The sequence below is a fragment of the Artibeus jamaicensis genome, unplaced genomic scaffold, assembly GCF_021234435.1.
Source record: "Artibeus jamaicensis isolate MK-2021 breed Jamaican fruit bat unplaced genomic scaffold, CSHL_Jam_final scaffold_614, whole genome shotgun sequence".
Taxonomy (NCBI): Eukaryota; Metazoa; Chordata; class Mammalia; order Chiroptera; family Phyllostomidae; genus Artibeus; species Artibeus jamaicensis.
In genome coordinates this window covers 8,171,289-8,243,377 of record NW_026522050.1, presented here as the reverse complement: position 1 = coordinate 8,243,377, position 72,089 = coordinate 8,171,289, and the positions used below count along the sequence as shown (strand labels likewise).

Sequence of the window (72,089 nt, the reverse complement as noted above, 5' to 3'; positions counted from 1 at the left end):
CCTTATGACTCAGTGATTCTACTTCTGGGTATTTATCTGAAAAATCCCAAAACACGAATTGAAAGAATATTTGCTCACTATGTTAATTTCTGACAAGCTCATAACTGCCGGATCATACATTGGTATCATTTACTTTTTAAGAAATGGTCATTAATGAATTTAATGACCTTATACCATTGGCTTTATACTCTTGTTTTTTTGGCTGACAATTTGTAGCTGAACATGGTATTCACAGTTCAGCATTGTATAAGAATGTCTAGTACCTTGGGAATGTAATGGAAATGGTTATTTTAAAGCAAGCATAAAGAAGTTTATTACCATAAAAATTATTTCTTTATTGTAAACAGTTTTTTGTTAGCTCTGAATGGTTTTTACAATGATCAGGTTATTTTTAATTCTCACAGTAAGCTTCATTATTATTTATCAGTTTAACAAACAGATTATATGTATATGTACACACACTTTTGAGACATAAATTTCTGTTCTTTATGTACAAGTGAGGACTCAACCAATCTCGAAATCTGATGTGTAGCTATGGAAAGTAGTCAATAGTTTGAGTACTTATTTGGAAAACTCATGGGAAAGGTGGCATCTTGCTACATGAGAGAATAGTGACTAAAATTGGTGAGGGCACTTATCATAAGGAAGTTTTACATTTTGCCAATTTGACACTCCCCATAATCTTGTGGGATGAGCAGGTAGGTTATACATGAACATCCTTAGTTTGCAATAAAGTCATATAAAAGACATGTTGTACAATATCAGATGGGGCTGCATAGTATAAATAATTAGTAAATATGTGAAAAAGTGTCAAGACTCTAGCTAAACTCAACATATAGTTTCTATTCCTTACCCGTGTGGTTGTTGCCAGTTTGTATGTGTAGTAAGTGGACTATTAGTTTCTGAATCTATATCACTTGCTCTGTGTCATCAAGGGGCCTCCTTCAAGCATGAGCAAAGGACTCAGAAGATTTTGATTTCCACAGGTGCGTGAAGACAGTAGAAGGGCCAGCTCTGATCCTTTGTCTCTTGATCCATTAGGAATCCTTAAGTGTTGTAGCTGGGAGTCTGTTTAAATTCCAGACCCAGCATGTTACTTGGTGTTTTCTCTTTCAGCATGGATTGTCTTCCAGGAAAACAGAGAGAATGAGATATAACATGGACTGTTCCTTAGGACTATTTCTTCAACAGCTGCTTTCCTTATGTTAGTTCACTTGCTCATGCTGACAATACCCTTGAGTAGGTATTATTATTTTTCATAAACACCCATTCTTATTTTAAATGATGAATGAAGAAAGAACCCAGCTCAGCATGTGCATACTTGTCACATGTTAGTGTAGAGCTAGGTGTTTTTCATATAGCTCTCTTCTTTAATAGGGAATTATTTATTTCATCTTTTTTGTTTTGTTTTTTCTTATGAGATTACTGGAGTGACAATGATTAATAAAATTATATAAACATCAAATGTAGAACTCTATAATGCATCACCTGTGTATTGTATTGTGTGTTCACCATCCAAAGTGAAGCCTCCTTGTATCACCATTTATTCACCCTTCATCCTCTTCTACATACCCCTGTGCCCACCTCTCCTTCCCTCTGGTAATCACCACACTATTGTCTGTGTCCATGAGTTGTTTTTCTTAATCCTTTTACCTTTTCAACCATACCCTAATCCACCTCCCTTCTGATAGCTGTCAGTCTGCTTTCTGCATTGATCTTAAAGGCCCAATTTAGTTTAGAGTTAAAAAAATGGATAAGTAGCAATGCTTTTCAAATGACTCTTAAACTAGGGGTTATTTCTTCTTCTCTTTGTAGATAAGGTCATCTCATGGTCAGTGATGGCATATGAGTCATCCCATTCCCATTTCATACTGATGGCAGCAATGACCACTAAATTGCAAGTCTTCTGGCTCAGTGTTTGATATGACTTCAGAACCTCCCTCAACAATCCACTCCAGGAAAAGTGACCTGCTTTGACAGTGGAGATAAAAACTATTCTCTTCCATACTGTATATGAGTACTTCTCCTATACATAAACTCTGGCCACCTGAAAATATTGAATAATTTCTCTTTTCCTGACTTTTGCCTGACCTGCTGCTACAGCCTTCAACAAATTTCTAATTTTCTGTTCTCTTTTACAACAGAAGAATGTAATAATCTTTTCACATGGATGCACCAACTAATTGATGACTATGATACAATGGTATCACAAACTGGTCTCAGGTGAATTTTTCTTTTTCTCATAATTGCAGATTTTATATGCTTAGTCTGGCGGCATTTAGCTGTTCCTTGGAAATCATGCAAAACCACAGCTTTGTAAGTGAGTTCATCCTCTTGGGGCTTTCACAGAATCCAAACATTCAGAAAATAGAATTTGTTATATTTTTGTTGAGCTACATGGCAACTCTTGGGGGAAACTTGTTAATTGTGGTGTCCATCAGCAGTAGCCCAGCACTCCTGGGCTCCCCCATGTACTTCTTCTTGGCTTTCTTGTCCCTCCTGGATGCCTGCTTCTCCACTGTCGTCACCCCAAAGATGATTGTGGACTCTCTGCATGAGAGGAAGACCATCTCCTTTAAGGGCTGCATTACCCAGATATTTGCTGAACACTTCTTTGCTGGAGTGGAGGTGATTGTCCTCACAGCCATGGCCTATGACCGCTATGTGGCCATCTGCAAGCCATTGCATTACTCTTCTATCATGAACTGGAGGCTCTGTGGAATTCTGATGGGCGTGGCCTGGACAGGGGGCTTCCTGCATTCCACAATACAAATTCTCTTTGTTTTGCAGCTGCCCTTCTGTGGCCCCAATGTTATCAATCATTTCATATGTGACTTGTACCCATTACTAGAGCTGGCCTGCACTGACACTCATGTCTTTGGCTTTTTTGTGGTGGCCAACAGTGGGTTTATGTGCATCATAATCTTCTCTCTGTTGCTTGCCTCCTATGGTATCATCTTGTGGTCTCTGAGAACCCACAGTATTGAAGGGCAGTGGAAAGCTCTCTCCACTTGTGGATCTCACATTGCTGTTGTGGTTTTGTTCTTTGTCCCCTGCATAGTCACATATGCCCGACCTCCATCCACTTTCTCCTTTGATAAAATGGTGACAGTATTTGAAACCATCCTAACCCCCTTGCTCAATCCTTTGATTTACACAATCAGGAATAGGGAAGTGAAAAATGCCATGAGGAATGTGTGGAGCAGAATAATGGTAGTTTGTAATGAAAGATGAGACTGATTTGATGGAATCTACACTCAGTGTGTGTTCTAAGACATGATGGATCTGCTGAATGGAGTTCCTGCAATGAAGATTTAAAGTGGTCTAGGTTCCCTAAATTTTCCTGGGTATCAACACTCTCAAAGCATCTCTGATCCCTGTGGGCCAGTAAACCATAGATTGCATTGAGGTCAGGTGGCAGAAGTTTCTGTCTTGCAGGAACCGCTCACTTGAAAAGATTTAGTATGAGAATAGGGTAGGGCTGTTCTTCTTTACACCTGGGTTTTCAAGGACCCTTGTTCATGATTCATAACTACACCTTCTTTCTTGTTTTAGAGCACAATTTTGCAGTAGGTCATAGAGACAGTGATTAAATCTTGCATCAAACCATCTTCCCTAATATTTTCTTGTGCTTCCTCCCCTCTTTATCTGTTTTTATGCTACCGTCTGATTCTTCTTTCCTTGGTTCTGTTCACTTTCACTCTCTCTTTTCTCCTATACTCACTTCACTCATTATCTACTCTTGCCTCTCCTAAACTATTATTAATTTAGGTATCTATTTTCTTCTTTGATATTTGTTTCACCATGTAGTATATAGAACCTGATTCTGGAATTAAACTGGAAAATTAAGGTAAAAATTTGTGTGTTTCTTGGAAGGCTCAGGATTTCTGTTTTCCAGGATCTACATTATCCTAGAAAGTCTTCATAAAATCTTCATGAAAGTTTTATGTGACATGGGTGGTTAATGCTAGAGAGAGAGGTTAGAGTAGTACCCCACTCTAATTTTAACTTAACTGTACTTGGAAAAACTTCCTCCCTTCCTTCCTTCCTTCCTTCCTCCCTCCCTTCCTTCCTTCCTTCCTTCCTTCCTTCCTTCCTTCCTTCCTTCCTTCCTCATTTCCTTTCTTATTTATTTATGTATTTATTGTTGTACAAGTACAATTGTCTCCATTTACCCCCCCACCACTCACCCTCACCCCAGCCATCCCCACTTCCCACTTTTGATTCTACCCCTCTTTGCTTTTGTCCATGAGAACTTTTTATATGTGTCTGACAACCTTCTTCTCTCCTCGCCAATTATTTCCTCCCACCTTTCCTCCTGTTATTGTCAGTTTGTTCTTTATTTCAATGTCTCTGGTTATATTTTGCTTGGTTGTTTGTTTTGTTGGTTCCCCTGAAAATGAGTGGATCAAAAAACTATGATACATTTACCCATTGGAATACTACACAGCAGAAGGAAAGAAAGAGTCCTACCCTTTGCCACAATGTGGATGGAACTGGGGAGCATTATGCCAAGTGAAATAAGGCAACCAGTGAAACAGAGATACTATATGATCTCACCTATAAGTGGAAAACATTACTGTATCTCAGGTCAAATTTTCCACATTGAAAGCACCAGGTAAATGGGTACACTTACCTTGTAAAGAATGTGCAGGTCAAATGAAATAACAATCGTGAAAATTGTTTGAAGAATAAGATTATACAACAAGAATAATATATAATATATGATTGTGTTATTCAGTTGAAACAACACACAGTAATATAGGCAAAAAGGTGATAGAGGCATTTGTCTATCTGGCAGAAAAGAGGAGATTTGTACTATCATATATATTTGAACTGGTTTACAATTTCAACAGGTAAAGGTAAGAATTCAAGAAGGGAAAATTACATTCTCCACTACTGTGATGTACCCCAAGATCAGGGAGTTAGGAAAGTGCAGGAGTGTTAGGAAACATGAATCAGTTCAGTGATAAAACCCCTGAATGTGTTGGTCTGATGTGATGCGTACATCTTGTCAGGAGCTAAGTTCATGTCTTATGTCCTGAAAACTTCTCTTTGCTTATTGAAAATATAACAAAGTAGAATGACATGATCTGGGTTTCATGGTTCTCCAATATTTGTCCATAATTTTATCTCATGACTTTTTTTATTAATGACAGCAGTTTTTAGGAAGATCATCTCTATGTTTGATCTCTGTTATTGATCAAAGCAATATTTGTGGTCTTCTTGATTCTTTACCTAACAACACTGTCAGGGAACTTTCTCATTATAGTGACTATTAAAACAAGATCCTTGGGAATCCCAGGGATGTACTTCTTCCTGTTCTATCTGTCCTTTTCTGATGTCTGCCTCTGTACAACCACAGCCCCCAGATTAATTGTAAATTCTCTTGGTCAGAAGAACACCACTTCCTACAATGTGTACATAACTCAGGTCTTCACGGTCCACTTCTTTGGGTGCAGCAAGGTCTTTGTGCTCATCCTCATGGCCTTTCATTGCTACATCGCCATTTGTAAGTGCTTGCAATACCCAATCATCATGAGCCAGAGAGTCTGTGGTGTGTTGGTGATTCTGGACTGGGTGAGATCTTGTATCCACTCTTCAGCACAGATTTTCATAGCTTTGCAATTGCCCTTTTGTGGCCCCAATGTGATTGACCCCTATTTTTGTGACTTGCAGCCCTTGATGAAACTTGCCTGTATTGACACATATGTGATAAATTTGCTAGTTGTCTCTAATAATGTGGCCATTTTTATGGTGAGTGTTATAATCCTGCTTATCTCCTATGTTGTCATCTTGTAGTCTCTGAGAAACCACAGCATAGAAGGAAGGTGAAAAGCCCTTTCCACATGCACACCCCACTTTATTGTGGTTGTCATATTTTTGGATTCATGTGCATTTGGTTCATATATACTTGCCCAGCAACCATGTTTCCAGTAGACAAGATGGTGGCTTTTTAATACAATTGGGACATCCTTGCTCAACCCTCTGATCTATACATTGAGAAATGCAGAGGTGAAAAATGCCATGAGAGTGTTATGGTGTAACAAAATATGACTTCAGTTAATAAAACTATGTGGGAATTCTAATGTATACTTCCTTAATATATTTGTTTTGTTTCATGAGCAGGAAAGGTAAAACATACTTTTGGGGAAATAAAGAATAAATCTAAGAGGATTGCATTAGAATATGGTTATTATTTAAAGCCCATAATCATTTTGAACAACCTAGGATGACCCTTGCTTGAATTCTAACAACATTAGGTCATACTCATTAGGTAATTTAGCTTCCTATACAATTTTTTCTTAGGAAAGAAAAGTACTGACACATGGCAGAATAAGTGTATGTACATGCATGTGTGTATACGCACCAATTTTTTTCCTACATTTTATTCTCATCCTCATGAATGAAGTCTTCAGAGATAATCCCTAGGGCCTGGACACTTACAGAGTCAAGGTGCCATCTTGACAAGTTGATGATTAGAGAAGATGTTCTGAGAACTTACTCCTCCTGAAATCTGTGCCTGAGCCTCCTTCACTGGGGGTGTCTACACTGAGGAACCCTCCAATTGCAATAAAAGCTAGAAACATCAATGAAAACCTACACTGTCTCTGGAAAGCCTCTCAAAATTAATTCTGTTTGTGGTGAGGGAGGGAGGAGTGTGATATTTGGACAAGACAGCACTGTCAGTGAGTCAGTGGCTCTTTGGGGTCTTCCCACTGCTCATCACTAAGGAGAGTAAGAGGCAGTAGAGAGTTTGGCAGCAGAAATAAGTGAAGGTCAGGAAAGAAGGGAGGACAGAGAACAATGCATTATGGAGATAGAGAAAGAAAAAAGGAAAGTGGAAATCTTGTCCATTTGGGAAAGAAGAAACTTTTTCTTTCTTATTTCTTGAGCATTACTTTGGGGTGTATGAACATTTGCAGGCAAATAATTGTCCATGTCTCTTATGTTTATTTTGGTAATAGGAAAGACGGTTTGTTTTTGATGTTTGGTTCTATAGTATCTCAAAGGTCAAAATTCAGGTCTTCGGAGAAGAATCTGGTATGAAAAGTGAGGCCTAGCACTTGTCAAATTTGGTCTTTTAGTTTCACAGGAGAATATTTTTAAATGTGTTTTTTCATATGGAAGACAACCTAATCCATGTGTATAATTCACAGCCCCCACCAACTCCACTTCAACTTCATAATCTCATTATCGAGTACTGTCATACCATTTCAGTACCCGGGTTTATAATTATCATCAAATTGGCACCAGAAAGTATTACTCCTAGTCATATGGACTAATGAGAAAAGAACACAATAAACTCATAAATATGTGAAGCATTTCCATCAACTGAAGACAAAATGTGATGTTGCACTAAAGATTCCCTATAGTTCTGGTTCAGGAAGGTGGTGGCAGAATAAATACTTTAGTCCCAAGTGGGGCATTTGTCAGAGCTCTCAATACCATATTTGAAAGCAGCTATTTAGTTTCATACTTCTTTCAAATGAGAAATTTCTCTAATTTCTTACACTTTCTTTTTGAGAGCATTTGCAAAAGGCCTTAGGAAGATTGTAGTTAAGTGTAATTGATTCTCAAGTAACCAAGACACTCAAAATAATACATCAATTAATACCTCTTGGTATTTCTTAAAATTTATTGCAGTGTGAAAAAATGTTTATTTGTGTCTAAATGAGAACTAAGGAAGCTTCATGAATTTCGTGAATTTCTCCCCTCGGGTAGAGGCTGGGAGAAAATGCAGACCATTGTACCTGAACAATGATAAAATATAATAATAAAATAAAAATAATAACAAATATAAAAAAGAAATTATATGTGTATGCACATTCATACCCACAATTACTATTACAGAACTGTGCAAGCCCTATTCACAGAATTAATTAGCTTGAAGCAGGCAAAAGATAGGATTCCATTTTTTATCAAAAATGTTTGTTAGGTTAAAAAGATAAATGAAGAAAAATTGGTTCAATTTTCTTTTTCTTTTTTTTTAAATATTTTATTATTTATTTATCTTTAGAGGGGAAGAGGGGGAAGGATAGAGGGAGAGAAACATCAATATATGGTTGCCTTTTGTGCGTCCCCTGCTGGGAACTGGCCTGCAGGGAACCGGCCTGCAACCCAGGCATGTGCCCTGACTGGGAATCGAACCGCAATCGTGTGGTTCACAGGCCCGTGCTCAATCCACTGAGCTATACCAGCCAGGGCTTATTTTTCTTTGTAACCTTATTTGTGCTTGTTCATGACGTGACTTCCTGTTATTTGCAGCTGAGCTGTGGTTGTTGTGTCTGAGCTCACATTTTGGAAAAGAAGTTAGTGTTCCCATTATAGATATTGCATGTCCATCTGCTTCATGTATCATATGCAAAAGGAAACCAAAGTGAAAATAATAAAACAAATAAGGAGACATTCTCTCTAAGTCATGACTAAACTGTTCACTAATATTTGAGAGAAAATATTCACATATGAGCAATGAATCTGAATGCATGAATGATTTGTAAACAGAAACATTATGCTGATTGGATGTGACAGTAACCTATGCTGTCATATCCCTGATGGGCAGAAATGTCACAAGTGACCCTGAAATGGCAATGAGCTCTTCAGCCTTTCAAATGCTGAAGTTTAGGCTGGTAAATAATCTGGGCTGATAAATTATTTGGGCTGAATATTAAGGCTGAAGCTGAACTTCAGGGAAGGTTTTTATACAATTTACTAGGTATTCATATTTGATAAACAGTTGTTCACACACTAAAATGGTGACCTTAAAAGCTATGTATATACACAAACAATAGTGGTGTGCCGGTGCTCTGAATGACAGGAAGGTGAGGAGAGGGATGTCAGGAAGGTATTTTGTGTAAAGGCAGATAGTTGGCATGACCTCAATGGCAGGGAGAAAGGAAAGAGGGCTCAGACATAGTTCATGACAGGGCAAGGCACTGGACCCAGAGATGCCATTCAAGGTGGCTGATGTAGTATCTTCAGACAATTCACTATGTTGGGGGAATTGTGTCTGCAAGTAGGAGCCCTTTTCAGTAGCTCAATAGTAAGATTCATCACCAAAGCTTCTTGCCAAAACATCTTGGGTTGCTACAAGAAGATATCACTGGAGGGTTGATTAAAAAGTGCCTGTTAGTGTTGAAGTAGTTTTGGCACCAATCATTCTAAATAATTAAAGCATTGCATCAGCCTTGGAGACCATGAGTCCATGTTGGAAGGAGATAGTGGCCACAGTTGTCCATTTACAACAGGGAATCTAGTTTTCCTTCCCTGCTTTGTGAGCCAAAGGCAGGGCTGGAGTCCAGGCACCTGTAACTAAGGCTGCTCTAAACAATACATCACCATCATTGCCTCAATATAGCTTATGACCCTAAGGAGTAACACCTCAGAGAGATGCTTGGCATATGTGTGTAAATGTCTATACATCAGCTAACAAGCGACAGTGAATTTTTTAAAAATCGAAGGCTTCTTTTTTAGAACATTTTTATGTTTAGCAGCAATGTTGAATAGAAGGTACAGAGAATTTCCATATACCTTGTGTAAGTATACAAAGCCTCATATACATATGCACATCCTCCTCCAATTATCAATTTCCTCTGCCAGAGAAGTACATTTGTTATACTTGTTGAATCGACCTTGGCACTTCATAGTCACCTAAGTCCATAGTTTATCTTAGGGTTCTATCTTGGTTTTGTGCATTCTGTGAGTTTGAACAAATGTATAATGACAGAAACCCATCATTATTATATTCTACAAAGTAGTGTCACTGCCCTAATAATCCTCTGTGCTCACTTATTCCTCTATTCACCCTATCCTGCCAATCTTCACATTGAATTATTAAATTGCAATACAGATTACGGTAAATCTATCTTTAATTAGGCCACATTTTTGAGCTCTTCACTTTTAAGGAATTTCTTGTAGGCTAAAGGACAAGCTGACTCAAGATTCTGGAGGTTCAATTTTCAAAGATAGACCACATGTTAGGACACAAAATGAGCCTCAACAAATTCAAGAAAATTGAAATCATACCAAGCATTTTCTTTGACCACAAAGGAATGAAATTGGAAACAACCCCAAAGAAAAAACCCCAAACCCCCAAAATCATGGAGACTGAATGGAATGCTATTAAACAATGAATGGGTCAAGAGTGACATTAGGGAAGAAATAAAGAAGTTCCTGGAAAGAAATGAAAACGAACTCACAACAACGCAAAACTTATGGGACACACTGAAGGCAGTCCTGAGAGGGAAGTTCATAGCAATACAGGCCTACCTAAAGAAGACAGAAACATTTCAAACAAACAACCTAACCTTACGCCTGCAAGAACTCCAGGAACAACAACAAAGACAGCCCAGAGCAAGTAGAAGGAATGAAATAACCAACATCAGAAAAGAACTAAATGACATAGAAAGTGAAAGCACAATTCTAAGGATTAATGAATCCAGGAGCTGGTTCTTTGAAAAGATAAACAAAATAGACAAGCCTTTAAGTAGGCTCATCAAGAAAAGAAGAGAGAGGACCCAAAGAAACACAATCAGATATGAAAGAGGAGAGATTACAACTGATACCACAGAAATAGAAGAGATTGTAAGAAATTACTATGAAGAACTGTATGCAAAGAAATTTGAGGAACTAGGGAAAATGGACACATTTCTAGAAAAATATAATCTTCCAAAACTCAATGAAAAAGAAGTAGAAAACCTGAATACACCAATAACAGCAAATGAAAGTGAAGCAGTAATCAAAAAACTCCCATCACACATAAGCCTGGACCAGATGGGTTCACAGGAGAATTCTATAAAGCATTTAAGGAAGAGCTAACCCCTATTCTTCACAGACTATTCCAAAAAATTGAAAAGGATGGAAAACTCCCAAACTCTTTTTATTAAGCCAGCATCATCCTAATTCCAAAACCAGATAGAGACACAACAAGGAAAAAGAACTTCAGGCCAATATCGCTGATGAATGTAGACACTAAAATCCTCAACAAAATATTGGCAAATCCCATCCAACAATATATCAATAAAATCATACACCATGACCAACTGGGATTCATCCAAGGGATGCAAGGGTGATTCAATATTTGCAAATCAGTAAATGTAATACATCACATAAACAAAAGGAAAGACAAAAACCACATGGTCTTATTAATAGATGCAGAAAGGACTTCCGCCAAGATGGAGGCATAGGTGGATGTGTCGTGCCTTCTCACACAACCAAGTTTAGAGACAACTAAATATTAGCAATAGAAAACATAGCCAGAACACGGAAAAGTGAACTTTTCGGAAGTCCGTTAACAACAAATTCTTCAGCCTGACCAGTAAGGGGTGAGACCAGCGGCTGGTGAAGCGGGATTGCACAGGTCTCGGTCAGCCAGACTCAGGCGCAGAATCCAGGCCCAGGGTTGGACCTAGTGAGCGATGGAGCGAGCCACAAGGCGAGCGACCACGGGGAGACAGCGGGGGAGCGGTGCTGCGTGTTGACTGTGGTCGCGCATTTGTGCGTGGGTGGACAGGCGAGGGAGTGAGCAGTTGGAGCGGGTCCCGGCGGGTCCCCGCGGCAAGTGGCAGTGGAGGGCACCGCCATTTCCCTGCTCTGACCCCACCTCCACATACAGAGTCATAACCCAGCGACTCTGAGTGGCCCGGCCCAGGTGAACCACCTAAGACGCTAATCCTCACCCAGCTGTGAGAAACAGCAGAGGGGGCTGCCATTTCCCCGCTCTTACTACGCCCCCCACATACAGCGTCACAACCCGGCGACCTGGGTGTCCAAGGCACCGCTTCTCACACTTAAAGGGCCAGAACAGACCAAAAATGTTGCAAGAATATCTCAAAGCTCCAGAGCCCATAGATCTAAGCAATGAAGAAATAGCAAAACTCTCAGACGCACAGTTTAAAACACTGGTCATCAGGATCCTCACAGAACTGGTTGATTATACCGACAAATTAGACAAATATATGAAGGTGAAACTAATTGAAATGAACGGAATTGCACAGGACACCAATAGCAATGAAAGGGAAACTGGGACTCAAATCAATGGAGTGAACCAGAAGAAAGCAAATAATGGCCAAACAGAAAAGAGTCAAGAAGCAAGAATTCAAAGAAATGAGGAGAGTCTTAGGAACCTCCAGGACATCTTTAAACGCTCCAACATCCGAATTATAGGGGTACCAGAAGGGGGAAAGGCACAGCCACCAGTGGAAAACTTATTTGAACAAATAATAAAGGAGAATTTCCCCAATCTGGCAAAGGAAATAGACTTCCAGGAAATCCAGGAAGCTCAGAGAGTCCCAAAGAAGTTGGACCCAAGAAGGAACACACCAAGGCACATCATAATTATGTTAGCCAAAATTAAAATGAAGGAGAGCATCCTAGAAGCAGCAAGAGCTAAGGGGACAGTCACCTACAAAGGAGTGCCCATCAGACTGTCAGCAGATTTCTCAAAAGAGACCTTACAGGCAAGGAGGGGCTGGAAAGAGGTATTCCAAGTCATGAAATCCAAAAACCTACAACCAAGATTGATCTATCCAGCAAAACTTTCATTTAGAATGGAAGGGCAGATAAAGTGCTTCTCAGATAAGATCAAATTCAAGGAGTTCATCATCACCAAGCCCTTATTATATGAAATGTTAAAGGGACTTATCTAAGAAAAAGAAGTTAAAGAAACATAAACAGTGAAAGGACAACAAACTCACAGTTATTAACAACCACACCTAAAACAAAAGCAAACTAAGAGGACAGCTAGATCAGGAGTGGAAACATAGAAATGAAGATCTCAAGGAGGGTTAGCAACAGGGGAGTGGGAGGAGGAGAGGGGGGAGAAGGTACAGAAAATAAGTAGCATAGACAGTAGATAGAAAATAGATGGGGGGGGCAAGAATAGCATGGGAAATATAGAATCTAAAGGAATTGAGACACATGGTCATAAACTAAAGGGGGGATAATGGTGGGGATGGGGGGTAGGGTGGAGGGGAATGAAGGGGGGAATAGAACAACTGTAACAGCATAATCAATAAAAAAATTTAAAATAAAAAATAAATTTAAAAAAAATAGATGCAGAAAAATCTTTAGATAAGGTACAACACCTATTTATGATAAAAACACTCAGGAAGTGGGAATAGAGGGAGCATTCCTCAATATAATAAAGGCCATATATGAAAGACCTACAGCCAACATCATATTCAACTGGCAAAAACTAAAAGCTTTTCCACTAAGATCAGGAACAAGACAAGGATGTCCACTTTCACCACTTCTATTCAATATAGTATTGGAAGTTATAGCCACAGCAATCAGGCAAAAAAAGGAAACAAAAGGCATCCAAATAGGAAAGGAGGAAACAAAATTGTCATTGTTTGCAGATGACATGATAGTGTACATGGAAAATCCTATAGACTCTACCCAAAAACTTCTCAAAGTAATTAATGAATTTGGCAAAACAGCGGATTACAAAGTCAATATCCAGAAAAAGAATGCATTTTTGTATACCAACAATGGATCAGCTGAAGCAGAAATCAAGGAAAAAATCCCATTTGATATAGCAAAAAGAAAAATAAAATATCTGGGTATAAATCTAACTAAGGAGGTAAAAGGCCTGTATGCAGAAAAATACACAACACTGAAGAAAGAAATCAAGGAAGACACAAACAAATGGAATCATATACCATGCTCATGGATTGGAAGAATTAACATAATCAAAATGTCCACACTACCCAAAGCAATTTACAGATTCAATGAAATACCTATGAAAATACCAATGGCATATTTCACAGTCATAGAACAAACACTACAAAAATTTATATGTAACCATAAACAAGCCCGAATAGCAGCTGCTATTTTGAGAAAGAAGAACAAAGTAGGGGGGATCACAAAACCTGATATCAAACTGTATTACAAGGCCACTGTAATCAAAACAGCCTGGTACTGGCATAAAAACAGGCACATATCAATAGAACAGAACAGAGAGCCCAGAAATCAACCCAACTCTCTACAGTCAATTAATATTTGACAAAGGGGGGCAATAACATAAAATGGAGTAAAGTTAGCCTCTTCAACAAATGGTGATGGGAGAACTGGACAGCTATGTGCAAGAAAATGAAACTTGAGCACAGACTTACACCATACACCAAAATAAATTCAAGGTGGATAAAAGACTTAAATATAAGCCATGACACCATTAAAGTCCTAGAGGAGAACATTGGCAAGAAAATCTCAGATATCTCCTGCAGCAACATTTTTACCAATATGTCCCCTAGAGTAAGGAATATAAAGAAAAGAATAAACAAATGGGATCTCATCAAAATAAAAAGCTTCTGCATGGATAAAGAAAACAGTATTAAATTAGCAAGACAACCAACTGTATGGGAAAATATATTTGCCAGTGATACCACAGACAAAGGTTAATCTCCAAAATATACAAAGAACTTACATGACTTCACTCTAAGAAGAAAACGAACCCAATTAAAAAATGGGAAAAGGTCTTGAACAGACACTTCTCGAAGGAGAACATACAGGGGATTCAGAGACACATTAAAAGATGCTCAATATTGCTAGCCATTAGAGAGATGCAAATTAAAACCACAATGAGATACCACTTTACACTGATGAGGATGGCTATCATAAACAAAGCAACAAACAACAAATTTTGGAGAGGTTGTGGGGAAAAGAGGACCCCAGTTCACTGTTGGTGGGATTGCAGACTGGTACAACCATTATGGAAAACAGTATGGAATTTTCTCAGAAAAATAAAAATCAACCTTCCTTTTGACCCAGCAAAATTCCACTGCTATGATTATATCCCAAGAATCCTAAAACATCAATTTCAAAGAACCTATGCACTACAATGTTCATAGCAGCACAATTTACAATAGCCAAGAGTTGGAAGCAACCTAGGTACCTGTCTGTAAATGAATGCATCAAATAATTGTGGTACATTTACACAATGGAATTCTATGCAGCAGAGAGAAAGAAGGAGCTACTACCCTTTGCAACAACATGGATGGAACTGGGAAGCATTATGCTGAGTGAAATAGGCCAGGTGCTGAAAGAAAAATACCATATGATCTCACCTTTAACAGAAAGCTAAACAACAAAACAAACAAGCAAGCAGAAAAAATTAAAGACAATGAAATAGAGAACAAGGGGACAGTGACCAGAGGGGAGAGGGGAGGGAAGTTAAGGGAAAAAAGGGGGAGGGATTTGGAGGAACAAATGGGAAGGACACAGGGACGAGAACTAAGGGGGGTGGAAATGGGAGGCAGGTGGGGAGCAAGGGGCGGGGGAGGCTGGGATGGGAAAAATAGACAAAAAACTGTACTTGAAAAATAACTAAATAAAATTAATTAAAAAAAAAAGAAAAAAACACTGTACCACCTCCTTCTGGACTCCACGATTCCAGACGAGGAATCTACAGTCAGTTGATTTGGTGTTTCCTCATAGGTAATGTGTCTTTTGTCTCTGGCTGCTTTCAAGACTTAGTCGAGTTTTCAAAAGTGCAATTATAAAGTACTCTGACTTTATCCTGTTTGTGATTTGCACAGTTTCTTAGATCTGTAAGTTTATGTATTTTGCCAGACTTTGGGAGTTTTCAATAAATATTTCTTTAAAAAAAATAGGTTCACTTAATTTTCCTCAAGTGCATTTGATGTCGTAAGTACCCTCAGCTTTCTGCTGATCAGAACTGTTCAGGAATAGTTACATGGCTGAACTGCAAATGCTTTAGTGCTATTGGTCGTGGCTTTGTCTCTGTATTAAAATGAACTAAATTGCTAGGGCAATAGAAAAAAGAAGGTTCAGGCATCTATCAGGAAGGACATAGGTGGACATAGAGAAAGGTTATGTTTTCTTTTATGTTTTTTTAAATTCCAGAAAGAATAAGGGTGTACCAGTTGAGACATTTAGGGACAACAGCAGAGGATTATGGAGAGGAGAGAAAGGGCTCTGAAGTCAGAGGAGAACATTTTTTCAGATACTCAAAAAGGAACACAATTAGCTAGATAGAGAATAAATCTTTTATTGCTAAAGGAAAGAATACAATGGATTTAAGGAACTTAACTAGGAGAATAGTTTAAATTGGGTTTTAGTCTATCCTTTTAATTTTAATAATTATATTTACTAGAAAAATACATGCAAATGTGACTGATAAACACATAGAGGTACATATAAATGCATCTAAAATTCACTGCTTGAAATACAATTACAAAGTACTACTTTGAAAACCTTACTACTAGTTTTTCTTTTTTTAAATTTAATTATTGTTCAAGTACAGTTTTCTGTGTTTTACTCCCATCTCATTCCCACCCCCCTTAGTTGTTGCCCATGTGTCTTTATACTAGTTCCTGTAAATCCTTCCCCTTTTTCCCCTGAAATTATCTCTCCTCTGCCCTCTGGTCACTGTCCTTTAATTCTCTATTTTATATAGTTTTGAATATTATGTGTATTTTGATGTTGAAACAGGAATTTTTATTGTTTTTGGAACAACTGAGGCTAGCATCAGTTTGCTGAGAAAATTTATGAGAAAGAAATAGTGGGTACTGGGGAGAGTGGGGAGGCCAAATTCCCAAGGCTACAGCCCCACGAGGTCACTTAAGGCCCAGAGTCCATGACTGGGAGGTGCCTTGCACCATCTGGTGCAGCTCCAGTATTTTAAAATACATGGCTATGAAGAAAGGAAAGATCTTGGAATATTCTAGGAAAAATATGAACAGAATCAGCTGCTTCCTGTAGAAATGCATGAACTTCAAATTAATTTCAAAGTGAGTATAGAGACTGGGAAGGGCTGGGCCAATGATATCGCTGTTCATGGAAGATTTATATTAGTTTACGATTTTGAGTGTATGATTGTATGTGTGTTAGCATGTTAGTTCCACTAATGCAAATCAAGTACACTGGAGATAATAAAATTATACTCAAATCCCATCTCCTTTGTTTTTAACAGTTCAGATGGAGGATGATATTGTGGGTATTGTGGGTTTTAAATTTGATTCTTTTTGGTTTGCAGAATGACGCTCAACCCACAGAGCTACACCAGTCAGGGCTTAAGCTTGATCCTTAATGTTAAATCCACATACTGAAAGTAAGTCTATCATATGTTCTGTTCTAGATTTTAAAATTACATTAGTATGTTTGTGCAAAGAAGCAGAATTATTACACTTTTTAAAAATGTCTCATTTATCATATTGTAAACATGCCTCACCATCTATGTCCTCATATTATTTAGCATTCACAGAATCTTAATTTTTAGTAATCTGATTTGCATAAACATCTTCCTATTATTGAACATTTATATACTTCTAAATTTTTATTGTTATAAAAGACATGCATCATCTTCAGTTACAGAACTTACATTACCCCATTTCACCTTTAGAAAATTTTTTAGGTTTGTGTTCTAAAAAAAGGATTAGAAACACGTTTACAATCCTGAAAATATTTGTTAAAACATTTCTGAAAGGATTATATGAAATCAAGTAGTTTGATTCCAATTTAAGAATTGATATAATTTTCCCCCTTTTTATTGAATTGATTGGGGTGACACTGGTTAACAAAATGATACGATTTTCAGGTACACAATTCAACAACACATCACGTGTACATTGTATTGTTGTTCCGCACCCAATTCTAGTTTTTGTCTGTCATCATTTATTCTTCCCATACTTTCCTTCACCACACCCTCCTCCAAACCTCCCCTCTCCCTGACAATCACCACATTGTTGGCTGTGGCCATGAGTGTTCTATCTTGTCTTTTTCTTTTTTGCTCAGTCTCCTTAGTTCCCTCCCTCAGCAGCCTTCACCTCCAGCAGCTGTAAGCCTTTTCTCTCTATCTATGAGTCTGTATTTTGTTTGTTCATTCATTTCATTTATTAGATTGCATATATGAGTGGGATCATATTGTACTTGCCTTTCTCTGACTGGCTTACTTCACTCAAAATCATGCTCTTCAAGTCTATCCATACTGTTGCAAAGGGTAAGCTTTTCTCATTTTTTACATCCCAGCAGTATTCCATGGTTTAAATGTACCTTTAGTGAGGATGAGGATGTGGAGAAAAGGAACCCTGGGGCACTGTTGATGGGAATGCAGATTGGTGCAGCCACTGTGGAAAACACCATGGAGATACTTCAAAAAATTACTAATGGAATTGCCTTATGACTCAGTGATTCTACTTCTGGGAATTTATCTGAATAAACCCAAAATACTAATTTGAAAGAACATATGCCCACTATGTTCATTGTTGACAAGCTGATAACTGCTGGATCATACATTGGTATCATTTACTTTTGAACAAATGGTTGTTGACTGATCCAGTGACCTTATAGTGTTTGCTTTATACTCTGATTTTCTGCGTGATAATTTGTTGTTGAATATGGTGTTCAAAGTACACCTTTGTTTAAGAATGTCTAGTACGTTGGGAATGTAATGGAAATGGTTATTTTAAAGTAAGAAAAAAGAGAAAGGTTATCCTAAAGAATTATATCTTTATTATAAATTGCTTTTTGTTAACTCTGAATGGTCTTCACAAAGATCAGGTTATTTTTAGGTTTCACAGTAAGCCTCATTATTATTTTATTTACCAATTTAACAAACAGATTTTATGCATATGTACACACACATTTGGGACATAAAGTTCTGTTGTATGTAGTGGTGAGGACACAACCATTCTTGAAAACTGATGTGTAGCTATGGACAATAGTTAATAATTGGAGTACTTATCTGGATAACTCATGGGTAAGGTGACTGTCTTACTAAGTAAGGGAATAGTTACTAAAATTGGCCAGAGCACTTACCATAAGCAAGTTTTACATTTTGCCAAATTGACACTCCTCATAGTCCTGTGGGATGAGCAGGTAGGTTATGCATGAACATACTTAGTTTGCAATAAAGTCATATAAAAGACATGTTGTACAATATCAGATGGGGCTGCATAGTATAAATAATTAGTAAATATGTGAAAAAGTGTCAAGACTCTAGCTAAACTCAACATATAGTTTCTATTCCTTACCCATGTGGTTGTTGCCAGTTTGTATGTGTACTAATTGGACTATTACTTTCTGAATCTACATCACTTGCTCTGTGTCATCAAGGAGCCTCCTTCAAGGATGAGCAATGGACTCAGAAGACTTTGATTTCCACTGGTGCATGAAGAAAGCAGAGGGGCAAGCTCTACTCCTCTGTCTCTTGATTCATTAGGAATACTTAAGTGTTGTAGCTTGGAGTCTGTTTAAATTCCAGAGACAGTATGTTCCTTGACATTTCTTCTTTCAGCATGGATTGTCTTCCAGGAAAATAGGGATAAAAAGATATAACATGGACTGTTTCCTAGGACTATTTCTTCAATGGCTGCTTTCTTTACATTAGTTCACTTGGTCATGCTGACAATACCCTTAAGTAGGTAAGTATTAATGTTTTTCATAAACACCCATTCTTATTTTAAATGAGGAATGAAGAAAGAACCCAACTCAGCGTGTGCATACTTGTTACATGTTAGTGTAGAGCTAGGCGCTTTTCTATAGAGCTTTCTTCTTTTATAGGGAATGAATTAATTCATCTTTGTTTTGCTTTCTAAATGAATTTACAGGTGTGACAATGATTAATAAAGGTATATAGACATCAAGTGTACAATTTTATAATACATCACCTGTGTATTCTATTGTGTGTTCACCACCCAAAGTCAAGCCTCCTTCTATCACCATTAATTCACCCTTTAACCTCTTCTACAGACCCCTGTGCCCACCTCTTCTTCCCTCTGGCAATCACCACATTATTGTCTGTGTCCATGAGTTGTTTTTCTTAATCCTTTCACCTTTTCAACTGTCCACTAACCCACCTCCCCTCTCATAGCTGCCAGTCTGCTTTTTGTATTCATCTTAAAGGCCCAATTCAGTTCAGAGTTAAAAAAATTGAATGGGTAGTGATGATTTTCCAATGACTCCTAAACTAGGGGTCATTTGTTCTTCTCTTTATAGATATGTTCATCTCCCGGTCAGTGATGGCATGCGGGTCACCCCATTCCCATTCCATACTAATGGCAGCAATGACCACTAAATTACAAGTTCTCAGGCTCAGTGTGGATATGCCTTCAGAATCCTCATAAACAATTCACTCCAGGAAAAGTTTTTGTTTTGACGGTAGAGTTAAAAACTATGTCTCTTCCCTACTCTGTATAAATACTTCTTCTACATATAAGCTGTGGCCACTTTCAAGTATTGAATAATTTATCTCCTCCTGACTGCTGCCTGACTTCCAACTATAGCCTTCAACAAATTTCTAATTTACTGTTCTTTACAACAGAAGCATGTAATCAGCTTTTAACATGGATGTACCAATTGGTGAATGACTATGATAGAATGGTATCAAAAATTGATCCCAGGTGAATTTTTTCTCATAATTGGAGATTTTATATGCCTAGTCTGATGGCATTTGCTTTTTTTGGAAATCATGCAGAACCAAAGCTTTGTAACTGAGTTTTTCCTCTTGGGGCTTTCACAGAATCCAAATGTTCAGAAAATAGAATTTGTTATATTTTTGTTGAGCTACATGGCAACTCTTGGGGGCAACTTGCTAATTGTGGTGTCCATCAGCAGTAGCCCAGCACTCCTGAGCTCCCCCATGTACTTCTTCTTGGCTTTCTTGTCCCTCCTGGATGCTTGCCTCTGCACCGTAACTGGCCCGAAGATGATTGTAGACTCTCTGTCTGAGAGGAAAACCATCTCCTTTGAGGGCTGCATGACCCAGCTCTTTGCTGGACACTTCTTTGCTGGAGTAGAGGTGATTGTCCTCACAGTCATGGCCTATGACCGCTATGTGGCCATTTGCAAGCCCTTGCACTACTCTTCTGTCATGAACTGGAGGCTCTGTGGCATTCTGATGGGGGTGGCCTGGACAGGGGGCTTCCTGCATTCCACAATACAAATTCTCTTTGTTTTACAGCTGCCCTTCTGTGGCCCCAATGTCATCGATAATTTTGTGTGTGAGTTGTACCCAGTACTAGAGCTGGCCTGCACTGACACTCATGTCTTTGGCTTTTTTGTGGTGGCCAACAGTGGATTTATGTGCATCATAATCTTCTCTTTGTTGCTTGTCTCCTATGGTGTCATCTTGTGGTCTCTGAGAACCCACAGTATTGAAGGGAAGTGGAAAGCTCTCTCCACTTGTGGATCTCACATTGCTGTTGTGGTTTTGTTCTTTGTCCCCTGCATAGTCACACATGCCCGACCTCCATCCACTTTCTCCTTTGACAAAATGGTGACAATATTTTACACCATCCTAACACCGTTGCTCAATCCTTTCATTTACACCATCAGAAATAGGGAAGTGAAAAATGCCATGAGGAATGTGTGGAGTAGAATAATGGTAGTTTGTAATGAAAGATGAGACTGATTTGATGGAGTCTACACTCAGTGTGTGTTCTAAGACATGATGCAGCTGCTGAATGTAGTTCCTGCAGTGAAGAGTTAGAGTGGTCTAGGTTCCCTAAGTCTTCCTGGGTATCAGTTCAGCACTCTCAAAAGCATGTCTGCTCCCTGAGGGGCCAATAAGCCATAGATGGCATTGAGGCTGGATTGGTGGAAGTTCCTGTTTTGCAGGACCCCTTACTTGAAGACATTTAGGATGAGAATAGGATGGGGCTGTTATTTCTCCATACCTGGGTTTTCAAGAACCCTTGTCCATGATTCCTAACTGCACCCTCTTTCTTGATTAGGGGCAGTGATATTGCAGTAGGTCATAGAGACATAAATTGAGTTCTGTGATGAAATTTTGCATCAAACTATCCTCCCTAATATTTTCTTTTGCTCCCTTCTCTCTCTATCTGTATGCTACCCTCTGATTATTTTTTTGTTTCTGCTCACTTTCACTCTATTTTCTCTCCTGTACTCACTTCACCCATTCTCTACTCTTGCTTCTTCTACACTCTTATTCATTTAGGTATCTATTTTCTGGTTTGATATTTGCTTCACCAGGTAGTATATAGAACCCGATTCTTGAATTAGAATGGAAAATTAAGGTAACAATTTGTGTCTTCCTTGGAGAGCTCAGGATTTCTGCTTTCTAGGATATACCTGATCCTAGAAAGTCTTCATAAAATCTACATGAAATGGGTGTGCTGTTTTATGTGACATGGTTGGTGAATGCTGGAGAGAGAAGCTATCTAGTAGTACCTTATTCTAGGTTTAACCTAACTGTACTTGGAAAAATGTCCTTCCTTCCTTCCTTCCTTCCTTCCTTCCTTCCTTCCTTCCTTCCTTCCTTCCTTCCTTCCTTCATTCCTTCCTCATTTCCTGTCTCCCTCCCTCCCTCCTTCCTCTCTCCCTTCCTTCCTTCTTTTATTATGTATTTATTTCTTATAGTTGTCGAAGTACGGTTGCCTCCATTTTCCCCCTGAAACTTCCCCTCACCACAGCCATCCCCACTCCCCACTTTTGATTCTACCCCTGTTTGGTTTAGTCCATGAGTACTTTATACAAGTTCCTGACAACACCCCCCACCCATTATCTCCTCCAGCATTTTCTCTGGTTACTGTCATTTTGTTTTTAATTTCAATGTCTCTGGTTATATTATGCTTGCTTGTTTGTTTGTTTTGTTGGTTCCCCAGTAAATGAGTGGATGAAAAAACTATGATATAATTACACGATAGAATACTATGCAGCAGAAGGAAAGAAAGACTTCTACCCATTGCAACAACATGGATAGAAATGGAGAGCATTATACTAAGTGAAATAAGACAAGCAAGGAAACATAAATTTCTACTCACCTCTAAGTGGAAAACATTTTTGTTACTCTGGTCAAAGTTTCCACATTGAAAGGACCAGGCACATAGGTACACTTACCTTATAAAAGAATGTGTAGTGCATATGAAATAACAATAGTGAAAATTGTTTGAAAAATAAAATTATACAACAAGAATAATATATAATCCATGATTTTGTCATCCAGTGAAAATAACACACAGTAATCTAGGCAAATAGGTGATAGAGGCATTTGTCTATGTGGGATAAAAGGGGAGACATGTATTATCAAATATATTTGAACTGGTTCAAAATTTCTACAGGTATAAGCGAGAATGAAAGAAAGGAAAATTACATTCTTCACTACTGTGATATATTCCCAGATGAGGGAGTTAGGAAAGTAAAGGAGTGTTAGGATACATGAATCAGTTCAGTGATAAAACCCCTGAAAATATTGGTCTGATGCAATGTATCCATCTTGTCAGGAGCTAAGTTTGTGTGTTTTGTCCCCCAAATTTCTCTTTGCTTATTGAAAATATAAGAAAGTAGAATTATATGACCTGGCTTTCATGGTTGTCCAACAAGTGTCCATAATTTTATCTTTTAGAACTTTTTGATTTTAGGGAGATCATCTCTATGTTTGATCTCTGTTATTGATCAAAGCAATATTTATGGTCTTCTTGATTCTTTACCTAACAACACTGTCAGGGAACTTTCTCATTGTATTGGCTTTTAAAACGACAAGACCCTTGGGAATCCCATGTGCTTCTTCCTGTCCTATCTGTCCTTTTCTGATGTCTGCCTCTCTACAACCACAGCCCCCAGATTGATTGTGAATGCCCTTTCCAGAAGAAGACCACTTCCTACAATGAGTACATGACTCAGGTTTTCACGGTCCACTTCTTTGGGTGCATTGAGGTCTTTGTGCTCGTCCTCATGGCCTTTCATTGCTACATCGCCATTTGTAAGTGCTTGCAATACCCAATCATCATGAGCCAGAGAGTCTGTGGTGTGTTGGTGATTCTGGCCTGGATGGAATCTTGTGTCCACTCTTCAGCACAGATTTTCATAGCTTTGCAATTGCCCTTTTGTGGTGCCAATGTGACTGACCCCTATTTTGGTGATATTTCGGTGACTTGCAGCCCTTGATGAAACTTGCCTGCATTGACACATATGTGATAAATTTGCTAGTTGTCTCTAATAGTGGGGCCATTTTCATGGTGAGTGTTACAATCCTGCTTATCTCCTGTGTTGGCATCTTGTGTTCTCTGAGAAACCACAGCATAGAAGGAAGGTGAAAAGCCCTTTCCACATGCACATCCCACTTTATTGTCATTGTCATATTTTTTGGATCATGTGTATTTGGTTCATATATACTTGCCCAGCAACCACGTTTCCAGTAGACAAGATGGTGGCTTTTTAATACAATTGGGACATCCTTGCTCAACCCTCTGATCTATACATTGAGAAATGCAGAGGTGAAAAATGCCATGAAAGTGTTATGGTGTAACAAAATATGACTTCAGTTAATAAAAACTATTTGGGGACTCTAATGTATACTTCCTTAATATCTGTGTTTTGTTTCATGGGGAGGAAAGGTAAAACATTCTTTTGGGGAAATAAAGAAGAAATCTGAGAGGATTGCATTAGAATATGGTTATTACTTAAAGCCCATAATCATTTTGAACAACCTAGGATGACCCTTGCTTGAATTCTGTCAACATTTGGTCATACTCATTAGGTAACTTAGCTTCTTATACAAATTTTTCTTAGGAAAGAAAAGTACTGACACATGACAGAATAAGTGTATGTGCATGCAAGTGTGTATATGCACCAATTTTTTTCCTGCATTTCATTCTCGTTCTTATGAATGAAGTCATCAGAGCTAATCCCTAAGGCTTGGACACTTACAGAGTCAAGGTTGCCATCCTGACAAGCTGATTATTAGAGAAGATGTTCTGAGAAATTACTCTTCTGGAAATCTGTGCCTGAGCCTCCTTCACTGGTGGTGTCTACACTGAGGAACCCTCCAATTGCAATAAAAGCTAGAAACATCAGTGAAATCCTACACTGTCTCTGGAAAACCTCTCAAAATTAACTCTGTGTGTGGTGAGGGAGGGAGGAGGGTGAAATTTGGACAAGACAGCACTGTCAGGGAGTCAGTGGCTCTTTGGGGTCTTCCCACTGCTCCTCACTAAGGAGAGGAAGAGACAGTAGGGAGTTTGGCAGCAGAAATAAGTGAAGGTCAGGAAAGAAGGGAGGACAGAGAACAATGCATGATGAAGAGAGAGAAAGGAAGAAAGTGGAAATCTTGTCCAATTGGGAGAGAAGGAGCTTTATCTTTCTTATTTCTTGAGCATTACTTTGGGGTGTATAAACATTTGCAGGCAAATAATTTTCCTTGGCTCTTATGTTATTTGGGTATCAGGGAAGAAGGATAATTTTTGCTGTTTGTTCTATAGTATCTCAAAAGTCAAAATTCAGATTTTTGGAGAAGAATCTAGCATGAAAAGTGAGGCCTAGCACTTCTCAAATTTGGTGTTTTAGTTTCACAGGAGAATATTTCAAAATGTGTTTTTTCATATGGAAGACAACCTAATCCATGTGTGTAATTCACAGCCCCCACCAACTCCACTTCAACTTCATAATCTCATTATCAGTACTGTCATGCCATTTCAGTACCCGGGTTTATAATTATCATCAAATTGGCACCAGAAAGTATTACTCCTAGTCATATGGACTAATGAGAAAAGAACACAATAAACTCATAAGTATGTGAAGCATTTCCATCAACTGAAGACAAAATGTTATGTTGCACCACACATTCCCTAAGTTCTGGTTCAGGAAGGTGGTGGCAGAATAAATACTTTAGTCCCAAGTGGGGCATTTGTCAGAGCTCTCAATACCATATTTGAAAGCAGCTATTTAGTTTCATACTTCTTTCAAATGAGAAATTTCTCAAATTTCTTACAGTTTCGTTTGGAGAGCATTTGCATAAGGCCTTACGAAGATTGTACTTAAGTGTAATTGATTCTCAAGTAACCAAGACACTCAAAATAATACATCAATTTATATCGCTTGGTATTTCTTCAAATTTATTGTAGTGTAAAAACATGTTTATTTGTGACTAAATGAGAACTGAGAAAGCTTCATGAATTTCCTTCTCATTATTAAATAATAGAGAGCCCAGATCTTCTTATATTTTAGATAAGGGCTTGATTAGAAAAGGTGAGAGAAGCATAATGGAATAAAGAGACTGAAATCACAGGATAAAGCACAGCTTGGTTAAAAACCTAAACAACGCATTAATATATTCTGAAGAAGAGAAAATCTACAAAATCCTCTAGGATGAGGTGAAACTCAGATCTGTGAGTAGTTTGTTATTTTACTCAAGCAACACCTTGCAGAAAGATTGAATAAAGCCTAAAATATTAAAAGGGTTGGAGAGCTACAGAAACAACCTTGAACCGGGATGCCCCAACCTAGGCAGGGATGAGATGGTGTGGCTGTTCCTGTACTTAATTTGGAAATTGTGGAAGAATAGAATGAATGGGAGGAAGGATAGCAAAAAATACTAAAAGGAATATTGGCCAATTTTCCCCAAGTTAATTAATTAATGAGTTAATTAATTAAAAATTCTATTGATTTATTCTTAGAGGGTGTGGGAGGAAGAAAATGAGGGATAGAAACATCAATGTGTGGTTGCCTCTCCTATGGTCTTGACTGGGGACCCAGCCTGCAACCCAGGCATGTGCCCTGACTGGGAATCAAAAGAGTGACTCTTTGGTTTGCAGCCCACACTCAGTCTGCTGAGCTACACCAGCCAGGGCAAGTTTACCCCAAGTTTAATAAAAGCTAGAAATGCACAAAACTAAGAATTTAACAAGTCCCAAACATAAAATTCATGGAGGAAATTACAATAAAAGGTAGCATAATAAATTGGTCAAAAGCAGCAGAAAATTGTTAAATGGAGCTAAAGAGAAAATGCACTGTGCACAGAGAAACAAACAAAAATTACAGCAGAATTCTCACTAGAAACAATGTAAACTAGGAGAGAGTAGAGTGACATCTTTAAGACACTTGAGTTTACATCCATACAGCTGGTTAGTTTTGTCACTTTTCACAACTGGGATGGAAGCAGAAGTGTGAAAATAACTGATAAAAAGCATTTGCTTCCGTTCCAAGAACCATAGACCCCGAGGTTATAGTTTGCCAATGCCAATTCTAAAATGACAAAGAGCAAACTCATGATGACTTGAAATCCAGCCAAAGTCCATTCCAGTCTGAGAGCACATTTCATTACGGATTCCTAGATGTCATCAGGGGGAGCTTTAATCCCAGGTTTCCAGATCTTCTCTACAATCTGATTCCCAATATCACCCAGGATGAGTTAACTTTCCATATCCCACTGATATAACAATGACCTCCCTGCATACTCAGTGTGCTAGCACCTTTCTCTGATGTCACTCAGCAAGAATAGAAGTCTTGGCAGTTGTTAGTTCTTCAGTCTTACCCCAGTCGCTGGGAACACTAGGTTATTTCTGCTCTAGCATGGTCTGCTGGGAAGTAATCCAAAAGAGAATTTAGATGGGAGAAATTGACAGAAAACTGTACTTGAAAGATAACTAAATAAAAAAGAGAGAATTTAGACAATCTTTGTTGGCAACAGAATTGGTACTTAGAGCATCCACCGTTTTCCAGGTGGTTCTAGGAAGAGCTTATTTTCCTTCTCTCCAAAGACTGTATATTCTTTAACTTTGTCTAGGTATTCATATTTGATAAACAGTTGTTCACACACTAAAATGGTGACCTTAAAAGCTATGTATATACACAAGCAATGGTGGTGTGCCGGTGCTCTGAATGACAGGAAGGTGAGGAGAGGGATGTCAGGAAGGTATTTTGTGTAAAGGTAGAAAGTTTGCATGACCTCAATGGCAGGGAGAAAGGAAAGAGGGCTCAGACATAGTTCATGCCAGGGCAAGGCACTGGACCCAGAGATGCCATTCAAGGTGGCTGATGTAGTATCTTCAGACAATTCACTATGATGGGGGGAATTGTGTCTGCAAGTAGGGGCCCTTTTCAGTAGCTCAATAGTAAGATTCATCACCAAAGCTTCTTGCCAAAACATCTTGGGTTGCTACAAGAAGATATCACTGGAGGGTTGATTAAAAAAGTGCCTGTTAGTGTTGAAGTAGTTTTGGCACCAATCATTCTAAATAATTAAAGCATTGCATCAGCCTTGGAGACCATGAGTCCATGTTGGAAGGAGATAGTGGCCACAGTTGTCCATTTACAACAGGGAATCTACTTTTCCTTCCCTGCTTTGTGAGCCAAAGGCAGGGCTGGAGTCCAGGCACCTGTAACTAAGGCTGCTCTAAACAACACATCACCATCATTGCCTCAATATAGCTCATGACCCCAAGGGGTAACACCTCAGAGAGACGCTTGGCATATGTGTGTAACAGTCTATACATCAGCTAACAAGCGACAGTGAATTTTTTAAAAATCGAAGGCTTATTTTTTAGAACATTTTTATGTTTAGCAGCAATGTTGAATAGAAGGTACAGAGAATTTCCATATACCTTGTGTAAGTATACAAAGCCTCATATACATATGCACATCCTCCTCCAATTATCAATTTCCTCTGCCAGAGAAGTACATTTGTTATACTTGTTGAATCGACATTGGCACATCATAATCACTTAAATCCATAGTTTGTCTTAGGGTTCTATCTTGGTGTTGTGCATTCTGTGAGTTTGAACAAATGTATAATGACAGAAATCCATCATTATTATATTCTACAAAGTAGTTTCACTGCCCTAATAATCCTCTGTGCTCACTGATTCTTCTACTCACCCTGTCCTGCCAATCTTCATATTGAATTATTGAATTGCAATACAAGATTACGGTAAATCTATCTTTAATTAGGCCACATTTTTTAGCTCTTCACTTCTAAGGAATTTTTTGTAGGCTAAAGGACATGCAGGCTCAAGATTCTGGAGGTTTATCTCTTTTTGGAGCGCTGCAACAAATCAGTAAGAGAGTAGAGGTAATATATCTCATGATTATTTTCCAAATAGAAGATCTTGTTTTACTTGACTAGGCCTTTGAGCCCATTCTGGGAAGCAGAGAACTTTATGATATCATGCAATACTCTGAGGTCCTTTATTAACATGCCTTTGTGAACATCCACAACTCACCTTAGTTAATATAGGTATAATGACTTAGATGGAAACATTTTTATGAATATGTTTCTTATTAATAGAAGCATAATCATATAACCCAGATTTAAATTTGTAGATTACATATTTTAATAACATTTAACATATAAGGGAATGTCTGCTTCAAAGATTCTCTTCCCTTCAGAGGATGCCAGCCTATTTTAATGTTCATTTTTTTCTCCAAACACAATACAGATAAGTTTGGTAAGAATTGAGCCTCAGGTTTCAGGCACTACACTGCCTTCCCTGGATTCTACTTGGAAATAAATAAGAAGAACTAGAAAAGGTTTTGTCTTCTAATGCTGGAGAGTTGTTTTAGGGCCCTGGATGGGGGCAAAGTAGTTTCTTGCTGATCCACTTACTCTTCTACCAAAGACACTTCTATTTCTTCTTCCTGTTTTTTCTTTAACACCTTCAATCATCCTTTGCATTGGGCTCCTATTGCCTGGTACCTTTGTTCATCCCAAGGCACCTAATGCCTCCAAAACCTGTTTGCAATTGGTTACTCAGGATGAGGTGGGTTAACTGACTTTTCTGTAGGCTAAATGGATAAACTCAAGTTAAGTTTACTATAATATGCATGATGCTTCTGATCAGTGAAGGAAAAGGAATGCTAGGGAATGTTTCTTTCCAGAGTGCTAATATTGTATGTTATTATGTCTTAAAATATTTCCTAGGGAATGCTGAAAGAGATTTTACCTTTTGTATTTCATGGAGGGCTCCTTTTACAAAGGGATAAAAATACTTGACACCAAGTTAGAGTGTTCTCACAGGTAAGTGGCAGGTTTCTATCTTTGAACTCAGAAATGTGCGTATTTTAAGTAGGTTCACTTAATTTTCCCCAAGTGCTTTTGATGTCATAAGTAGCCTGATATTTCTGCACCAGAACTGTTCAGGAACAGTTACATGGATGAACTGAAAATGCTTTAGTGCTAGTAGTTGTGGCTTTGCCTCTTTCTTAAAATGAACTAAATCGCTAGGGCAATAGAAAAAAGAAGGTTCAGGCATCTGTCAGGAAGAATATAGGTGGACATAGAGAAAGGTTATTTCTTTTAAATTCCAGAAATAGTGGTTTTAATTTGCATCTGTCTGATAGCTAGCGATATTGAGCATCTCTTCATGTGTCTCTGGATATTCTGTATGTCCTCCTTGGAGAAGTGTCTGTTCAAGTCCTTTTCCCATTTTTTAATTGGGTTAATTGTCTTCTTAGAGTGGAGTCATGTGAGTTTTTGTATATTTTGGAGATTAAACCTTTGTCTGAGGTATCATTGGCAAATATGTTTTCCCATACAGTTGGTTGTCTTTTTAATTTAATACTGTTTTCTTTAGCCATGCAGAAGCTTTTTATTTTGATGAGATCCCATTTGTTTATTCTTTCCTTTATATTCCTTGCTCTAGGGGACATATCAGTAAAAATGTTGCAGGGTGAAATATCTGAGATTTTTCTGCTAATGTTCTCCTCTAGAACTTTAATGGTTTCAAGGCTTATATTTAAGTCTTTTATCTACCTTGAATTTATTTTGGCATATGGTGTAAGTCGGTGCTCAGGTTTCATTTTTTTGCACGTAGCTGTCCAGTTCTCCCAACACCATTTGTTGAAGAGGCTAACTTTACTCCATTTTATGTAACTGCCCCCTTTGTTGAATATTAATTGACTGTAGAGAGTTAGGTTTATGTCGGCTCTCCATTCTGTTCCCAAACCACAATTAGATATCACTTTACACCGGTCAGGATGGCTATCATAAATAAAGAAACCAACAACAAATGTTGGAGAGGTCGTGGGGAAAAGGGGACCCTAGTTCACTGTTGGTGGGATTGCAGACTGGTACAACCATTATGGAAAACAGTATGGAATTTTCTCAGAAAAATAAAAATTGACCTGCCTTTTGATCCAGCAATTCCACTGCTAGGATTATACCCCAAGAATCCTAAAACATCAATATCAAAGAACCTATGCACTACAATGTTCATAGCAGCACAATTTACAATAGCCAAGAGTTGGAAGCAACCTAGGTGCCCATCAATAAATGAATGGATCAGATAATTGTGGTACATATACACAATGGAATTCTATGCAGCAGAGAGAAAGAAGGAACTACTACCTTTTGCAACAACATGGATGGAACTGGAAAGCATTATGCTGAGTGAAATAAGCCAGGAGTTGAAAGACAAATACCATATGATCTCACCTTTAACAGGAAGCTAAACAACAAAACAAACAAGCAAGCAAAATAAAAACAAATACACTGAAATAGAGAACAAGGGGACAGTGACCAGAGGGAAGAGGGGAGGGAATTTAAGGGAAAAAATGGGAGGGATTTAGAGGAACAAGTGTAAAGGACACAGGGACAATAACTAAGGGGGGTGGAAATGGAAAGGAGGTGGGGTGCCTAAGGGAGGGGTGGGCTGGGATGGGAGAAATAAACAGAAAACTGTACATGAAAAATAACTAAATAAAAATTTAAATAAATAAATAAATTTCAGAAATAATAAGGGTGTACATGTTGAGACATTTAGGGACATCAGCAGAGTATTATGGAGAGGAGAGAAGGGACTCTGAAATCTGAAGAGAACATTTTCTATATAGTTAAAAAGGAACATAATTGGCTAGATAGAGAATAAATATTTTATTGCTAAAGTAAAAAATATGCTGGATTTAATAAACTTAACTAGGACAGTAGTTTGAATGGGTTTTTAATTTATTCTTTTAATTTTAATAATTATATTTACTAGAAAAATACATGCAGATGTAAATGGTATGCCCATATAGGTACATATAAATTACTCTAAAATTACTGCTTGAAATATGATTATAAGGTACTACTTATGACAACCTTATTACTAATATTATATATAGTTTTGAATATTATATGTACTTCAAAGTTGAAACAGGAATTTCTATTATTTTTGGAACAACTGATGCTAGCTAGCATCAATTTGCTGTGAAAATAAATGAGAAAGAAACAGTGGTCACTGGGGAATTGGGAGGCCAAATTCCCAAGGCTACAGCCCTACTTTGTGGCCTAAAGCCCACAGTCAATAGCTGGGAGGGGCCCTTCACAATCTGGTGCAGCTCCAGTGTATTAAATACATGGCTCTGAATACATGAAAGACCTTGAAATCTTCTAGGAAAAATATGAACAGAATCAGCTGCTTCCTATAGAAGTGCATGAACTTCAAATTGATTTCAAAGTGAGTATAGAGAGTGGGAAGGGCTGGGCTAATGATATGGCTATTCATGGAAGATTTATGCTTGTTTATGATTATTAGTGTATGGTTGTATGTATGCTAGCATGTTAGTTTCGCTAATGCAAATTAAGTATACTGGAGATAATAAAATTATAGTTAAAACCCACCTCTTTTGTTTTTAACTGTTCAGACAGAAGATAATATGGTGTTGTGGGTTTTAAAGTTGATTCTTTTTGGTTTGCAGAATGACGCTCAACCCGCAGAGCTACACCGGTGCGGGCTTAAACTTGTTCCTTAATGTTAACTCTATATACTGAAAGTCAGTCTATCATATGTTCTCTTCCAGATTTTAAAATTATATTAGAATGTCTGTGCAAAAAAGCAGAATTATTACAAGTTTTTATTTTTTCACTTAACATATTGTGATCATGCCTCACCATCTATGCCCTCCTATTATTTAGTATTCAAAGCATCTTAATTTTTAGTAATCTGATTTGCATAAATATCTTCCTTTATTGAACATTTTATATATTTCTAAATTCGTATTGTTATAAAAGACATGCATCATCTTTAGTCGCAGAAATTACATTACCTCATTTCAGCTTTAGAAAATTTTTTAGGTTTGGGTTCTATAAAAAGGAATAGAAACATGTTTACAATCCTGAAAATGTTTGTTAAAACATTTCTGAAAGCATTACATGAAATCAAGTAGTTTGATTGCAATTTAAGAATTAATATGATTTTCCCTCTTTTTATTGAATTGATTGGGGTGACACTGGTTAACAAAATAATACAATTTTCAGGTGCACAATTCAACAACACACCATGTGTACATTGTATTGTTTTTCAGCACCCCAAGTCTAGTTTCTGTCTGTCGTCATTTACTCCCCCATACCTTCCTTCACCACCACCCCCGAAACCTACCCACTTCATGGCAATCACCACATTGTTGTCTGTGGCCATGAGTGTTCTGTCTTTTCTTTTTCTTGTTTGCTCAGCCTCCTCACTTGTCCCACCTACCAGCCCTCACCCTCAACAGCTGTCAGCCTTCTCTCTCTATCTATGAATCTGTCTGTATTTTGTTTGTTAATTCATTTTGTTCATTACATTCCACATATGAGTGGGATCATATTGTACTTGTCTTTCTCTGAGTGGCTTACTTCACTCAGAATAATGCTCTTCAGGTCCATCCATACTGTTGCAGAGGGTAAGCTTTCCTTATTTTTTATATCCCAGCAGTATTCCATTATATAAATATACCTTTAGTGAGGGTGAGGATGTGGAGAAAAAGGAACCTTGGTGCACTGTTGGTGGGAATGCAGATTGGTGCAACCACTTTGGAAAACACTATGGTGATACCTCAAGAAATTAGTAATGGAATTGCTTTATGACTCAGTGATTCTACTTCTGGGAGTTTATGTGAATAAACCCAAAACACTAATTTGAAAGAATATATGCCCACTATGTTCATTGCTGACAAGCTGATAACTGTTGGATCACACAATTGGTATCAGTTACTTTTGAACAAATGGTCATTGACTGATCCAATGACCTTCTAGCATTTGCTTTATACTCATGTTTCCTGGGGGAAAATTTGTAGCTGAATACGATGTTCACAGTGCAGCTTTGTTTAAGAATGTCCAGTACCTTTGAAATGTAATGGAAATGGTTATTTTAAAAGAGGAAAGATTTACACGATCTGAAGAGAAACCAGAGTATTGAAATGGTTATTTTAAAGTAAGCATAAAGACAAATATTACCATAAACAATCACACCATTATTGTAAATTTTTCTGTTAGTTCTTAATGGTTTTCACAAAGATCTGGTTATTTTTAATTCTCACAGGAAGCCTCATTACTATTTTATTTACCAATTGAAAAATGGATTGTATGTATATGCACAAACACTTTTGAGACATAAATTTCTGTTATATGTACAAGTGAGGAAACAACTATTCTCGAAAACTGATGTCTAGCTATGGAAAATAGTCAATAATTGGAGAACTTATCTGGATAACTCATGGGTAATGTGGCTGTCTTGCTAAGTAGGATAATAGTGACTAAAATTGGTGAGAGCACTTATCATAAGCAAGTTTTACATGTTGCCAGTTGACACTCTCCATAATTCTGTGGGATGAGCACCTAGCTTATACATGAACATACTTAGTTTGCTATAAAGTCATATAAATGACATGTTGTACAATATCAGATTGGGCCCCATAGTATAAATAATCATTAAACATGCAAAAAAGTCTCAAGACTCTAGCTATACTTAACATATTGCTTCTATTCCTTACCTATGTGGATGTTGCCAATTTGTATGTGTAGTAATTGGACTATGACTTTCTGAATCTACATCACTTGCTCTGTGTTATCAAGGGGCCTCCTTCAAGCATGAGCAAAGGACTCAGAAGACTTTGATTTCCACTGGTGCATGAAATCAGTAGAAGGGCCAGCTCTGCTCCTTTGTCTCTTGATCCATTAGGAATCCTTAAGTGTTGTAGCTGGGAGTCTGTGTTTAAATTCCAGACCCAACATGTAACTTTACATTTTGTCTTTCAGCATGGATTGTCTTCCAAGAAAATAGGAATAAAAAGATATAACATGGACTGTTTCCTAGGACTATATCTTCAATGTCTGCTTTCTTTACATTAGTTCACTTGGTCATGCTGACAATACCCTTAAGTAGGTAGGTATTATTGTTTTTCATAAACACTCATTCTTATTTTAAATGATGAATGAAGAAAGGACCCAACTCAGCATGTGCATACTTATGTTAGTGCAGAGCTAGTCGCTTTTCCATAGAGCTTTCTTCTTTATAGGGAATGAATTAATTCATCTTTTTTGTTGTTTTTTTTGTTAAGAATTTTTTGAGTGATGGGAGTTTTTTGATTACTGCTTCAATTTCTGCTGTTATTGGTGAAATGACAATGATTAATAAAATTATATAGACATCGAGTGAACAATTCTATAATACATGACCTGTGTATTGTATTGTGTATTCACCATCTATAGTGAAGCCTCCTTGTATCACCATTTATTCACCCTTTATCCTCTTCTACAGACCCTTGTGCCCACCTCTCCTTCCCTCTGGTAATCACCAAACTATTGTCTGTGTCCATGAGTTGTTTTTCTTAATCCTTTCACCTTTTCAGTCATTCCCTAACCCACCTCCCTTCTGATAGCTGTCAGTCTGCTTTCTGCATTGATCTTAAAGGCCCAATTTAGTTCAGAGTTAAAAAATTTGGATGAGTAGCGATGAGTTTCAAATGACTCTTAATCTAGGGGTTATTTCTTTTTGTCTTTGTAGATAAGGTCATCTCATGGTCTTTGACGGCATTTGAGTCACCCAATTTCCATCCCATACTGATGGCAGCAATGACCACTAAATTACAAGTTCTCTGGCTCAGTGTGGATATGCCTTCAGAATATTCCTCAACAATTCACTCCAGGGAAAGTGATGTGCTTTGGTAGTGGAGATAAAAACTATGTCTCTCTCCTACTGTGTATGAGTACTTCTCCTACATATAAGCTCTGGCCACTTTAAAGTATTGGATAATTTATCTCCCCCTGAATTCTGCCTGACCTCCCACTACAGCCTTCCAAAATTTTCTAATTTTTTGTTCTCATTTACAACAGAAGCGTGTAATCAGCTTTTCACATGGATGCACGAAGTTGTCGATGACTGTGACACAATGGTGTCACAAACTGGTCTCAGGTGAATTTTTCTTTTTCTCATAATTGCAGATATTATATTCTTACTCTAGTGGCATTTAGCTGTTCCTTGGAAATCATGCAAAACCAAAGCTTTGTAAGTGAGTTCATCCTCTTGGGGCTTTCACAGGATCCAAATGTTCAGAAAATAGTATTTGTTATATTTTTGTTGAGCTACATGGCAACTCTTGGGGGCAACTTGCTAATTGTGGTGACCATCAGCAGCAGCTCAGCACTCCTGGGCTCCCCCATGTACTTCTTCTTGGCTTTCTTGTCCCTCCTGGATGCCTGCTTCTCCACCGTCATCACCCCGAAGATGATTGTGGACTCTCTGCATGAGAGGAAGACCATCTCCTTTAAGGGCTGCATGACCCAACTCTTTGCTGGACACTTCTTTGCTGCAGCAGAGATGATTGTCCTCACAGTCATGGCCTATGACCGCTATGTGGCCATCTGCAAGCCATTGCATTACTCTTCTATCATGAACTGGAGGCTCTGTGGAATTCTGATGGGAGTGGCCTGGACAGGGGGCTTCTTGCATTCCACAATACAAATTGTCTTTGCTTTACAGCTGTCCTTCTGTGGCCCTAATGTCATCAATCATTTCATATGTGACTTGTACCCATTACTAGAGCTGGCCTGCACTGACACTCATGTCTTTGGCCTTTTTGTGGTGGCCAACAGTGGGTTTATTTGCATTATAATCTTCTCTTTGTTGCTTGTTTCTTATGGCATCATCTTGTGGTCTCTGAGAACTCACAGTGTTGAAGGGCAGTGGAAAGCTCTCTCCACTTGTGGATCTCACATTGCTGTTGTGGTTTTGTTCTTTGTCCCCTGCATAGTCACATATGCCCGACCTCCATCCACTTTCTCTTTTGACAAAATGGTGACAATATTTTACACCATCCTAGTACCTTTGCTCAATCCTCTGATTTACACCATCAGAAATAAGGAAGTGCAAAATGCCATGAGGAGTATGTGGAGTAGAATAATGTTAGTTTTTAAATAAAGCTGAGATTGATTTGATAAAGTCTACATTTATTGTGTGTTGTAAGACATGATGCAGCTGCTAAACATAGTTTCTGCAACAAAGAGTTAGAGTGGTCAAGGTTCCCTAAGTCTTCCTTGGTATCAGCACTCTCAAGAACATCTCTAGCTCCTGAGGGGCCAATAAATCATAGATTGCATTGAGACCAGATTGGCAGAAGTTTCTCTCTTGTAGGACCCTCCACTTGAAGAGATTTAGGATGAGAATAAGATAGGGCGGTTTTTTTTCTCTTCACCTGGGTTTTCAAGACCCTTGGGCACCATTGCTCATGACTCATAACTGTACCCTTTTACTCTTTTTGGGGAAGTGATATTGCAGTAGGTCATGAAGACAGAAATTGAGTTTGGTGATGAAATTTTGCATGAACCTATCCTCCCTAAAATTTTCTTTTGCTCCCTCCCCTTTCTGTCTATCTGTATGCTACCATCTGACTCTTCTTTCCTTGGTTCTGCTCACTCTCACTCTCTCATCTCTCCTGTACTCACTTCACTCATTCTCTACTCTTGCTTCTCTTAAACTCTTATTTCTTTAGGTATCTATTTTCTGGTTTGATATTTGCTTCATCAGGTAGTATACAGAACCTGATTCTTGAATTAGACTGGAAAATTAAGGTAACAATTCTTGTCTCTTTTGGAGGACTCAGGATTTCTCTTTTCTAGTATCTACATGATCCTACAAAATGTATATGAAATACACTTGAAATGGTTTTCACTTTTATGTGACATGGATGGTGAATGCTAGAGAGAGAGGCTGTCTAGTTGTACCTCATTCTAATTTTAATATAACTGTACTTAGAAAACCTTTTTTTTCTTCCTTCCTTCCTTCCTTCCTTCCTTCCTTCCTTCCCTCCCTATTATTCATTTATTTTTCATTGTTGTCTAAGTATGGTTGTCTCCATTTTTCTCCCACCAATCCCACTCATCTCAGTCATCTTCATTCCATACCCTTAATCCTACCCCTCTTTGGTTTTGTCCATGTGTCCTTTCTACATGTTCTTGACAAACCATCCTCTTTCCCCCCACCATTATTCTCTTCCACCTCCCCTGTGGTTAGTGTCAGTTTGTTCTTAATCAATGTCTCTAATCATATAATGCTTACTTGTTTGTTTTGTTGGTTAGGTTTCCCAATAAGTGAATGGATCAAAAAACTCTGATGCATTTACATGATGGACAGAAAGAAAGAAAGAATCTTACCCTTTGTGATAGCATGGATGGAACTGGAGGACATTATACTAAGTGAAATAAGCCAACCAGTGAAAGAGAAATAATATATAATTTTGCTGTATCTTAGCAGAAAAATTTTCTGTATCTTAGGTCAAAGTTTCCACATTGAAAGAACCAGGAAAATGGGCACACTTATCTCATAAAGGAATGTGCGGGTCAAGTGAAATAACAATAGTGAAAATTGTTTGAAGAATAAGATTATACAAAAAGAATAATATGTAACCTAAGATTATGTTATTCAGTTAAAACAACACACAGTAATATAAGTAAATAGGTGATAGAGGCATTTGTCTATCTGGGAGAAAAGGGGAGACTTGCATCATCAAATATATTTGAATTGCTTTAAAATTTCAAGGGATAGAAGTAAGAATTAAAGAAGGGAAAATTACATCCTCCACTACTGTGATGTTCCCCAGATCAGGGAGTTAGGAATGTCCAGGAGTGTTAGGAAACATGAATGAGTTCAATGATAAACCCCTGAATGTGTTGGTCTGATATAATGCATACATCTTGTCAGGAGCTAAGTTAATGTCTTATGTCCCCAAAACTTCTCTTTGCTTATTGAAAATATAACAAAGTAGAATTATATGACCTGGCTTTCACAGTTGCCCAACATTTGTGCATAATTTTATCTCTTACAACTTTTTGATTAATAACAGCAGTTTCTAGAGAGATCATCTCTATGTTTACCTGAACCACTGCATGTTTCTCCCTTCTGAAACTATGCTCACTGTTCTCCCCTAAGTCTTCCTTCCTCATGGTCTAAAGCTCCCTCCACTGGGTGTTCACCTTCTATTAAAAACTATATATTAAAATTAGGTAGTAGTCAATTAATTATTACTTTTATAGTCATCAGAGATGATTGAAACTTCCAACCAGAGCTTGTAATTATTACAACATCTCTCGTTTACCACACTCAACTAATACTGTTTTAAATGAACTGCAACCAAATAATGTTTTTTAAAAAATATATTTTATTGATAATGCGACTACAGTTGTCCCATTTCCTCCCCTTCATTCCTCTCCACCCTGCACACCCCTTCCCCAACATTCCCCCTTTAGTTATGACCATGTGTCACAAGTTCTTTATATTCTATATTTTTGATACTATTCTTGCTCTTCCCCGTGTCTATTTTCTACCTACCATCTATGCTACTTATTCTCTGTACCTTCTCCCTCCTTCTCCTCCTCCCACTCCCCTGTTGCTAACCTTCCATGTGATCTCTATTTCTGTGGTTCTGCTTCTGATCTAGCTGTCCACTTAGTTTACTTTTGTTTTAGGTTGTTGTTAATAACTGTGAGTTTGCTGTTTTTTCAGTGTTCATAGTTTTTATCTTCTTGTTCTTAGATAAGCCCCTTTAACATTTTATATAATAAGAGCTTGGTGATGATAAACTCCTCAAATTTGATCTTATCTGAGAAGCACTTTATCTGCCCTTCCATTCTAAATGAAAGCTTTGCTGGATAGAGCAATCTTGGGTGTAGGTCTTTGGATTTCATGACTTGGGATACTTCTTTCCAGCCCCTCCTTGCCTGTAAGGTCTCTTTTGAGAAATTAGCTGACAGTCTGATGAACTCATTTGTAGGGGACTGTCCCCTTATCTCTTGCTGCTTCTAGAGTTCTCTCCTCCATTTTCTTCTTGGTTAATGTAATGATGATGTGTCTTGCTGTGTTCCTTCTTTGGTCCAGCTTCTTTGGATTTCTGAGCTTTCTGAGTTTCCTGGAAGTCTATTTCCTTTGCCAGATTGGGGAAGTTCTCCTCTAGTATTTGTTCAAATAGGTGTTCCACTTGTTGCTCTTGCTCTTCCCCTTCTGGTACCCCTATAATTTGGATGTTGGAACATTTAAAGATGTCCTGGAGGTTCCTAAGCCTCTCCTCATATCTTTGAATTTTGTTTTTTTCATTTTTTCCTGTTTGGTCATTTTTTCCTTCCTTCTGGTCCACTTTTTTGATTTGAGTCCCAGTTTCCTTTCCATCACTATTGGTTTCCTGTGCATTTTTCTTCCTTTCAATTAGTTTAGCCTTCATAAGTTCCTCTAATTTTTGACTATAACCAACCAGTTCTGTGAGCATCCTGATAACCAGTGTTTTGAAATGTGCATCTGAAAGTTTGGCTATTTCTTCATTGCTTAGATTTATCGGCTCTGAGGCTCTGAGTTGTTCTTGAGCCTTGTTTTGTTCTGTTCATACCTGTTACATAGGGGGAGAGGTGCCTTGGTGTTTACCGGTGCGGGGCCACCCAGGTTGCAGGTTTGTGAGTCTGTATGTGGGGCCGGGTCAGAGAGGGAGCAATGGCAGTCCTCTCTGCTAGCCCAGTCCGCCTCACCCCTTACCCCTGCCTGCTAATCCGAGCACAAATGTGCAAGTCTGCCGCCCTGCGCCATGGCTAAGGCCTGGGACATCTGTCTCAAAGCTCGCCTCTTCACTGGTTTATATGCATGCAAATGCGCCACCAACTGCTGACAGCCAGCAGCACCTCTTCCCTGGGTTCTGCCAGTAGGTAGCCTGCACCTGGGATCCACGCCCTTGGCTGCCTGTGCACTGCCCGGATCTTTTTCGCCCCTCTCGCCGGTTTAGCTCAGTGGTTCGTTGTTTCCAGACTCTGTATTCGATTTTCTGTGTGGTTTCATTGTGTTTATTATTGTTAAAACTTTATTGGTTTTAGATTTGCTAGTGCAAGGATGAAAAGTATTCCCACCTACGCCTCCATCTTGGCGGAAGTCCTTGAGCTGTTTTTCTTGAGCCATAATGTTTTGGTCTGTTTTCATCTCTTATGCATGAGGGGCAGATCCTTAGGTCTTTACCATGGCAGGGCAACACAGTAGCTGGGTTGTGATGCTGTATGTGGGGTCATGGTCAGAGAGGGGCAAGGCCATTTGTTTCATGCTCTCTCTTGAATTTCTGTCTTCTCTGCTGCTTCCCTCAAGTAAACCGGGCCCCACCCTGGTGCCAGCTTCCAGGTCCCTGGGCCCCACCCTGGTGCCCACAAGGCCTGTGCACCCTCCAGGACCCTGTGGGTCTCTCCAACAAATTCTCTGTGATCCTGAGAGCTTCTCCTGGCATCTCACCCCCTGAAAGTTTTTCCAGTTGGTGCTTTTAGGCTTTATTTCCTGGTGCAGAGGCCTTGGGTTGTGTGGTCTATCTCACTGCTTGCTCCTTTGCCTGGTTTATCTGCACAGGAAAATGTGTGACCTAGGTCAGCTAGCCACCTTGTGCCCTCACTGGGTCTGCCTGTTGCCATCCTGTGCCTGTGATCTGCCAGCGGCTGCCCTGCACTCCCGAGTCAGTCTGTCTGCTTTTTCCTGCCCTGCCCCACCCTGCTTCGCCAACTGCTTACTCTGCCCCTCTTACCAGTCTGGCTGAATGGTTCATTGTTGTCGGACCCCTGTACAGTTTAATTTTATGTGTTTTGGTTGTGTTTTGTTACTAAAACTTTGTTGTCTTTAAACTTGCTTGTGCAAGGAGGCACAGTGTTTCCACTTATGACTCCATCTTGTCTGGAAGTCTAGCAAACAATGTTTTAATCAAAGGAGTCACTGCATTAGAGGTACGTGGGAAGTTTTATTTACTAATATTTAAATATTTTACTTAGGCTGGCATGGGTGTAAAAGGCAGAAAACTGTACTTGAAGAGCAATTAAAATTAAAAAAAGAAATATACCTAATTTTTAAAAAGGGAAAAATATTTTACTTAGGCCGTCTCAGTATAAGCTTATTCAATATTTAGTTTCAGAGCAATTTGCTGGAGATTTTAACACACAAATCCATAACCTCACTTCTTTCTTGTCTTTGAACTTTCATGGACCAATCAATTCATTCTCCAGGAATAGTTCTATTTTTTGAACTGATATTCATTTGGTAGTATTGCATTCAGTTGGGTGCAATTTTTCTGTAGTTAATTATGTTATCTAAAGGCATGTTATTTTACCAATTTGATTGTAAAGAGGTTGAGGAGATCTTTGATTTATTTTTTTGATCAACAATAAAAGTACATGAATAAGGAAAGTATTTGTTCTGCTATCTTGACTATAGATATATAGAGGTTCTTAATACATACATGATGACTGACTTGAAGGTGCTATTTTTTAAAAAAGATTATTTTCTTCTCTTTTTACAGAGAGGAGAAGGGAGGGAGAAAGACAGGAAGAAAAGCATTAATGTGTGCTTGCCTCTTGCATGCCCTCTACTTGGGAACTTACCCACAACCCAGGCATATGCCCTTGCTGGGAACTGAACCAGCAACCCTTTGGTTCACAGGCCAGCAGTCCATCCGCTGAGCCACACCAGCCAGAGTGATTTGAAAGTACTATTAATATTAATATTAAAGGCTTAGAAATATTATGAGAGAGATTAAAGATAACTCACAAACTGAAGCAACAGATTAAACTATAAAGAGGAAAAGTTGATGGATTTGACTGTATAAAATGAAAAAAGCTAGAGTTCAAAGCAAAGATATGAGAAAACAAACTGACAAAAGATGTACATAATTCAAATACATGAAATGTAAGAAGTAAAATATATACAAAAATACTGTCCCAGGAATGCTGGGAAGATGGCGACGGAGTAAGATGGAGCTGATACTAGCTCCTGTACTCATGGGTGAAAATCCTGGCAGATCTATAGAGAAACAGCACAATAAACCATCGGTTACCCAGCATTTATGAAATTAAAAGACCAGAGATTGTGACCGACACTGAAACACCAGACGGCGGCAGAGTTAGCTACTGGAGCTGGGTCTCACGAGGCCCCTGTGCTGCCGCCAGAGCAACAGGCCTGGGAGCCGGGGAGTCAGGTACGGAAGCTGGACACTTCAAGCCCCCGTGAAGGTCCTGGGAGACAGAGGAGTCAGGAACCAGAGCGGGGACACCCTTGTGCCGATGCCATAGCTACCGTCCTGGGCAACGGAAGGGTCAGTTGCAGGAGCTGGGACACCAAAGGCCCTGTGACGCCGCCATAGAGACAGGCCTGGACCCTGAGGAGCCAGCTACGGGAGCCGGGACGTTCGCGCACTGCCATAGCAACAGGACTGGACGCCGGGGAGTCAGGTACGGAAGCCTGGACTCTCCAAACCCCTGTGATGCAGCAGAGGAGCCAGGTACGGGAGCCAGGAAGTTCTCAGATCCTGTGCCGCTGCCATAGCCACAGGACTGGATGCCATGGAGTCGGGTATGAAAGCCGGGACTCTGCAGACCCCTGTGATGCAGCAGAGGAGCCAGCTAAGGGAGCCCGGAAGCTCTCAAATCCTGTGACCCTGCAATAGCGACGGGACTGGACTGCTGGAGAGTCAGGTACGGAAGCCTGGACACTCCAAACCCCTGAGAGAGCCCTGGGTGGCAGAGGATCCCTCTACGGGAACTGGGACTGTCTCAGCCCCTGTTCTGCTGCCATAGCGACGGGGCTGGACACTGGGGAATCAGGTACGGGAGTTGGGACTTTCTAAGCCTCTGTGCCACTGCCATAGAGACAGAACTAGACGCCGGGGAGTCAGGTACGGAAACCGGGACACTCCAAGACCCTGTGACGGCCCTGGGCGGCAGAGAGAGCCAGATATGGGAGCCAGGACATTCCCAGCCTCTGTGCCACTGCCATAGTAACCGGTCTGGGTGCTTGAGGAGGTGGCTACTAGAGCCGGGACATTCAGCAGTGGTAGGGGACCAACGCAGGGACCAGCGCGAGGACCAGCGTGAGTGCAGGTGGAGACTAAGAACATCAAGAAACTTCAAGGAGTCTGCACCACTGAACTTCACAAGGATCATACCACAGAAGTTTACACCATAAAACCAGTGTTTCAGAACAGATCAATTTTGGAAGCAGAGACTAACAAGAAGAGTCTCAAACAATGGGAAGACAAAGAAACAATCCCCAAATGAAAGAAAAAGCAGAAACTTCAGAAAGAATGTTAGATGAAATAGATGCTGATCAACTATCAGACACTGAATTCAAAGCACTGGTTTTTACGAAGTTCAAAGAGCTCACAGTGAACTACCAGAAACTACAGGGGAACTATAATGATCTCTCTGCAAACTACAGCAACATCAAAAAGGAAATGGAAATTATCAGCAAGAGACAAGAGGAAATGAAGAATACAATTTCCGAATTGAAGTACACAGTAGAAAGTTTCCAAAGTAGGATAGATGAAGCAGAGGATAGGATTAGTGAGTTGGAGGACCAGGTAGAAAGCATCTCACAGAAAGAGCAAGAAAATGAAAAGAGGCTCAGAAAGAATGAAGAGGGATTAAGAGAAATGCAAGACAATATGAAACGTAATAATAGCCGAATAATAGGAATACCAGAAGGAGAAGAAGAAGAACAAGGGACAGAAAACGTATTTGAACGAGTAATGAGAGAAAATTTTCCTAATTTGATAAGAGAAAAAGTCTCACAAATCCAGGAATCACAGAGGGTCCCAACCAAGAGGAACCCAAGGAGGCCCACTTCAAGACACATCATCATCAAAATGGCAAAATTCCAAGACAAAGAGAGAATCTTAAAGGCAGCAAGGGAGAAAAAAGAAATAACATACAAGGGAGCCCCAATAAGGTTAGCTACTGACTTCTCAATGGAAACACTTCAAGCAAGAAGAGAATGGCAAGAAATATTCCAAGTGATGAGAACCAGAGGCCTACAACCAAGGCTACTTAACCCAGCAAGGCTCTCAATCAAGATAGAAGGCCAAATAAAGAGCTTCCAAGACAAAAGAAGTCTAAAAGAATATGCCTCCACCAAACCAGCTCTACAAGAAATACTAAAAGGACTGCTTTAAGGGAAGGAAGGATAAGAGGGAGACAGAGAGGAACACAGGTACAAAAATGGTAATGAATAAGTACCTATCAATAATAACCTTAAACGTAAATGGATTAAATGCTCCAATCAAAAGACACAGAATAACTCAATGGATAAGAAAGCATGACCCACACATATGCTGCCTACAAGAGACTCACCTCAGGACAAAAGACCATCACAGACTAAAAGTGAAAGGCTGGAAACGAGTTTTCCAAGCAAACGGACAAGGAAAAAAAGCTGGGGTAGCAATTCTCATATCAGACAAAATAGACTTCAAAAAAAAGGCTATAAAGAGAGACCCAGAAGGTCATTTCATTATACTCAAGGGAAGAATCCACCAAGAAGACATTAACATTGTAAACATATATGCACCAAACATAGGGGCACCCAAATATATCAAGAAAATCTTAGAGGACTTTAAGAAAGATATTGACAGCAACACAATCATAGTAGGGGATTTGAACACCCCACTATCAAAAATGGACAGATCTTCCAAACAAATTATCAACAAAGATATTGTGGCATTAAACAACACCCTAGATGAAATGGACTTAACTGATATATATAGAGCCCTTCATCCCAAAGAAGCTAAATACACATTCTTTTCAAATGCACATGGAACATTTTCAAAGATAGACCACATGATAGGACACAAAACGAGCCTCAAAAAATTCAAGAAATTTGAAATCATACCAAGCATCTTCTCTGACCACAAGGGACTGAAATTAGAAACCATCCCCAAAGAAAAAAACCCAAAGCACCCAAAAACATGGAGACTGAATGGTATGTTATTAAATAACGAATGGGTCAAGAATGAAATTAGGGAAGAAATCAAAAAGTTTTTGGAAACAAATGAAAATGATCTCACAACAACCCAAAACTTATGGGACACAGTGAAGGCAGTCATGAGAGGGAAGTTCATAGCAATACAGGCCTACCTAAAGAAAATAGAAACATTTCAAACAAACAACCTAACCCTACGCCTGCAAGAACTCGAGGAACAACAACAAAGACAGCCCAGAGCAAGCAGAAGGAAGGAAATAACCAAGATTAGAGCAGAATTAAATGACATAGAAACTAAAAGCACAATTTTAAGGATCAATGAATCCAGGAGTTGGTTCTTTGAGAAGATAAACAAAATAGACAAGCCTTTAAGTAGGCTCATCAAGAAAAGAAGAGAGAGGACACAAATAAACACAATCAGAAATGAAAAAGGAGAGATTACAACTGATACGACAGAAATAGAAGGGATTGTAAGAAATTACTATGAAGAACTGTATGCCAAGAAATTTGAAAACCTAGAGGAAATGGACACATTTCTAGAAAAATACAATGTTCCAAAACTCAGTGAAAAAGAAGCAGAAAATCTAAATACACCAATAACAGCAAAAGAAATTGAAGCAGTAATCAAAAAACTCCCATCACACAAAAGCCTGGACCAGATGGTTTCACAGGAGGATTCTATAAAGCATTTAAGGAAGAGCTAACCCCTATTCTCCACAGACTATTTCAAAAAATCCAGAAGGATGGAAAACTCCCAAATTCTTTTTATGAGGCCAGCATCATCTTAATTCCAAAACCAGATAGAGACACAACAAAGAAAGAAAACTTCTGGCCAATATCGCTGATGAACATAGATGCTAAAATCCTCAACAAAATATTGGCAAATCGCATCCAACAATATATCAAAAAGATCATACACCATGATCAAGTAGGATTCATCCCAGGGATGCAAGGATGGTTCAATATTCGCAAATCAGTAAATGTAATACATCACATAAACAAAAGCAAAGACAAAAATCACATGATCATATCAATAGATGGGGCAAAAGCTTTTGATAAGGTACAACACCCATTTATGATAAAAACACTCAGCAAAGTGGGAATACAGGGAGCATTTCTCAAAATAATAAAGGCCATATATGAGAGACCTACAGTCAATATCATACTCAATGGGAAAAAACTAAAAGCTTTTCCACTAAGATCAGGAACAAGACAAGGTTGTCCACTTTCACCACTTCTATTCAATATAGTATTGGAAGTTTTAGCCACAGCGATCAGGCAAGAAAAGGAAATAAAAGGCATCCAAATAGGAAAGGAGGAAGCAAAACTGTCACTGTTTGCAGATGACATGATAGTGTACATGGAAAATCCTAGAGACTCCACACCAAAACTGCTCAAACTAATTAATGAGTTTGCCAAAACAGCTGGTTACAAAGTCAATATCCAGAAATCAAAGGCATTTTTGTATACCAACAGTGAATCGGCAGAAGCAGAAATAAAGAGAAAAATCCCATTTGATATAGCAAAAAGAAAAAATAAAATATCTGGGAATAAACCTAACTAAGGAGGTAAAAAACCTGTATGCAGAAAACTACACAGCCCTGAAGAACGAAATCAAGGAAGACACAAACAAATGGAAACATATACCTTGTTCATGGATTGGAAGAATTAACATCATCAAAATGTCCATACTACCCAAAGCAATATACAGATTCAATGCAATACCTATTAAAGTACCAATGGCATATTTCACAGACATAGAACAAACACTTCAAAAATTTATATGGAACCATAAATGAGCCAGAATAGCAGCTGCTATTTTGAGAAAGAAGAACAAAGTAGGGGGGATCACAATACCTGATATCAAACTGTATTACAAGGCCACTATAATCAAAACAGCCTAGTACTGGCATAAAAACAGGCACATAGACCAATGGAACAGAACAGAGAGCCCAGAAATAAACCCAACTCTCTACAGTCAATTAATATTCGACAAAGGGGGCAGTAACATAAAATGGAGTAAAGATAGCCTCTTCAACAAATGCTGTTGGGAGAACTGGACAGCTACATGCAAAAAAATGAAACTTGAGCACAGACTTACACCATACACCAAAATAAATTCAAGGTAGATAAAAGACTTAAATGTAAGTCATAACACCATTAAAGTCCTAGAGGAGAACATTGGCAAGAAAATCTCAGATATTTCACGCAGCAACTTCTTTACTGATATGTCCCCTAGAGTAAGGAATGTAAAGGAAAGAATAAACAAATGGGATCTCATCAAAATAAAAAGATTCTGCATGGCTAAAGAAAACAGTATTAAATTAGCAAGACAACCAACTGTATGGGAAAACATATTTGCCAACGATACATCAGACAAAGGTTTAATCTCTAAAATATACAAGGAACTTACACGACTCCACTCTAAGAAGACATACAACCCAATTAGAAAATGGGAAAAGGACTTGAACAAACACTTCTCCAAGGAGGACATACAGAACATTCAGAGACACATGAAGAGATGCTCAATATCGTTAGCTATCAGAGAGATGCAAATTAAAACCACAATGAGATACCACTTTACACCAGTCAGGATGGCTATCATAAACAAAGCAACAAACAACAAATGTTGGAGGGGTTGTGGGGAAAAGGGGTCATTAGTTCACTGTTGGTGGGAGTGCAGACTGGTACAACCATTATGGAAAACAGTATGGATTTTTCTCAAAAAAATAAAAATCAACCTGCCTTTTGACCCAGCAATTCCACTGCTGGGTTTATATCCTAAGAATCCTAAAACATCAATATCAAAGAACCTATGCACCACAATGTTCATAGCAGCACAATTTACAATAGCCAAGAGTTGGAAGCAACCTAGGTGCCCATCAGTAAATGAATGGATCCAAAAATTGTGGTACATATACACAATGGAATTCTATGCTGCAGAGAGAAAGAAGGAGCTACTACCCTTTGCAACGACATGGATGGAACTGGAAAGCATTATGCTGAGTGAAATAAGCCAGGGGTTGAAAGACAAATATCATATGATCTCACCTTTAACTGGAAGCTAAACAACAAAACAAACAAACATGCAGAAAAAAAAAACAAACAAAAAACAAAGACTCTGAAATAGAGAACAAGGGATAGTGACCAGAGGGGAGAAGGAAGGGAAGTTAAGGGGAAAATGGGGGAGGGACTTGGAGGAACAAATAGAAAGGACACAGGGACGAGAACTAAGGGGGGTGGAAATGGGAGGGACGTGGGGAGCAAGGGGCGGGGGAGGCTGGGATGGGAAAAAAATAGACAAAAAACTGTACTTGAAAAATAACTAAATAAAATTAAAAAAAAATACTGTCCCAAATCAGTAATTAAAAAATAGCTATCATAATTCTAAACAAATAAATTGGATACTGCTACAGCTTAAAATTGTATTAGAAAGCTATGCCGTATTGCTGTAATTTTAGAAATGATGAAAAAATAATTTAGTTTTTTTTTACATCAAAAGGGATATATATGATCCTGAAAGACCTGGAACAATATGCAAGGAATGAACAGTTACATTTGGAGTGTGGGGCTGGAAAATTCTGAGTTTTTGAAGAGTACTTTTTTCACTCTGTAATCTATGTAAACTTTGATGGAGATTTTATATAAATATATTCTTTCTATAATAAAAGTATTTCTAATAAATAATTTAAAAGTAGAAGGCTCTTTGACAATAGTTAATAATTATGAAAATATTCTTATTTTATATTCTTTAATCCCCTGGACATTTTTTATGATGTTTTAGTCACTAATGGAAGTTTTTAATGATGAAGCCATTTGTACTATATAAGAAATTACCTTTTGACATATGTCATGTTCTGAAAAGCCCTGTGTCTTTCTCTCTTTGATTAGTAACTAAGGACAAATGTATTTGCTGAGAATCAAACCACTTAATATACCTGGAGTATTTAAATTGTATTCTCTTTGAATGTAGGCTAATATGCTCATTTTCCACTTTGTAAAGCTCTTTTAACTTTCTTCTTTTTATTGTTGTTCAAGTACACTTGTGGCTATTATCTCCCCTGCTAACTACCACCCCCCAATTGCAGCCAGTCCCACCTTCTACCTCTGATCCCACCAAACCATGGAATTATTTTTGTTTTTTAAAACATTTTATTTAATTACTGTTCAAGTACAGTTTTCTGTTTTTTACTCCCACCCCAGCCCATCCCCCCAGTGCTCCCCACCTCCCTCCCATTTCCATCCCCCTTAATTGTTTTCCATGGATCCTTTATACTACAAGTTCCTGTAAATCCTTCCCCTTTTTTCCCCTGAAATTCCATCCCCTCTCCACTCTGGTGGCTGTCCCCTTGTTCTCTATTTCAGTGTCTTTGTTTTCATCTTGCTTGCTTGTTTGTTTTGTTGTTTAGCTTCCTGTTAAAGGTGAGATCATATGGTATTTGTCTTTCAACACCTGGCCTATTTCACTCATCATAATGCTTTCCAGTTCCATCCATGCTGTTGCAAAGGGTAGGAGCTCCTTCTTTCTGCTGCATAGAATTCCATTATGTAAATGTACCATAGGTTTTGGATCCATTCGTTTACTAATGGGCACCTAGGTTGCTTCCAGTTCTTGGCTATTGTAAATTGTGCTTCTATGAACATTGGGGTGCATAGATTATTTTGGATTGGTGTTTTAGGGTTCTTAGGATATACTCCTAACAGTGGAATTGCTGGGTCAAAAGGCATATTCATTTTTAGTTTTCTGAGAAAATTCCATAGTTTTCCATAGTTGTTGTTCTAGTTTGTAATCCCACCAACAGTGAACTAGGGGATGGGAAGGAATTTCAGGGGAAAAGGGGAAGGATTCCCAGGAACAAATATAAAGGCCACATGGAGAGAAACTAACAGGAGTGGAAATGGGAGGAAGGTGGGGAGCACTGGGGGTGGGGTGGGCTGGGATGGTAATAAAAGAGAAAACTGTACTTGAACAATAATTAAATAAATTTAAAAAAATGAAAAAAATAAATATAAATAAAATTCTAAAAAATTAAAAAAATTAATAAACTAGAAAATTTAAGGGCCAAAAATAAAGAAAGGTGGATGTTAAAGAAGTATCTTGGCTACTGTGGTAAGGTTTTACATGGGAGGCAATGTGGGGCCAAGGCTAAGATCAAGACTTGGGGCTAGACAGACTTGATTGTATCTACACTTCTGTTCCTCACTAACTCGATGTCCTTGCTCCTCATTAACTCTAACTGTCCTCAATACAAGGTCCAACCTATCCATTCTTCAAGCTTTCTATCCATAAAATAAGAGGGAATTTTCAAACAAATGTAAATTTCAACCCTATATAATTTTAGAAAATATTGAATGATATAATTTACATAAAACGCTTTGCACAGTGCCCTAGCTTACATGAAGTAGTCAACATTAATTTTTGATTATTACTTGTACTAATAATGATGAACCTCTACACAGAGCTTTATAATTTATCAAATTAGTCATATCTTTTAACAAGAAAATAGGCTTAATTTCTTTACTCTTTAATCTTTTCAGAGATTGTCATTTTTCTGAGAGCACAAAAATGAAAACTGAGATAAAAATGGTATTGGAACGTTCAGAATGGTATTAAAATTGCTGTAAATACTAATATCTTTTTAAAAGTTAGAATAATGTATGAAAATCATAAAAAATAAAAAGTACAGAAAAGTAAAAAGAGAAACATATATTGTTTCAGCATTACAATAAATCTATAAAGTTATACTGTTTTGCTCTATTTACTTTTTGTATTTTTTTATGGGTAATTTTACACAACTGTGCCTATATTTTTCTAAAACACATAACATTGTGGCCTCTCTCCATGCTTTGAGTGCATCTCTCTGACACTGTTAAATTTTTTTCTATTTTTTTTAGAATGTTGGCTGTACATATAGTAGGCAAGGGGGTCTTTGAGAGCAGGCCCGTGTTTCTGCATCCTGCCTTATAGAGAAGCCATTCCACACCAATCAAGGCCTTCATAAATGGTTATTGAATTAGCATGGGAACCAGTGAAGATTCTGACAGTAAAGGAAGTGAATCAATGGGCGAATGAATAAATAAAGCATTCTGAGAAATAAGGAAGTGCTTTTCACAAAAGGAACAATTGGATTTTACCTGGTTGTGATAATACTGCAACTATATCTTATCATAACTTCTCTATTAATTCTCCAAAATGTTTATGAGATAATCATTGCAAGGGCAAGCAGAGACCAAAGCACTGATGTTGGCAAGAGAGAAAACTTTGGATTTTTAGAAAAACTGCATTGCCTTATTTAACCTCTGGTGATACAGCCTGTTAAGATATCCTTATTTTTCAGCCTAGGGGATGGAAGAGGCAGCTGCTTAGAGTTTTGTAGTACAGCCACTCTAGTGTCTGTCCTATTACCTGCATCCTTCTTGGGCACAGACGACAATCTTTACATTCCCTGGCCCTTTTGATAGCTTTGCCTTGTTTAGAGGCTACTCAGGTTATTCTCACCAGCCTTCCTCAGAAGGGACTGAAGCAGTATTTTCTGGGACCCACAAAGAAGAAATATTATCTGCTTCTCAGATATATACTATTAAGGATTAAAGGATAATTCTAGGGAAAAATCTAGCAACATGAGAAGGATTTGGTGAGCAATGGATAAGTAGAGATGTTTTTTTGTGTGTGGGAGAGGGATGTGGTGAGCAATAAAGTGGAAATAATGCACTCAAAGGGAAAAATATCAGTGAATGACAACATTTGTAAGTAAATCTATTTCTTTATCTCACAATATTGTATTTAACATTTATGTTAAAACTGTCAGACGCCTGTGCAACAAACACTGTCTCTAGTTGCCTAATGCCGAAACTAGTCATACTGACTTGTGTGGAATGTATTGTGTGTGTGAGTATTAAATAACTTGCAAATAGTCACTTTGGTAAGTAAAAAACAAATTTGTGCTTCATGGTTAAAATGAAAACATATTCTCATTCTTTTAAAGAATTCATTGATTTGGGTGGCATAGGTACAGCCTCATAGAAATAACACAATTTTAACAGTCATGGTCAAATGTCATCCATTTCACAGTCAGTGATGATAATCTGCACTTAACACCTGTTTTGTATCTACTTTGTGCCATTTACTGAGCTAGTAGTGGCTTCACTCTCACAGCCATTTTTGGGAGCAAACTTATCTTCATTTTACAGCAAATAGTCAAGGTTTCAGAGGTTCAACTCATTTGAGGGAATTGCCTTTGCTGTTTAAGCCAATGTAAGGCAAGGGTCACAGCCTACTGACTTACATCAAACAGCTTCTTTACTCTTAGTTATTTCATCTGTTGAATAAGGATAATAGTATTTGACTCAATGTTGATATAAAGATTAAAGTGTGTCTGGCACTTGATAGGCACTCAAACAAATGTTGGCTTCTAGACTGGAAATTGTCTCAGTGAAGATAACTCTGTCTTCAGGTGATGTGGTCCAGGCACGTTGGAGCAATTCAAGTCCACCTGAAAATTCAGTTGAATCTGCCTTCATAATACATTAACAATGTTTAAAAATTGTGATCACCATGAGTGGTGGAGTGATTAGAAAACTGAACTATGATAATGAAAAATTTAAAAGTCATATGGTTAGTTACCCATGTAACTGTTTAACTTACACAACACCAAATATACAAAATCCATATTAGGTTCATTTGTTACCAAACATCCAATTTCATAAATGGCCAACTCTTTTCCCTTTTGCCATGAAGTTTTATTTTCATGTGGACTTCAGGAGGGAATTAAACATTAAAGATGAATGCTATGAAAGTTCTCAAAGTTCAGTTAAGTTATATGACATAATTGGCTTGTTGGCAAGATCTGCTAATGATGGTGGAATACCCCTGAGGTCTAATTAGCCACAGCTAAGGAAGGTCATGGAATTTGTCTACAAAGGATATGCAGTAGCACTCTTGTAAGGCCTGGGAGAAGGGCCTCATCCAGAGGTACCATCTATGGGTCATCCAAGACACAGTGGCTGAGCTAGTTGTCATTTTTAAACTTGCATCTTTTCTCCTTTCTTGGTGAACTAACAGCTGCCTGAGTCCCTCATCATGGAGCTATGTCAGACAAGTTCATAGGTGAGATTCCCAACCCCCCAAAAACTAAATCACATAATCATAGAATCCCAGGTTTCAATGCATCTTAGAAATCACATAATCACCCCTGCCCCTACCAATATTAGGTTTAAATCTTTTTTCAGTATGTCAAGCATCAGGAAAGATATAACCAATTCAATATGTTAAATGTAGAAGTAAAATTATTTTGTGTTCTTTTTACTGATAATTTTTAAACTATAATAACACTATATATTTAAAATTTTCTCCATTGAATCTTACAAGCTAAGAATTTTCCTATGATATTACACAATTTTAAAAATCACCTCTGTTAAAACGTGCTCATTATTCAAAGAGCTGTACAATATTTTACCTATTCATGACTTAGTGTAGGACATTCCATGTTGTTTGTGATTTTCCACAGCTCTTAATAATTCTGTTGAACATATTTTTACGTAATGATTTTTGTCTTTTAAAAATTTATCGTTAGAGTTTACTCCTACAAAGAATACTGCAGAGTTAAAGAAAAATGACAAGGTAACTTTTATTTTTTCATAGCTCTTTTATTTTTTCATAGCTATTTCTGAACCATTTTTATCATATCTCATTTTCAGTAGGGGCACTATTCTTTTCTCTGCTATGTTGGGGGAGTTCACCTCAGAATAAATAAGGGAAGTCAATGAAGCTGCTGCATTTTGTTTTCACATATGTATAATATTTTCGTTCTGGGCAATTAAAAGTATAGCTCTTATCCATGCACTTTTAAAAGGAAAGTAAATATTTTTTCAGAATGTATTTATCTTCTCCTCCCTCTTTCTTTTGGAAAAGTCATGTCCCCATATTTCCTCATTCTATTAGTGATGGCACATCTCCCTACAACCAGGCATGATGGAAGAAGGATGTGCTTGGAGGGTGGGAGAAGAAGGCAGAAGAGTGCCTATGGCAGAAACCTGCAGGAGTGGGGAGAATCCTTCATACCATGGATGGATGAGGTGCTGTTGTTTGGTAATAGAATGTTGGAAAGGGGTTACAAAGGGTATTTAACTAGGACACTTTTTATGACTGTATGTGGGCAAACATATGTTAATATATGCATGGTAATTGTCCAGTAAATATTTGTTGAATGAGTGAATGTGTATTAGGTACTTAAAGTAAGTACTCAATATACGTGATTGTATTTATACGTACGATACTTTATCTGTCTTATCTAGCAGACAACTTGTATTCTCTACATTAAGTCTCTATGTTTTTAAAACTATGAAAATAAGGGCTTCTTTTGCTTGATAGGTCCTCATGTATTGAGCACCTACCCACCTAAGGGTTGTTTTTTATCCAAGTCTATGGAAGCTGTAAATTTACTGAATGTGACTGTTAAAATTGTGTTAGAACAGTTTTAAACAAGCAAAATACACTATTTTAAGTTTCTAAACAATGACCTATTAAACTAGAACGCATCTTTCTTTCAAAAGCTTATTTATGTTTCTGATAAAGTAGAGAGCAATGATAAACATAGTAGGGGATGAAAACACTTGAATTCCTAGTTTTATGGGCTGGGGGAGCAGGCCTGTTCTTACACAGGCAGATGAGAGAAGGTGGCAATTTCCCAACCATTTATTCATTACCCAGTAGGTGGCAGACTCTGCAGATATCATTCCAGGCACTATGCTAGGGCCAGCGAGGAAATATCCATGAACAGCATTTGTGCGATGGAAGACACCAAGGAGGGTGTATCTTCCAACCACTTCCATGTGCCTGCTTATAATAGATGCTTATTTACCATGTCTTCCTCCTCACAGTTAGAGCCATGGGTTCAAATGTAAATTCTAGAAGAAGTAATAACTCTTGTGTGTAGCAATTTACAGCTTACAAAATGCATCTGAGATTTTCAATTTGTACAGATACAGGGGAAGGCTGGGAAGCATGGGGCACTGAACTGACTTTGCAAAGTCCCGTGGAGTTGGAACCAGAAAGAGAACCTGGATTTCCCGTATGTAGCCCAATATTTTTCCAGTAAGTTACACATCAAATGTTGCCCTATAGATATTTTTTTTGGTGACAGGTACTAGATGTCTGAGAAGATGGGAAACATTATGGAGAAAGTGAGAAAGAGTTGAAACCATTAGTTGGGTGAGGGGTGCCAAGGACATGCTCCACAGTTACAGTGACTATCCTATTTCTGTACTGGGAAATTCAGACAACAAACCTGCATGATTAACAGGTATCATTCTTTATCTCTTTACAGGTAATTTAGGCCCCCCCAAAGTGTTACTTCTTACATGGATCACCTCACACATCCCAACAATGTGACTGAGTTTATTCTCTTGGGACTCACACAGAATCCACAATTGCAGAAAATATTCTTCACTGTGCTTTGTTCATTTTCCTATTTACTGTTCTGGCCAATCTGCTCATTGCCATTACCATTTCCCTCAGCCCCACACATTCAGCTCCCTTCTTCTTTCTCACTTCTCTCATGTACTTCTTTCTCACTTGCTTGTCTTTCATAGATGCGTTCTATACCTCTGTCACCACCCCCAAAATGCTCATCAATTTCTTGTACCACAGGAGAACCATCTCTTTGGCCAGCTGCCTGACTCAGCTGTTTGTGGAGTACTTCTTGGGAGGCTCAGAGATCATCCTCCTCATTGTCATGGCCTATGACTGCTATGTGGCCATCTGCAAGTCCCTTCACTATGTGATCATTATGAGGCAGGGGCTCTGCCTCCTCCTGGTGATGGTGGCCTGGATTGGGAGGAGTACTGCATGCCACTGTACAGATTCTTCTCATAGTAAACTTGCCCTTTTGTGGTCCCAATGTCATTGACCACTTCATTTGTGATCTCTTCCCACTGCTGAAACTTGCCTGCAGAGATACCTATTGGCTCAGAATGATAGTGGCAGCCAATAGTGGGGCCATGTGCTTGCTTATATTTTCCACGCTGCTCACCTCCTACATAGTCATCCTGAGCTCCCTGAAATCCCATGGCTCAATGATAAATCCCTAGTGTGATGATTCTAGCAGGGGTGTGCAACATTGTGGTGTCTCTGAGCCACACAGGCAGGAAGAGTTGTCTTGGGCCACACATTAAATACATTGCAACACATAATCACAAAAAGATCTTGTAATGTTTTAGGTAAATTTATGATTTTGTGTTGGGCTGCATTCACACCTATCCTGAGCCTCGTGGTCCACAGTTTGGATACCCCTGTTAGAGTAAATTTTTCTCCAGAGTCTCATTGCTATGTTTTGAAATTCTTCATACCTGTTACATGGATGAAATTGGCTTTTCCATAGGACTTGGATATTAGGATTCTTTTATTTTTGCTGGGCTTGTGGTAAAGCAAAAAAAGAAAAAAAGGATAGAAATTCTTTGAATATATGGGGAAAGGGTTATTCACGGAATTAGAGAATCCCCGCTGAGTTTTTCCCTGTTTGGCACTATGTAGCTACCAAAAGTGAAAAGAAAGACCCCCACAGAAGGAAGAAATAATAACTCATGGCCTATGTGTGTTTTTTTCTTGGCACAAAAATAAGCCATAAAAGTTTAATTTGCTCAGAATACTCTTAATTTGGTCTAATTTATTAACTTCCCTATGGCTCATAGTTCTTCTCGTATAAAAGAAAGGGTTTTTTTCCTTTGAAAGAGTTGAGGAGCTATTTGAAGCAAAAAAGGTGAATATTCTTTTATCTAATCTCAACACAAATTCATATGCTTAGGCTCCACAGCTGCTCCTCTGGAGGTGTGATACATAAATTTACATCAAATAAATGCTTTATTATTGAACAGAGATATTTAGGTGACTTAGGTGACTTATCCATGTACCAAGTTGACAATTTCCATATTCCTATCCTCATTTTACAGAGAAGCAAACTGAAGCCAAGGGAAGTTTGCTCCTTTACTTGCCTCAGTTCACACAGCTGAGTTTCAGCTACAAAACTTGAACTCAAGTCTTCCGAAATTCAGTCTTACCATCTTTCAACAAAACACACTTGCCTGTTAATGTCTATAGATAATATTATCAGCAGTCTTACAGATTTACATTATCCTTCAAGGAAGTTTATGTCAAATTTTTTGTAGACTTATGTCACATGTAGCTCTATATTTCAGCAACAATGCCCCTCCGTGTACATGGAAAACAGCAGGTCACTCTACATTACTACATAACACTTTATAAAGCAAAACTTCTCATTATGACATTCTGCCTCATGTTACTCTTTACAAATAAACCTTTCTTAAACTCACTGGTCATCTGGGGGTATCTCTTCCATAACTTGATGATATAATAATGTCAGTGCATAATACATCCATTATTTGGGGTAGGTGTGTGTTCTAGTTTATGCATGGGTATTAGATTCTTAAGAAATAGAACATTTTCCTACAGAGTCTAGGTCTGGAAGAGATATAACCAGCACTTAATCTATTAAAAAATGGTCAAGTTTGCAGCAGCTGGTGAGAAATAATTTTAGAGAATTTGGACTACATGATATGTGTTTAGGAGATGAGAGTAATTCAGGGGCAAGGAAACAAGAGTTCTGAGTAAATGTTCTTTCCACTCTAAGATGAAGAAGAGGGGTTTGAAAAGAAAACTATGGTCAGTGATTTTGGATTTTTTCAAAATTTTATTTAGTTATTTTTCAAGTACAGTTTTTTTGTCTATTTTTCCCATCCCAGCCTCCCCCGCCCCTTGCTCCCCACCTCCCTCCCATTTCCACCCACCTTAGTTCTCGTCCCTGTGTCCTTCCTATTTGTTCCTCCAAATCCCTCCCCCTTTTTCCCCTTAACTTCCCTTCCTTCTCCTCTCTGGTCACTATCCCCTTGTTCTCTATTTCAGTGTCTTTGTTTTTTTTTTTTTTTTTCTGCTTGCTTGTTTGTTTTGTTGTTTAGCTTCCTGTTAAAGGTGAGATCATATGATATTTGTCTTTCAGCACCTGGCCTATTTCACTCAGCATAATGCTTTCCAGTTCCATCCATGTCGTTGCAAAGGGTAGTAGCTCCTTCTTTCTCTCTGCAGCATAGAATTCCATTGTGTATATGTACCACAATTTTTGGATCCATTCATTTACTGATGGGCACCTAGGTTGCTTCCAACTCTTGGCTATTGTAAATTGTGCTGCTATGAACATTGTGGTGCATAGGTTCTTTGATATTGATGTTTTAGGATTCTTAGGATATAAACCCAGCAGTGGAATTGCTGGGTCAAAAGGCAGGTCGATTTTTATTTTTCTGAGAAAAATCCATACTGTTTTCCATAATGGTTGTACCAGTCTGCACTCCCACCAACAGTGAACTAATGACCCCTTTTCCCCACAACCCCTCCAACATTTGTTGTTTGTTGCTTTGTTTATGATAGCCATCCTGACTGGTGTAAAGTGGTATCTCATTGTGGTTTTAATTTGCATCTCTCTGATAGCTAATGATATTGAGCATCTCTTCATGTGTCTCTGAATGTTCTGTATGTCCTCCTTGGAGAAGTGTTTGTTCAAGTCCTTTTCCCATTTTCTAATTGGGTTGTGTGTCTTCTTAGAGTGGAGTCGTGTAAGTTCTTTGTATATTTTAGAGATTAAACCTTTGTCTGATGTATCGTTGGCAAATATGTTTTCCCATACAGTTGGTTGTCTTGCTAATTTAATACTGTTTTCTTTAGACACGTAGAAGCTTTTTATTTTGATGAGATCCCATTTGTTTATTCTTTCCTTTACATTCCTTACTCTAGGGGACATATCAGTAAAGAAGTTGCTGCGTGAAATATCTGAGATTTTCTTGCCAATGTTCTCCTCTAGGACTTTAATGGTGTTATGACTTACATTTAAGTCTTTTATCCACCTTGAATTTATTTTGGTGTATGGTGTAAGTCTGTGCTCAAGTTTCATTTTTTTGCATGTAGCTGTCCAGTTCTCCCAACAGCATTTGTTGAAGAGGCTATCTTTACTCCATTTTATGTTACTGCCTCCTTTGTCGAATATTAATTGACTGTAGAGAGTTGGGTTTATTTCTGGGCTCTCTGTTCTGTTCCATTGGTCTATGTGCCTGTTTTTATGCCAGTACCAGGCTGTTTTGATTACAGTGACCTTGTAATACAGTTTGATATCAGGTATTGTGATCCCCCCTACTTTGTTCTTCTTTCTCAAAATAGCAGCTGCTATTCGGGCTCCTTTATGGTTCCATATAAATTTTTGAAGTGTTTGTTCTATGTCTGTGAAATATGCCATTGGTACTTTAATAGGTATTGCATTGAATGTGTATATTGCTTTGGGTAGTATGGACATTTTGATGATGTTAATTCTTCCAATCCACGAACAAGGTATATGTTTCCATTTGTTTCTGTCTTCCTTGATTTCTTTCTTCAGAGCTTTATAGTTTTCTGCATACAGGTTTTTTACCTCCTTAGTTAGGTTTATTCCCAGATATTTTATTTTTCTTTTTGCTATATCAAATGGGATTTTTTCCTTGATTCCTGCTTCTGCTGATTCATTGTTGGTATACAAAAATGCCTTTGATTTCTGGATATTGACTTTGTAACCAGCTGTTTTGCCAAACTCATTAATTAGTTTGAGCAGTTTTGGGGTAGAGTCTCTAGGATATTCCATGTACACTATCATGTCTTCTGCAAACAGTGACAGTTTTGCTTCCTCCTTCCTATTTGGATGCCTTTTATTTCCTTTTCTTGCCTGATCGCTGTGGCTAAAACTTCCAATACTATATTGAATAGAAGTGGTGAAAGTGGACAACCTTGTCTTGTTCCTGATCTTAGTGGAAAAGCTTTTAGTTTTTTCCCATTGAGTATGATATTGGCTGTAGGTCTCTCATATATGGCCTTTATTATTTTGAGAAATGCTCCCTGTATTCCCACTTTGCTGAGTGTTTTTATCATAAATGGGTGTTGTACCTTATCCAAAGCTTTTTCCCCATCTATTGATATGATCATGTGGTTTTTGTCTTTGCTTTTGTTTATGTGATGTATTACATTTACTGATTTGCGAATATTGAACCATCCTTGCATCCCTGGGATGAATCCTACTTGATCATGGTGTATGATCTTTTTGATATATTGTTGGATGCGATTTGCCAATATTTTGTTGAGGATTTTAGCATCTATGTTCATCAGCGATATTGGCCAGAAGTTTTCTTTCTTTGTTGTGTCTCTATCTGGTTTTGGAATTAAGATGATGCTGGCTTCATAAAAAGAATTTGGGAGTTTTCCATCCTTCTGGATTTTTTGAAATAGTCTGTGGAGAATAGGGGTTAGCTCTTCCTTAAATGCTTTGTAGAATTCTCCTGTGAACCAATCTGGTCCAGGGCTTTTGTGTGATGGGAGTTTTTTGATTACTGCTTCAATTTCTTTTGCTGTTATTGGTGTATTTAGATTTTCTGCTTCTTTTTCACTGAGTTTTGGAAGATTGTATTTTTCTAGAAATGTGTCCATTTCCCCTAGGTTTTCAAATTTCTTGGCATACAGTTCTTCATAGTAATTTCTTACAATCTCTTCTATTTCTGTCGTATCAGTTGTAATCTCTCCTTTTTCATTTCTGATTGTGTTTATTTGTGTCCTCTCTCTTCTTTTCTTGATGAGCCTACTTAAAGGCTTGTCTATTTTGTTTATCTTCTCAAAGAACCAACTCCTGGATTCATTGATCCTTAAAATTGTGCTTTTAGTTTCTATGTCATTTAATTCTGCTCTAATCTTGGTTATTTCCTTCCTTCTGCTTGCTCTGGGCTGTCTTTGTTGTTGTTCCTCGAGTTCTTGCAGGCGTAGGGTTAGGTTGTTTGTTTGAAATGTTTCTATTTTCTTTAGGTAGGCCTGTATTGCTATGAACTTCCCTCTCAGGACTGCCTTCGCTGTGTCCCATAAGTTTTGGGTTGTTGTGAGATCATTTTCATTTGTTTCCAAAAACTTTTTGATTTCTTCCCTAATTTCATTCTTGACCCATTGGTTGTTTAATAGCATACCACTCAGTCTGCATGTTTTTGTGTGCTTTGGGTTTTTTTCTTTGGTGTTGGTTTCTAATTTCAGTCCCTTGTGGTCAGAGAAGATGCTTGGTATGATTTCAATTTTCTTGAATTTTTTGAGGCTCATTTTGTGTCCTATCATGTGGTCTATCTTTGAAAATGTTCCATGTGCATTTGAAAAGAATGTGTATTTAGCTTCTTTGGGATGAAGGGCTCTGTATATATCAGTTAAGTCCATTTCATCTACGGTGTTGTTTAATGCCACAATATCTTTGTTGATACTTTGTTTGGAAGATCTGTCCATTTTTGATAGTGGGGTGTTCAAATCCCCTACTATGATTGTGTTGCTGTCAATATCTTTCTTGAAGTCCTCTAAGATTTTCTTGATATATTTGGGTGCCCCTATATTTGGTGCATACATGTTTACAATGTTAATGTCTTCTTGGTGGATTCTTCCCTTGAGTATAATGAAATGACCTTCTGGGTCTCTCTTTATAGCCTTTTTTTTGAAGTCTATTTTGTCTGATATGAGAATTGCTACCCCAGCCTTTTTTCTTGTCCGTTTGCTTGGAAAACTTGTTTCCAGCCTTTCACTTTTAGTCTGTGATGGTCTTTTGTCCTGAGGTGGGTCTCTTGTAGGCAGCATATGTGTCGGTCATGCTTTCTTATCCATTGAGCTATTCTGTGTCTTTTGATTGGAGAATTTAATCCATTTACGTTTAAGGTTATTATTGATAGGTACTTATTGATTGCCATTTTTGTACCTGTGTTCCTCTCTGTCTCCCCTCTTATCCTTCCTTCCCTTAAAGCAGTCCTTTTAGTATTTCTTGTAGAGCTGGTTTGGTGGAGGCATATTCTTTTAGACTTCTTTTGTCTTGGAAGCTCTTTATTTGGCCATCTATCTTGATTGAGAGCCTCGCTGGGTAAAGTAGCCTTGGTTGTAGGCCTCTGGTTCTCATTACTTGAAATATTTCTTGCCATTCTCTTCTTGCTTGAAGTGTTTCCATTGAGAAGTCAGTAGCTAACCTTATTGGGGCTCCCTTGTATGTTATTTCTTTTTTTTCCCTTGCTGCCTTTAAGATTCTGTCTTTGTCTTGGAATTTTGCCATTTTGATGATGATATGTCTTGAAGTGGGCCTCCTTGGGTTCCTCTTGAGTGGGACTCTCTGTGATTCCTGGATTTGTGAGACTTTTTCTCTTATCAAATTAGGAAAATTTTCTCTCATTACTCATTCAAATACGTTTTCTATCCCTTGTTCTTCTTCTTCTCCTTCTGGTATTCCTATTATTCGGCTATTATTACGTTTCATATTGTCTTGCATTTCTCTTAATCCCTCTTCATTCTTTCTGAGCCTCTTTTCATTTTCTTGCTCTTTCTGGGAGATGCTTTCTACTTTGTCCTCCAACTCACTAATCCTATCCTCCACTTCATCTATCCTACTTGGAAACTTTCTACTGTGTACTTCAATTCGGAAATTGTATTCTTCATTTCCTCTTGTCTCTCGCTGATAGTTTCCATTTCCTTTTTGATGTTGCTGTAGTTTGCAGAGAGATCATTATAGTTCCCCTGTAGTTTCTGGTAGTTCACTGTGAGCTCTTTGAACTTCGTAAAAACCAGTGCTTTGAATTCACTGTCTGATAGTTGATCAGCATCTATTTCATCTAACATTCTTTCTGAAGTTTCTGCTTTTTCTTTCATTTGGGGATTGTTTCTTTGTCTTCCCATTGTTTGAGACTCTTCTTGTTAGTCTCTGCTTCCAAAATTGATCTGTTCTGAAACACTGGTTTTATGGTGTAAACTTCTGTGGTATGATCCTTGTGAAGTTCAGTGGTGCAGACTCCTTGAAGTTTCTTGATGTTCTTAGTCTCCACCTGCACTCACGCTGGTCCTCGCGTGGTCCCTGCGTTGGTCCCCTACCACTGCTGAATGTCCCGGCTCTAGTAGCCACCTCCTCAAGCACCCAGACCGGTTACTATGGCAGTGGCACAGAGGCTGGGAATGTCCTGGCTCCCATATCTGGCTCTCTCTGCCGCCCAGGGCCGTCACAGGGTCTTGGAGTGTCCCCGTTTCCGTACCTGACTCCCCGGTGTCTAGTCCTGTCTCTATGGCAGTGGCACAGAGGCTTAGAAAGTCCCAACTCCCGTACCTGATTCCCCAGTATCCCGTCCCATCGCTATGGCAGCAGCACAGGGGCTGAGACCGTCTCAGTTCCCGTAGAGGGATCATCTGCCACCCAGGGCTGTCTCAAGGGTTTGGAGAGTCCCGGCTTCCGTACCTGACTCCCCAGCATCCAGTCCTGTGGCTATGGCAGTGGCACAGGATCTGAGAACTTCCCAGCTCCCGTGCTCACTCCTCTGCTGCGTCACAGGGGTTTGGAGAGTCCCAGCTTCCGTACCTGACTCCCCTGCGTCCAGTCCAGTCGCTATGGCAGCGGCACAGGATTTGAGAGCTTCCCGGCTCTTGTAGCTGGCTCCTCTGCTGTGTCAGTCCGATTTGGAGAGTCCAGGCTTCCGTACCTGACTCCCTGGCTTCCAGTCCCGTCGCTATGGCAGTGGCACAGGATCTGCGAACTTCCCGGCTCCCGTAGCTGGCTCCTCAGGGTCCAGGCCTGTCTCTATGGTGGCGTCACAGGGGCCTTTGGTGTCCCAGCTCCTGCAACTGACCCTTCTGTTGCCCAGGACGGTAGCTATGGCATCGGCACAAGGGTGTTCCCGCTCCGGTTCCTGACTCCTCTGTCTCCCAGGACCGTCACAGGGGCTTGGAGTGTCCGTCTTCCGTACCTGACTCCCAGGCTCCCAGGCCTGTTGCTCTGGCTGCAGCACAGGGGCCGCGTGTGTCCCAGCTCCAGTAGCTGACTCTGCGCCGTCTGGTGTTTCAGCGTCGGTCACAATCTCTGGTCTTTTAATTTCATAAATGCTGGGTAACCGATAGTTTATTGTGCTGTTTCTCCATAGATCTGCCAGGATTTTCACCCATGAGTACAGGAGCTAGTATCAGCTCCATCTTACTTCGTCGCCATCTTCCCAGCATCTTGGTCTGTGATCTTGTTTTATGGGCCATGCTGAGGACTCAGTGGAGGAGTGAGGAGACTAATGAGGCACTAGTTATAAAGGGTCAATGGCAAAGTTGGAAGGTGCAAGAACTGGAGGAGGAAATGTAAGGTGGTCTGACCTTCTCAGTGAATGGAGTTTTGCTGGTATGGGCATAGTTCTAAAGGATGTTAAGATGTCCTTTTGCTCTCACCATCAAGATTTTCTCATGAGGATCAACTGTCATCTGATTATTTTTGATACTTAAAACAGTGTGTAAAAAAGCAAGCATTTACTCCTAAAAATTAGTAAGATAAATGTTTTTTAATCTATTGTATAAGGGTACTTAATTTAATTTGGACTTTTAATTCAGTGAAAATGTTAAGTGAAGGGAGTTAGCTACTTTTCTTCAAGCCCAAGTATGAAACAGTTTGTTCTTTATATAATTTAAGTGTCTGAATGTAGAAACATTTATTGGATCTTTACTCCATTTTTTTTAAATGAGACTTAATTCAGCTAGGCAATAAAGGCAAGTCTCTGAGACTTTGCCTCCTCTGGTCACAATTCGCCTAGCTTAGAATGAAGTGAAAATATTCAAACACAGAACCGCTCACTAGTCACAGTTTGCAGATCATCCTTAAAGCTTTCTCCTCTTACTCTGGGTATCATGTTTTTTTAACCTATTTAGCTTCCTTGTTCTTCAATTTCCATACCCTTACAGAAACTCAGAGGCAATTCTAAAAGTTCTTGATGCCTCAGGGAACAAACCTCTTTCAATTCTAATTGAAATCAAGGCAGAAACTTTGTTTTCTTATTGCTTGTTTTCCCTGAGACCATGTTGAAGATCGTGCTTGAGGCAGAGGGGAACATTCTGTAGTTTGTCTGCCACAGATGGTCTTCCTCTCTCTCAGATGTAAAAGTAAGACTTGGAAATGACCTTCACATTTTTTCCAGCTACTGAGTGGACTTTTATTTATAGAGAATAGAGATGACCATCACCAGCATTTTCATGGAAGTCACACATGGTGAGATGCATCATGCACAGTTTTTCCTTTTTAGAAAAAACCCGAAGTTGTGATGCTGTACTTAAAAGTAGGGTGTCATGGTCCAGGTATGAGGTTTAATGCAACATGTGAGTCTATCATTTAACTGTGCACAATCGGACTAGTTACATAACCTTTCTGGCTCTTAGAATCTTACTTTTTGATGGGGATTGTATTATAAGTTCAAAGAATTAAGAAACCAATAATATATGTGGAGTCAATAGGAAAGTGCTTGACACATAATATTGTCCATGCTCAACAAATAGCAACTGTTAGAATGCAAACTGGTTTTGGAAGGGTAGGAGATCCTATTGATTCAAGTCTAATGAAATCAGACCTGTGTTCAGTTTTTCATTTTTATGTTAAATCCAAATACCTTAGAAATGTACCAAGTGCATATTTCTGTCTTTGATTTCTAACAGCATTTAATTTATTCTTTTTAGTTGTATTCTCAATTAACTTTCATATGAGGATGAATGTCCTGATGTAGTTTTGAATATTCCCATCCTGGTGCTTTAGTTTAAAAAGTGGAATTTTTGAAAGCCATATAAATAATACTGTTGTAGGATCATGATAATTCAACTGGTGTTTACCATTCATAATTATTGATATAATATTGCACTAATATTCCCATACTAAATGCCCAGCAAAGGCACATAGCAGTTCATTAAGGATAGGGAAGAATGTCTGACTCAAGTCACAGAGCAGAATCTTCTAATTTAAAATAGGTTCACTTAATTTTCCCCAAGTGCATTTGATGTCATAAGTAGCCTCAGCTTTCTGCTTCAGGACTGTTCAGGAATAGTTAGATGGCTGAACTGAAAATGCTTTAGTGGTAGTGGTCTTGGCCTTGCCTCTTTCTTAAAATGGACTAAATCGCTAGGGCAATAGAAAAAAAGCAGGTTCAGGCAATCATCAGGAAAAACATAGATGGACATAGAAAAAGGTAATTTTTTTTCAAATTCCAGGAGACATTTAGGGAAATTAGCAGAGGATTATGGAGAGGAGAGAAAGGGCTCTGAAATCTGAAGAGAACTTTTTCCAGATACTGAAAAAGAAACATAATTAGTAGACAGAGAATAAATCTTTTATTGCTAAAGTAAAGAGTACACTGGATTTAAGGAACTTAACTAGAGGAGTGGTTTGAATGCAGTTTTAATGTATTCTTTTGATTTTTAGTAATTATATTTCCTAGGAAAATACATGTAAATATGACTGATATGACATATAGGTACATATCAATGCACCTAAAATTCACTGCTTGAAATATAATTACAAATTACTACTTATGACAACATTACTACTAATTATTCATGTACTTTAGAATATTATATGTACTTTAAAGTGGAGACAGGGATTTATTGTTTTTGGAACCGCCGATGGTAGCATCAGTTTGCTGAGAAAATGAATGAGAAAGAAACAGTGGGTACTGGGGAGAGCGGGGAGGCCAAATTCCGAAGGCCATAGCCCTACAGGCTGGCCTAAAGCCACAGTCTGTGTCTGGGAGGGGTACTGGGCAATCTGGTGTAGCTCCAGCATGTTAAAGTACATGGCTATGAAGAAAGGAAAGACCTTGGAATCTTCTAGGAAAAATATGAACAGAATCAGCTGCATCCTATAAGAGTGCATGAACTTCAAATTGATTTCAAAGTGAGTATGGAGATTGGGAAGGGCTGGGCCAATGATATGGCTATTCATGGAAGATTTACATTAGTTTATGATTTTTAGTGTTTGTATGTATGTTAGCATGTTAGTTCCACTAATGTGATTTAAGTATACTGGAGATAATAAAATTATTCTCAAAACCCAGCTCCTTTGTTATTAAGTGTTCAGATAGAGGATAATATGGTGTTGTGGGTTTTAAACTTGATTGTTTTTGTTTTTCGGAATGATGCTCAACCCACAGAGCTACACCAGTCAGGGCTAAAGCTTGATCCTTAATTTTAACTCTACGTACTGAAAGTAAGTCTATCATATGTTCTCTTCTAGATTTTAAGATTATAATAGAATGTCTGTGCAAAGAAGCAGAATTATTACAAGTTTTTATTTTCTCACTTAACATATTGTAATCATGCCTCACCATCTATGTCCTTGTATTATTTATTATCCACAGCATCTTAATTTTTAGTAATCTTATGTGCATAAACATCTTCCTATTATTGAACATTTTATATATTTCTAAAGTTTTACTGTTATGAAAACATGCATCATCTTCAATTAGAGATCTTATACTACTGCATTTCCCTTTTAGAAAATCTTTTAGGATTGGGTTATTAAAACAGGAATAGAAACATGTTTACAATCCTGCAATATTTGTTAAAACATTTCTGAAAGGATTACATGAAATCAAGTAGTTTGATTGCAGTTTTAGAATTAATATAATTTTCTCTCTTTTTATTGAATTGATTAGGGTGACACTGCTTAACAAAATGATACAATTTTCAGGTGCACCATTCAACAACACATCATGTGTACATTGTATTATGTGTTCAGCACCCCAAGTCTAGTTTCTGTCTGTCGTTATTTATTCCCCCATACCTTCCTTCACCACCCCCCCAAACCTACCCACTTCCTGACAATCACCACATTGTTGTCTGTGGCCATGAGTGTTCTGTCTTTTCATTTTCTTTTTCCTCAGTCTCCTCACTTTTCTCCCTTAGTAGCCTTCACCTCCAACAGCTGTCAGCCTGTTCTTCTATGAGTCTGCCTGTATTTTGTTTGTTTGTTCATTTTGTTTATTAGATTCCACATACAAGTGGGATCATATTGTACTTGTCTTTCTCTGACTGGCTTACTTCACTCAGAATAATGCTCTTCAGGTCCACCCATACTGTTGCAAAGAGTAAGCTTTTCTTCTTTTTTATAGCCCAGTAGTATTCCATTGTGTAAATGTACATTTAGTGAGGGTGAAAATGTGGAGAAAAGGGAATCATGGTGCAGAGATTGGTGCAACCACTGTGGAAAATGAGATGGAGATACTTCAAAAAATTAGTAATTGGAATTGCCTTATGACTCAGTGATTCTACTTCTGGGTATTTATCTGAAAAAACCCAAAGCACGAATTGAAAGAATATTTGCTCACTATGTTAATTTCTGACAAGCTCATAACTGCCGGATCATACATTGGTATCATTTACTTTTTAAGAAATGGTCATTAATGAATTTAATGACCTTATACCATTGGCTTTATACTGTTGTTTTGTGGTTGACAATTTGTAGCTGAAGATGGTATTCACAGTTCAGCATTGTATAAGAATGTCTAGTACCTTGGGAATGTAGTGAAAATGGTTATTTTAAAGCAAGCATAAAGAAGTATATTATCATAAAAATTATATGTTTATTGTAAACAGCTTTTTGTTAGCTCTGAATGGTTTTCACAATGATCAGGTTATTTTTAATTCTCACAGTAAGCTTCATTATTATTTATCAATTTAACAAACAGATTATATGTATATGTACACACACTTTTGAGACATAAATTTCTGTTATATATGTACAAGTGAGGACTCAACCATTCTCGAAAATTGATGTGTAGCTATGGAAAGTAGTCAATAGTTTGAGTACTTATTTGGAAAACTCATGGGAAAGGTGGCATCTTGCTACATGAGAGAATAGTGACGAAAATTGGTGAGGGCACTTATCATAAGGAAGTTTTACATTTTGCCAATTTGACACTCCCCATAATCCTGTGGGATGAGCAGGTAGGTTATACATGGACATCCTTAGTTTGCAATAAAGTCATATAAAAGACATGTTGTACAATATCAGATGGGGCTGCATAGTATAAATAATTAGTAAATATGTGAAAAAGTCTCAAGACTCTAGCTAAACTCAACATATTGTTTCTATTCCTTACCCATGTGGTTGTTGCCAATTTGTATGTGTAGTAAGTGGACTATTAGTTTCTGAATCTATATCACTTGTTCTGTGTCATCAAGGGGCCTCCTTCAAGCATGAGCAAAGGACTCAGAGGATTTTGATTTCCACAGGTGCGTGAAGACAGTAGAAGGGCCAGCTCTGATCCTTTGTCTCTTGATCCATTAGGAATCCTTAAGTGTTGTAGCTGGGAGTCTGTGTTTAAATTCTAGACCCAGCATGTTACTTGGTGTTTTCTCTTTTAGCATGGATTGTCTTCCAGGAAAACAGAGAGAATGAGATATAACATGGACTGTTCCTTAGGACTATTTCTTCAACAGCTGCTTTCCTTATGTTAGTTCACTTGCTCATGCTGACAATACCCTTGAGTAGGTATTATTATTTTTCATAAACACCCATTCTTATTTTAAATGATGAATGAAGAAATAACCCAGCTCAGCATGTGCATACTTGTTACATGTTAGTGTAGAGCTAGGTGCTTTTCCATATAGCTCTCTTCTTTAATAGGGAATTATTTATTTCATCTTTTTTGTTTTGTTTTTTTCTTATGAGATTACTGGAGTGACAATGATTAATAAAATTATATACATATCAAATGCAGAACTCTATAATGCATCACCTGTGTATTGTATTGTGTGTTCACCATCCGAAGCCAAGCCTCCTTGTATCACCATTTATTCACCCTTCATCCTCTTCTACATACCCCTGTGCCCACCTCTCCTTCCCTCTGGTAATCACCACACTATTGTCTGTGTCCATGAGTTGTTTTCTTAATCCTTTTACCTTTTCAACCATCCCCTAACCCACCTCCCTTCTGATAGCTGTCAGTCTGCTTTCTGCATTGATCTTAAAGGCCCAACTTAGTTTAGAGTTAAAAAAAATGGATAAGTAGCAATGCTTTTCAAATGATGCTTAAACTAGGGTTTATTTCTTCTTCTCTTTGTAGATAAGGTCATCTCATGGTCAGTGATGGCATATGAGTCACCCCATTCCCATTTCATACTGATGGAAGCAATGACTACTAAATTGCAGGTCTTCTGGCTCAGTGTTTGATATGACTTCAGAATCCCTCTCAACAATTCACTCCAGGAAAAGTGATCTGCTTTGTCAGTGGGGATAAAAACTATTCTCTTCCCTACTGTATATGAGTACTTCTCCTATACATAAACTCTGGCCATCTGAAAATATTGAATAATTTCTCTTTTCCTGACTTTTGCCTGACCTGCTGCTACAGCCTTCAACAAATTTCTAATTTTCTGTTCTCTTTTACAACAGAAGAATGTAATCATCTTTTTACATGGATGCACCAACTGGTTCATGACTATGATACAATGGTATCACAAACTGGTCTCAGGTGAATTTTTCTTTTTCTCATAATTGCAGATTTTATATGCTTACTCTAGTGGCATTTAGCTGTTCCCTGGAAATCATGCAAAACCAAAGCTTTGTAAGTGAGTTCATCCTCTTGGGGCTTTCACAGAATCCAAACGTTCAGAAAATAGTATTTGTTATATTTTTGTTGAGCTACATGGCAACTCTTGGGGGCAACTTGCTAATTGTGGTGACCATCAGCAGCAGCTCAGCACTCCTGGGCTCCCCCATGTACTTCTTCTTGGCTTTCTTGTCCCTCCTGGATGCCTGCTTCTCCACCGTCATCACCCCGAAGATGATTGTGGACTCTCTGCATGAGAGGAAGACCATCTCCTTTAAGGGCTGCATGACCCAGATATTTGCTGAACACTTCTTTTCTGGAGTGGAGGTGATTGTCCTCACAGCCATGGCCTATGACCGCTATGTGGCCATCTGCAAGCCCTTGCATAACTCTTCTATCATGAACTGGAGGCTCTGTGGCATTCTGATGGGGGTGGCCTGGACAGGGGGCTTTCTGCATTCCACAATACAAATTCTCTTTGTTTTGCAGCTGCCCTTCTGTGGCCCTAATGTTATCGATCATTTCATATGTGACTTGTACCCATTACTAGAGCTGGCCTGCACTGACACTCGTGTCTTTGGCTTTTTTGTGGTGGCCAACAGTGGGTTTATGTGCATCATAATCTTCTCTCTGTTGCTTGCCTCCTATGGTATCATCTTGTGGTCTCTGAGAACCCACAGTATTGAAGGGCAGTGGAAAGCTCTCTCCACTTGTGGAGCTCACATTGCTGTTGTGGTTTTGTTCTTTGTCCCCTGCATAGTCACATATGCCCGACCTCCATCCACTTTCTCCTTTGATAAAATGGTGACAGTATTTGACACCATCCTAACCCCCTTGCTCAATCCTTTGATTTACACCATCAGGAATAGGGAAGTGAAAAATGCCATGAGGAATGTGTGGAGCAGAATAATGGTGGTTTGTAATGAAAGATGAGCCTGATTTCATGGAATCTATACTCAGTGTGTGTTCTAAGACATGATGGAGCTGCTGAATGGAGTT

The 72,089-nt window shown here is 38.5% G+C and overlaps 3 protein-coding genes and 4 pseudogenes across 3 annotated transcripts; all 7 read left to right on the top strand.

Annotated features, from left to right (window-relative positions):
• Positions 1 to 2,205: 2,205 nt before the first annotated feature.
• On the top strand, positions 2,206 to 3,234 carry LOC119047781 (olfactory receptor 4C15-like). Its single transcript, XM_037143271.2, has one exon. It carries the CDS (start codon positions 2,260 to 2,262, stop codon positions 3,232 to 3,234), a length of 975 nt encoding a protein of 324 aa, XP_036999166.2. The 5' UTR covers positions 2,206 to 2,259.
• A 1,719-nt stretch (positions 3,235 to 4,953) lies between these two features.
• Positions 4,954 to 6,057, top strand: LOC128626493 (olfactory receptor 4C11-like; annotated as a pseudogene).
• Positions 6,058 to 20,342: 14,285 nt separating this feature from the next.
• On the top strand, positions 20,343 to 21,364 carry LOC128626526 (olfactory receptor 4C15-like; annotated as a pseudogene).
• Positions 21,365 to 23,136: 1,772 nt separating this feature from the next.
• LOC119040526 (olfactory receptor 4C11-like) lies at positions 23,137 to 24,236 on the top strand (annotated as a pseudogene).
• Positions 24,237 to 35,825: 11,589 nt separating this feature from the next.
• On the top strand, positions 35,826 to 36,848 carry LOC119054175 (olfactory receptor 4C15-like). The gene has a single exon (XM_037130803.2). It carries the CDS (start codon positions 35,919 to 35,921, stop codon positions 36,846 to 36,848), a length of 930 nt encoding a protein of 309 aa, XP_036986698.2. The 5' UTR covers positions 35,826 to 35,918.
• A 19,188-nt stretch (positions 36,849 to 56,036) lies between these two features.
• On the top strand, positions 56,037 to 56,765 carry LOC119065225 (olfactory receptor 4C5-like; annotated as a pseudogene).
• A 14,229-nt stretch (positions 56,766 to 70,994) lies between these two features.
• LOC119047770 (olfactory receptor 4C15-like) lies at positions 70,995 to 72,023 on the top strand. Its single transcript, XM_037143260.2, has one exon. The coding sequence runs from the start codon at positions 71,049 to 71,051 to the stop codon at positions 72,021 to 72,023; it is 975 nt and encodes a 324-aa protein (XP_036999155.2). The 5' UTR covers positions 70,995 to 71,048.
• The last annotated feature ends 66 nt before the right edge of the window (positions 72,024 to 72,089 follow it).

What these genes read in the sequence shown, in the direction of transcription:
- LOC119047770 (XM_037143260.2), top strand. Translation starts at nt 71,049, where the DNA reads ATGCTTACTCTAGTGGCATTTAGCTGTTCCCTGGAAATCATGCAAAAC.
- LOC119047781 (XM_037143271.2), top strand. Translation starts at nt 2,260, where the DNA reads ATGCTTAGTCTGGCGGCATTTAGCTGTTCCTTGGAAATCATGCAAAAC.
- LOC119054175 (XM_037130803.2), top strand. Translation starts at nt 35,919, where the DNA reads ATGCAAAACCAAAGCTTTGTAAGTGAGTTCATCCTCTTGGGGCTTTCA.